Raw genomic sequence first — 69,360 nt, forward strand, 5'->3', positions numbered from 1 at the left:
GCTTACTATTCCCATTTTACAGATGAGGAAACTGAGGTGTAGGGAGGGGCCTGGGTGTGTCTGACTGCAGAACTCACGCTGGTAGCGACTACGCAGTTGAGAGCCTTGTAAAAGTCAAATCCGTGTTCAGGCTGTGGGGGCAGCAGGACTGCTTCACGGAGCCTTCGGGGAGACTGAGAAGATGCCCATGGCTTCCTCGGGGATAAACCTGGACTCTGGCACTGGACAGACCACCCAGTGGGAGGGGGACAGAGGCTGAGAGCCAAAGCGGATCACCCGGGCCGGCTGGCTAGGCGAGCACCGCAGGATGGCTGGAGCTGTCTGGACACCGTGCCAGGCAGGCCGAGGCAGCTGGTCACACCACGGCCGCTTCAAAGCTCCCGTCGGCCAGCACAGGCCCTGTCAAAGGAGCAGCCCTGGGCCAGGACACTCCCCACCCCTGAAAGCATAGCTGAAGAGGGGGTACTAGCCAAAAGTGGCCTCCCCCAGGCTTGCCATTGAGAACGGGATCAGGAGAGACTGAGGCCCTTAGAAGGACGAGCTGAGGCTGAATGGGGTCGGGGTGGGGGGAGAGGGCCATGGGGGGGCGTGGGGCAGCGTCAGAGGGAGCAGAGGCTGGGAAAGCAGGGGGGATGGCAGGCCTGACCGAGGTCTCAGCCACAGGGACAGATGGCGGGGGTGGACTCGCCCGAGGGACGGGTACGTCGGGGCTGGCCCCAGAACAGTGTTCCTCCGAGCGTGGCCAGGATGCTGCAGGGGGCCAGCTGGAGCTGCACTCACCTGGGCTCCCACCAGGCACACGGGGGGCCCCAAGTCTGAGAGGCTCTACCCCCAGTGAGGCGCCCAGAAGCCAAGGTCCCCTGCAGCCTCGCTACCTGCGGCAGCTCTCAGAGGGCTTCCCCTGCTGCCCTTGCACCCACCAGAGGTAGCCTGGGGCACTGGGGGTGGGGCTCTGCACTCAGGGCCCCGAGCGCCGCAGGCAGCAACCCTGGCTCCTCTAAGACTGAAACCCAGCCACGCTGGTCTCCTTGCCTCGGACTCACTGCAGGCTGCGCCATTCAGGCCCAGGCCCACCTCCTTCTCCCAGCATTTCCTAACGAGGGTCGGGCTTCCTGCGCAGCTGAGAGCTGGGCCGAACGAACGCCTCAGGCTCACAATGGCTTTGCTCTGGCAGCAGCCCTACAAGGCAATTCCGCCCTCACATCACCCGCATTTCCAGGGGAGGAAGCAGAACCCATGGAATGAGTGTCCAGGCCACTCTGGGTGACCCAGCCAGTCTCTGGGTGCCACGGTCTGAGCCCAGAGCCCTGCTCTCAACCCTGTTCCTACTGCTGTCCCAGGAGGGTTGGTTTCTTCCATCCTTGTGTCTTCTGGACCCTCTGCAAGCTTGGGGCAATCCCCGGGTGTGGGGAGCTGCAGGCTCGCCTCCCCGCCAGGCCTCATCCTCCAGCTGAGCTTTTCCCGTCCCACTGTCTACATCCTGAAGCCCCGCTGTCCGCAGCCTGCTGGCTGGGCCCTGCCTGCTCCAGCCTCACGCCTTCGCTCCTCCACCCCACTGGCCTTTGTTTATGTGGCCCATTCTCCCCTCCCTGACTGCCCTCCCCCACCGGCCTGCACCCTGATTGTGGGCCAGCCCCTGCACTTCGGGTGCCTCTGGTCAAACACCATCTGGGAAGGCCTCCTTGACTTTCCACCAGGCCGCTAGAAGCCTATTCTAGAACCTGGCACCACGTTCTGGGACCACTGGCTTATGGGTCTGGCTCCCTTTAGACAGAGAGCTCCCCCGGGCAGGGGCCCTGCGGGGCCAGCTTCACATCCACGGCCCCTGGCAGCACGGGGTACGTGGGCCCATTCCGGGGGTGCTGGTGGGTGAGTGGGGGCCGGGGAATGGGCTGGATGGAGGGAGAAATGTTCGTAATGGCCTACCTAAATCGTATGTCATTCTCCTATTGTGGAAATGAAGGAAAACCGAGACCCATTATTACTCCCTTTAATCACAAAGAACATCCGATTGGAAGAATCTCGGGGGGGGGGGCGCGTAAACGGAAAACTGAAGGGTCCCCCCTCCCATCCTTCCTAGTCCCCTCCCCCGGGCGCCTGTGACAGGGATGAATCCTCCAGAGACTGTGCCCGCAGATTCTCACTTTCTCCCTACACACAGCTTTATTTTACAACAATTGTATTGTCCTCAGCACATTCTCTTTCTCCACGTGCCATGGCGGCCGTCCCTCCACTCACGATGCCCCCAGCTACCTCATTCTTCTAGAGGCTGCAGAATGTTCCAGTATCTAATGTATCATGACGGATTCACCGCTTCCCCTAGGGATGGACATTTACGTTGTCTCTAATGATTTCGTCTTTATGAGTAATGTTGCTGTGGGACTTCCCCGGAGGTCCAGTGGTTGGGACTCCGTGCTTGCACTGCCGGGGCCCGGGTTTGCTCCCTGGTCGGGGAACGAAGATACCACAGGCCTTGTGGAGCGCCCCCCCTCAATAAAAAAAATTGTTGCCGTGAACTTCCTTGGGCAGCCTGCAGCCTTCTGCAGCTGTTTCCGAGGGAAAGATTCCCCGAAGGGAACCGCGGCAGGGCCTGTGTGTTCTAAATGACACTGAGGTCCATCTTTCATTTGGGTTTTAGGAACCACCGTTTCTAGTATTTAAATGGCATTCCTACCCTTGCAGTCCCTCCTCTTTGGTCCCTGGACAGCTTTACCATGAACTGATGTCTGGGATTAGAACTAGCCAGAACATCCACGCCCCACTTCCTCTGCCCCAGACTGCGCCAGTCGGCCCCAATTTCGAATTTGCTCCAACTTCCCAAAGCGGGCCCACAGTGGGGAACGCCTGCCCCATTTGCTGGGAGCTGGAAGCTCTGGCAACGGGTGTGGGTGGAGTGGGGTGCCCCTCCCTGCCGCCAGTTCCATCCCCCAAGGTCAGGCTCACACAGGAAGACAGCTGCGAGGAAGCCCTGGCTGCTGGCCAGCCTGGGAGAAGCCTTGTCCACGGTGCCTGCAAATGCGAGGCCCTGAGCTGTTCGCAGGGGGATTTAAAGGCCCCGAGGATGGAGGCAAGTGGGGACGCAGATGCAGGGGGCACCGAGGCTCCTGCGGGGGGAGCCAGGGCTGGAGGGAGCGTGCCGGCAGCTGCAGCCGGAGCGCCTGGGCACAAACTTCGGCCCCTGGCGTTTCCCCTGTGTCAGCTTTTCTATTTTAGGCTGGTTGCTCCTCGTCAGGGAATTCTCAGGGAGCCGTGGGAAACCCAGAAAGGCGGACGTTGGGTCTGCGCGGCTCCCGCGCGCCCTTCCGCGGCCCTGGGGTGCTCTCCAGCGCGCCCGGGTTGGCATGCTCGCTCGCCCACACGAAGGTCACCCTTTCCCTGGGTTACGCGTCCCGTCGAGAATGTTCCCAACTTGTGATCCAGTCGGGCTCCTGGATCTTATCCCACAGAAACAATTTGCAGACGTGAAACCCTGGCACCGGCCCAAGCGTGCAGCCCGGGGCTCACCGCGGCCGTGGGAAGGGGGTGGAGAGCGCTGCGCGGGGTGACGTGGGAAAAGCCCGCGACAGGCGCTGAGCAGGAACGGTGACTGCAGGACGGCTGTGATTACAGTTACGTGGAAACCGTATCTGCGCACGGAAAACGGCGGGCGGGCGGCTGGTGGCGCGCGCAGGAGACTCAAGGCCGAGGGCGGGGTCAAGCCCCAGCTCTGCCGTTCGCTTTGCCCTTGGGACCCTCTGCGCCTCCATTTTCCCTATCTGTGAACCTCAGAATAGCTTTACCACCACGTTTGGGGTTTAAGGGGACCGTGTTTATAATCCTCAGGCCAGGAGGACTCAGAAGGGCACACATTAGGGGCTCAGGAAGGGCATCTGCAGTGGGTTTTATAACAGGGACAAATGGAAATAGTTTGACAGGACCGGGAAACACCTGTGGGAGACCAGCAGCCAAATTCACGTCCCTTAAAAAGGGGCCCATAAGCCGCTGCTGCACAATCCACACCGGCTCCCCCTCCCCCCACCCCCGCCAACCCGGGAAAAAAACTCTAAAGCCTTGGAAAAATATCCCCTGGCTTTTTGGGCCTCTGATTTCCATCTTGCCTGTCACAGGAGCTGTTTCTTTTCTCGCTGCTGGGACCCTCACTAACCAGGGGGAGTTCACCCAGGCCGAGGCGGGGAGGGGCATTTGCAGACCATTTGCAGACCGGAACAGGTGGGGCCTGGCTTTGGAAGTGGGAGCCGCGTTCCGCGGATTCCTGCCGGGCGCTCCGCCCAGCCTGGCTCCGGGCCAGACCGGTGCCCGCAGCACCCAGCTCCACCTGGAGAGGGCCCACCCGGAGGCACCCAGGCCTGGACCCAGGCGGAGGCTCGAGGCAGAGGGGTTTCGTGGTGGGAACTTTCCAACAAGTGAGGGTAGGATTAAATCCAACTGGAAGTGAAATCGAACATTCCAGGATTCATTCATCTGGAGGGTCTAGCCCCTACTGTGTCCCCTCCCAGCAGGCATCTCAGCCCAGACGGGCCACCCCTGCTCCTATGAGCCCACAGGAATGATGGAAGTGGAGGTGGCTTCAGGTGACTGTCCCCGCTTCCCTGAGACGGAGGGGCTGCCCGGGATGAGAGCTTTCAGTTCTGAAACAGGACAGTGCCAGGCAAACTGGATGGTCAGTCTCCCTGGGGAGAGCAACCTGCAGGGCTGACCTCAGGGAGGGTGGCCCCAGGAGGGGAAGCCATGCAGGGGTGCTTCCTCGCCAGTGGGAGGGGGAAGGGAGACAAGGAAGGATACGTGGGGCTGGGGGTTACACTGGGCAAAGGCCACGGAAGGAGGGAGGCTGACATCAGGAGAAACCTTGTCAATGTCAAAAGCTGGTATGCTTGCTGTCTAAGCTGCTCTTTCTGTACCCAGGAAAGTGAGGCCAGGGGAGGAAGAGAAGGAGGGTGGCACAGTTAGGACTAGAAGTGGCTTTCTGGGCACCAGGGTTGAGAGCTGCGGGCCGCTGGGCCCCAGGGGTCGAGGGGCAACTGCCTGTCCTGATGGACTGTGGGGAGGTGTGGGGAAAGGGCGAGCAGAGATCAGGGAGGGAAAAGGGGGACAGAGTCTCCCAAACCAGCCGCCCTGGCGTAGTTACCAGGGGAAGAGGAGTTTTAACACAAAACCCCACTGACCTTGGCTGGCAGGAGCCTTGGGGTCTCTGGGCAGCGTCAGCAGCTCCCTGGAATGTGGCCCAGCAGAGGTGGACCCTCCAGTCAGGAAATCTTGGTGAGCAGTGCCTGGAGGCCCTGGGTCCTGAGCGTCTTCCACGACCCTCCCCCATCAACTGCCATGGAATCCAGAGCTCTGGGCCTGGCCATTAAAGGGCCAGCGTTGCCCACCCAGCGTCCTGCCCGCTGTGGGGAGCATCACAGCCTTCCTGCCACGTCTGCCGCATCATCTGTTCCTGTCACCTCCTGGCAAGCCCCGATCGAGTGCTGTCCCTGATGAAATATTTATCACTAGGTGACAAAATATGGTTTTTCAAAAGCTTCAAGGCCTATAAGAAGGTGATGTTCTCCATTTCAGCTCTGCCACTTCCGTAGACCCTTGCTGACCGCTCCCGTTGACACAGGTTGCTCCTTTGCTGTTCATCCATCCATCCATCCACCCACCCACCCACCATCCACCCTACCATCCACCATGCAGGCATCTATCCATCCATCTGTCCATGTATCCATCCACCCGCCATCCATCCATCCACCCGTCCATCCGAAAAGCACCACTGAGTGTGTATTGTGTAGTATGGTGGTTGCGAGTGCAGCCTCTGCCTTGCCAGCCCTGAATTCCATGGTTGCGCCTACTGCCTATGGGTCCTTGGGAAGCTTCTCAACCTCTCTTATTCTCAACCTCAGTTTCCTCACTGTCAAAAGGAATAAAGGCACTTACTTCACAGGCTTGCTGTGAAGGTGAAGGTGCAGGCAGGTAACATATGTAACACACTTTTACTAAAGAATAAAGCACGCAGGTGCTTCTCCTCTCATCCTGGGCCGCCTGCCCAGAGTGCTGTGACGAGGACCCTGACGCGGCTCAGCCAGGAGACACTGAACAAGGAATTACGATGAAAGAAGAGAGTGTTTCTGCTGAGGATGAGCTGGGAGCCGTGAAAATGTAGCCAGGAAGACTCGCCAGGTTTGGGGCTCGGGGGAGGAAGCCCAAGTGGATGGACGTTGGCTGTCGGTGGGAAGGGTGCCCTGACAGCAGGAGAGCCTGGTGGAGGGACCTGGGTGAGTCCGGAGGGTGCCCAGACATGCTCGGGTTGTCTGGTTGATGGGACAGCCTGGAGATATGTTGTATTTATAGAAATCGTTCACGGAAACAGGTTCATTTGCCAATTAGCTCCCGCTGGCCAAAGCACAGTTATAAATGTTCTAAAAAACAAACCTCCAAAATGTTTTCTCCTTCTCTAGTTTGTACTCCCCCTTCCATTTCCACTTGTGATTTTTCTGAGCCTGAGCGCATTTGGGGAGGGTTATAAAAGGATTTAAAACTTAAGACAATAAACAAATCACCTGCTTTTGTTAAATTGCTTTACTTGCTGTGTTATTTGGTTTCAGGATTTTAGCTATGACCGCAAAAACACTCAACAGATTTAGAAGATTTTCTCATTTTAACTGGAAGTCTCTATCTCCTGGGGGGTGGGGGGGAGGAAGGCAAGACCAATTTACCTGGGAGCCTGGTTAGAGTTGAGTTCCAGGGTCAGGAAGTACTTCCGATTTGGGGCTGGGATCCGGGGTGCACAGTTTGGGGGTGGCATTAGGCTACAGGGGGAGGCCAGTCTGGTAAACCCCGCCAGCAGAGACTGGGTTTGGACTCCAGGGCAATGGGAAGCCGGCTCTGAGTCGTAAACTGGGGAGTGACAGATCAGACCTGGGGTTTTATAAGTTCTTCTGACAGTGCTTCGGGGAGGTTTGGAAGAGGCCAGCTGGGAGGTGGGACTGGGGTAGGGATGGAGGCAGGGAAGAGGATGGCTATAAGAGCTGTCTGAGAGGTGAGGGAGGGGTCTACGTAATGGGCTCTGTTTCCGGCCCAGGCAGCCAGGTGGATGCAGATGCTCTTCTTCATCCGGAGCTGATTTTGTCACCTTTGGTAGTCAAGGCCTCATGCTCCAGGGCACCTGGCCCCAGATGACTAGGGCTGCAGGCACAGAGATCCATATCCGGCCAGGCGGGGCCAGACTGGGACTTGGCTTCCCCCGCATCCTTCGTGGGAGGGGCATCCAGCCGGCTTGTCAATCGTGGCTCCTGTATCTATGACAACCACACAACTCATTTTCCCTGGGCATTTCCATTTAAAATGCTCTGTCCTTTTGTTTGCACGGGTTCCCGTGTCATATCTGGTGTTCCCATTTTTAGTTGGGAAATAAGAGACTGCATGTTATTCTACCCACGGGCCTGAATGGGGCTGCGGAGAACATCCACGACTCTAAGACCTATGTGGGTGGCAGAAGTAGGGCAGTGGGGTGAGAATGTGCAGGCTTTGGGGCCAGAACGCCGGCTCCGGGTTCTCGTGCCCCTGAGCCCTCCTCTCCGGGCCTCCCCTTCCCCACTTGTAACTGGAGGTGGTGACGCAGCTCCCAGAGCCCGGGTTCTGAACCTTCTGGAGCTCAGGTTCTTCGCTTCAAACTTGGAAGGTAAGGGCCTCTGTACGGAGGTGTCCCGAGATTAATGGAGACGCCACGCGGAGACACCGCTGGGGCCGGTCGGACGCTCTGGACGCGGTAGCCGCCGCTCCCCAGCGTGCGCGACGACGGAGGAACGCGACCGCACAGGTGCCCCAGCCCAGGAGAAACGTTAGGGCCCCGCCGTCCCCGCGAATCTCGGGGGCGGGGTGCTCTCTCCTCCCTGGGCGCTGCTGCAGGGCGAGCTCAGGATGTGAACAATCGAGGGGCACATGAGCATTTCCTGTATGTATCTTCTTCCTCCTTCAGTTTTCAGAAAGTGCAGAAGGGCTGGAACCGGCCACCTTTGGGGTTAACGCCCGTAAGCAGGAGGCATGGGCAGCACACTGTCCCTTTAAGGCGTTGAGCCAGGCCGAGGCGTTCTGCTCCTCTCCGCTCCCCGTAGCTGCCCTCCGAGAGGCCGGCTTTGTGCGTTTGCCCCGCCCCGCGCGCGCGCATGCGCACTGTTGTTCTCCCCCCCGTACCGCCTAGTTGAGCTCGGCCCGGCTCCCGCCCAGGCGGCGGACGACGCGAAGCCTTGAGCGCCCGCCCCCGTCCCCCAGCCGCCCGGCAGGTAAGTGGGGACCGCCCGGCCGGCAGGCACGCCCCGGGGGCGCGGGACCGGGGCCGACGCTGGCTCCCCCCGCGCCGCCCGCCGCCGCACGTGTTCCGGCGGGCCCGGCCCGGCGCCGGTTCAGCCCCGCCGGGCCTCCCGGCGCAGAAGCCCCGCGCCCGCCGCCTCGCCTCCGGGCGCCCGCTCTAAGCCCCTCCTCCCCACCGAGCGACCGGGCCCCGGCGGCCCCCTCCCCTGACCCGCACCAGCCCCAAACGGACCCGCACGGACCGCTGAGTCCCGGGGACCCCCGGCTTCTCCCGCCCCCAGCGGTCAGGTGACAAGCCCCCGGCCCCGGGACTGCGACTTCCTCCTGCAGCCGGCGTGCGTCCCCCCTTTGCTTCCAGAGAAAGACCCCTGAGCCACCGAGCCTGGATGTGGCGCGCTGTCTGCTCGTCTCTGCTGCAGAGGCGCCCTCACCCTAACCTGCTGCTCACCCCCAGCCGGGGGCAGCCAGGCCGCATCTCCCCCCCGCGCAAGCCCGGGGCCCAAGGGGTGCGGGGCTGCCGGCATGAAGGGAGAGACCACCACGCTCTTGCTGTGGAGTCTCAGAGCCCTTCCAGTCTGGCCTGCGAGAGCCATTTTGGGGGATGTGGAAGATGCTCCCCGGTAGCCTCCTCACCCTGTTTCTACCCGCCCAGGTCCGCTGTCGACACTGCCTCTGAGGTTGGCCGGGCCCCGTAGGAGGCGGAGAGGTAAGCCAGAACGCCCGCGTGTCTGAGAACCCAGGTGGGGTACGGAGAGCCGGGTTCCCTCGCTCTCAGTGGGCCTCGTTACCGCCCGTCTTCCCACACCCAGGGGCCCAGTCTCTGGGGTGGAGCCTAGTAATTTGCATTTTACCGGCAGCCCGGGAGAGCTTCTCTCCGAAGAAGTTCGGAAGCTTAGCCTTGGGTGGTGTGGCGCACCTAGGTGCCAAGAGGGAGTAGGTAGCAAGTGATCTGGAGGCGGCTCCGAACGTTGAGTCGAGAAGTTGTATTTCTAAAAGTTTGCTGAATTTTTGTGTTGATGTTTTTTGTGTTAATGTTTTGCTGGCCGAAGTGTTGGGTAGGGATTGAGCTGGGAGGGCTTGGGCACCTTTCCTGTAAGATAACCGTTTGCGGGAGTCACACCACACCTCTTGGTGAGTCTTGATTTTTACTCTAGAAGGAGCTGCTCAGGCCTCTGGGCTGCCTTTTCCACCCCAGATGGAGCTTCTTCAGTTCCCGCTGGTGTTTAGGTTGGACGGGCCCCGGGCTTCCCTCCTCTCAGCCCTAGTTGTGGTCTGCCTTTCTCAGATGCTAGGTTCTGTGAAACACACCATCCAGCTCTCGTCCTTGGCTCCTTTCCCCCCACTTGTCCAGCCCCCCCGGGGGAGGGCAGCACTTGGGTTAATTGGCACGGCCTGCCTGCGCTACAGATAATCACCAGGTAGGCAGCGTTTCCTGAGCACCAGCTTTGTGCTATAGCGCTTTGCCCCACCGGCAGCTTTATTGACCTGCCCCTCCCCTCCCCCACCCTACTGCTTGGGCTCTGAGTGCTGCCGGGTCCACTCCTGGGCCGGGATCCTCGCTGCACGTAACCGGCTGTGGCCTCATGGGGTTGTCTGCACAGCTGTGTTGCACTGTGATTTCGCTCCCCTGCTCTTGGATGAAGACTTTAGGATGTGCTCTTTTTGATGGCTTCTGTTCGGCCTTGGTGCGACAAGGAGCCCGTGCAGGCTTCCAGGTTTAAGCGCCGAGCTAGAATGTACCAGGTGTGACCGCATTGGGTTAACGGTGGTGCCCAGCTTCCGGGAGGTGGCTGGCCGGTGATGCTTGCCGGCTGTCGTGTCTCTCCCCTGGAAAGGCGCCTCTTCCCTTGTTTCGGAGTCACCTGGTGACTGTGCTCCCGTCTGTGCTTTCCGGCTGCGTCTTGTCGTTGCTTCACCAGGGACGGAGAGCCTCCCGGCTGTTAGCGTTTTGGAAGCAGCCTTGTGTCTGCAGCCTACACGGGGCGACCTTGGAGTCCCGGGAGGTGTGGACCACTGGGGCCTGCTCTTGTGTGTTCAAACGTGGCTGTTAGCACTTTTGCATCACTTGGGATGCATTTAAGGATTTGGATGAGTTCCCAAGCTTCTGCACCCTGTAGCTCAGTCTCCTGTAATTTGGCGTGTTTGTTTCCTGACAAGAAGTCTTTGATTTGTTTTTTTTAAAAAAAATGTATCAAGGGCTCCTTGAAGAGAATTACGTTTTGTCTGCCTGGGCTGTGCTGCATTTCAGACATGCGGGTAACAAAATAGGAAGCACCCCTGAAGGTGGGTCTTGGACTCTGATCACAGAAGGGACGAGAGCAGCACAGTACCTGCAAAGGACTAGCGAGGAGTTACGTGCAGAGGACGCTTAGTTTGGAACGGCACCTGCTGCAGAGCTCAGTGAGGTGGTCAGATTTTTAAAATTCTTTTTCCTGGAAATTAATTTTTGAAGTGTGGTTTATCTATTGGCCTCGGTCCCCCACTGTAGGTTTGGATTAGCAGACAGCCCTTGCCACTGTGCGTCCTCCACTCGGAGCTGTGAACTCTCTACCCGTGTCGCCCTGCCTGGTGGGCTGCAGAGCCATGGCAACCGAGGAGAAGAAGCCCGAGGCCGAGGCCGCCCGAGCACAGCCCACCCCGTCGTCATCGGCCACGCAGAGCAAGGCACGTCCCTGAGGGCTCCTGGGCACGAAGGCTGGGAGACCCTTGGAAATATTTCAAGCCCGGAACTCTGTTCCCCCCCACACACACACTTAAATATTGCCAGTTTTTACTCCAAACTACATTCCCAGCCAGTCCAGTGCTGATTGTGGGCCGTGTCGGGGATTCCCAACCTGTCACCTGGGGAGGGGGCTTCACCAGCAGTACACATCCTTGGTCTTGATCGTAAGAGTCTGTGTGGGACCCGGGAAACGCCTCTTGTTCAGCACCTCGCCCTTGGCCCGCACAGTTTCCTGCGGAGGGTGGTGTGCAGACCCCTCCTGTAGACCGCAGGTGGGCCTCTCACCAAGGGCACAGGCCTTCAGGTGTGCGTTGGGGAGCCTGACCTCGGGTGGATGGGCTGCCGAAGCAGGGCTGGGGCTGCCGGAGGTTCCAGCTGCACTGCCGGGACTGCCTGGAGGGCGGCCTGGGTGACGGGGCTTCAGGAGAGGCAGGGCTTGTGAGGGGCACGCGGAGCCCGGGTTTAGGCAGGTGCACCCCGGTGGACGAGGGCTCTGGGAAGCGCCGTCACAGGGTAGGTGTGAGCGTGACATTCGGCCTGGGCGCCAGCTCCACGCTGGCGATCGGTGGGTTTGGACAGTGATGGTTACTTTTTGCTGACGTGTCCTCTCTCTTTAACAGCCCACACCTGTGAAACCGAACTACGCTCTGAAGTTCACCCTGGCCGGGCACACGAAAGCCGTGTCCTCTGTGAAGTTCAGCCCGAACGGGGAGTGGCTGGCGAGTTCGTGTAAGTGCCCCTGGGGCTTCCCTGCCTGTTCCCTCGACGTGCCCGTGCCGGTTGTGACTCTGAAGGGACGGGCCCGGGCCAGGGGGGAGGCCTGGGGGTGGGTGCCGAGGACCGCGGCTCCCTAGGGGAGGCCTGTGTTGTGGGCAGCCCAGATTTTGGCCCCTGGATGACTGGAGACCTCGGTTGCTTTTCATTCCTTTTTTTCAGCTGCAGATAAACTCATTAAGATTTGGGGAGCATACGACGGGAAATTTGAGAAAACCATCTCGGGTCACAAGCTGGTAGGTCTCAACCCTGGGCCGAAGTTGCTGCTGGACGTGGGTTGGGGCCCATCTCCCGGGCTTATCAGGTTAAGATTGAACCTCCCTGCCCCCAATTTTTGGGATAGTTACTTGCCTCTTGGTTTTTTTAAAAATTAGTTAATTAATTTTTGGCTGCATTGGGTTTTCACTGCTGTGAAGGGGCTTTCTCTAGTTGCGGCGAGTGGGGGCTACTCTTCGTTGCGGTGCGCAGGCTTATTGCAGTGGCTTGTCTTGTTGTGGCTCACGGGCTCTAGGCACACGGGCTTCAGTAGTTGTGGCCTGCGGGCTCTAGAGCGCAGGCTCAGTAGTTGTGGCGCACAGGCTCAGCCGCTCCACGGCATGTGGGATCTTCCTGGACCAGGGCTCGAACCCGTGTCGCCTGCATTGGCAGGCGGATTCTCAGCCACTGCACCACCAGGGAAGCCCGCCTCTTGTTTTTCAAGCAGATAGTTTTGACCTCCCCAGATGAGTTTCTGCCCAACTGTGAGGCCTGGCAGAGCCACGGAGTACAGGCTTCTGGGCTTCAGTCCGTATGGTCAGCACGAACTAGAGGGAGTGACTTGCTTAGTTATGTTCAGTTGGACGTTGAGGATTTGACTTTTGCTGGCTAATCCCATTTTGCCGAGATAGTGACTGTGTGTTTCCTCCCCCAGGGAATATCTGATGTGGCCTGGTCCTCAGATTCTAATCTCCTTGTTTCTGCCTCAGATGACAAAACCCTGAAGATATGGGACGTGAGCTCGGTAAGCCGCACGGGCCCCTCCTTGGGAAGCGTGTGCGTTTGGGGAAGGGGCTTGGGGTGGGACTGCGTCTGGGGAGCAGCCGTGCTTGTCGTCAGAGGGGCTTTACAGCTGTGGCGGATCATGTGCTGATGGGTTTAGCCTGACGGCCGATATTTGAAGAAATAACCACTGGGACTGACTTAGTCTCACAATACTTCCTCTCAGGGAAAGTGTCTGAAAACCCTGAAGGGACACAGCAATTACGTCTTTTGCTGTAACTTCAACCCCCAGTCCAACCTCATCGTCTCGGGCTCTGTGAGTTTGGGGCCTCCCCAGGGGCGGGGGTGACCGGGGGGCCGTCCTGGGCTGCTCTGGGGGCTCGGGGGACAGCGAGTCTGTCGCCTCCGTCCCCCCGGAGAACCACTGCCACCTGCCCCTCTGTCTCCAGTTTGACGAAAGCGTGAGGATATGGGACGTGAAGACGGGGAAGTGCCTCAAGACCTTGCCCGCGCACTCGGACCCCGTCTCAGCCGTGAGTCCCCCCCTGCCCAGCCAGTTCGTGTCGCTCGCCCGACAGCAGGGCCATGAGCGGAGACTGGGCTCAGGGTCCCGTGCCCGTGGGAGGCGGGGCGGGGAGGCGTCCCTGCACGGAGGCTTACAGAACAGGCGGGAGCGCGGGGGCAGCGTGGGTGTTGCATGGAGCCACCTTTGGGTGGGTGGGCAGAGGGCCCCGGGGTCCGGGTGGCCCAGTCGTGGGTGAGGCGGTGGGAAGGTGGGACCCCGCGAGCGTGCTGCACGCGCGGTCCAAGGCTGCCGCCAGTGCGCAGGATGAACAGGCAGGGGTTAACCTACGTGCGTGTCATAAACGGCTCCATTTACAAACGGCCAAAGTATTTCTTTGTCAGCAAAGAACCCGAAGTGGCTCCTTAGCCAAGTTTGCCTTTTGAAAAGTGGAAGGGGTCACGTATAAACAGCTTGTTCGCTGTTACCGAGCAGATGGTCCTCCTCAGGTTCTAGAATTGTGGAGGTGAGTGACTTTAAGTGGCTTCAGCCTTGGAAGGCCTTTGTCCAGCGGAGGCCGTGGGCAGAGCCCTGACCCCTTGGGGGACGCGTAACGTGTGCTGGTCGAAGCTGCCTGGCACGGTGCTGGCCCCGTGTCACGGCCGGTGCCTGCGGCTGCGGGGAAGGCGCCCCTGCCGTCTGGGCTCCGGGCCCTCCTGAGCCTGTGCCGTCGCCCCTCTGTCCTCTGCGCTGGGGGCCCGGTCTGAGCCGAGCTGGCTTCCATACAGGCCGCAAATGGGCACGTGTGAAGTAACCAGGAGACAGTCGGAGTGAGGGCCGTGAGTTGAAAGAGTTCTGTCTGTTGCAGTGGTCAGGGATGGGGCTCTGATCGCAAACGATGGTAGGATTTTTAAAGTCTTTGCTTCTTACAAAAGTGACGTGTGCTTATTTTAAAAAAGGCAAGAGGCAACGTAGCGCGTAGCAAATCAGAGTCTCCTGAGCTCCCATCCTCAGAGGCAACTGCGCGCAGCTGGCAGCTACCGTCTGGGTGTTTTGGTTTTTTAAGTGCGTGTTTCCCAGCCCACCCCCTCTCGTTGGATGGCGGTGGTGCTACAGGACAGCGGCATCCTGCTCCAGCTTGTGCACTGCGGAAAGGTCTCGGGCACCTTCCGGCTCTGTGCCTGCAGGTGCTCGACACTCTCTGTCATCCCCCCGTGGACGCTGGCTTGTGACTTGCACTTTATGGAGAGAAGTGCAGTGCACGTCTGTTGAACAGCCTTGCACGCTTGTGCCACAGCGTCTGCTGGCAGGTGTTGGGGGAGCACCGGGTCTGCGAGTGGTCAGCCTTTGCGAGGCCAGTCCTGGATCAGAGCCCTCGGGGTGTGTGGGCTTCCTGCGGTCTTCCGCCCCCTTGAGTCCAGCTGCTGTCCCCCTGCCTGCACTCCCCCGTGTCAGTGCTTTGCTGAAGTCCCTGCTGTGCCCTTCATCCATCCCGCCCCCTCTCCGCAGCTGCTGGCCTCTGCATTTGCCTTACTTGCCCACTCTCTCCCTCCTCGGCGCGCCTGCAGGTGTCACCTCCAGAGAGCTCGGCGGCTGTCCGTCTGAGTCGAGACTTGGCGTCCCCACTGGGGTCTGTCTCGCCACCCCCACTTCCTTCTGGGTAGCACTGACTTTCTGGCCATCTTGCCCCTCACACCCGCGCGCTGGTCTGCACGTGGCTGGAACAGAGCAGAGTGTGGCCCTGGTGGGGCAGGCTTTGGGGCCCCGTGTCAGCTCGTCATCACCCAGCGAAGGGGCTTCGATCAGATCATAGTTTGCAGGTTCAGAGGGATGAGTGTGATGAGATCCGCTGCTGTGAGTTTTAGGGAAAACGGCTTTGGGAGGTTGACGAGCACGTGGCTCAGGTTGGGGGGGGGTGCGCCGTGAGCACCGCCGGGGGCGCAGGACGAGGACAGTGACAGCGGCTCTTCATGGGCCACGCCAGCCACGCGGAGGCTGCCAGCCACACAGGTAGCACCGCAGGCTGAGACATGCAGGAGTGGGCAGTACGTAGGCTTCCAGCTTCTGAAGGTCCAGTGCAAGGGAAAGAACGTACAGTGTCTCGTTTATAACTTTAGCGCCGGTTACGTGTTGAAGTAGCATTTCAGGTATATTGGGTTAAGTAGAAACCTGTCAGGTTTGTTTCACCTGTTAACTTCCCTGCTGCAGTGGCTAAGAAGTTTAGATGGCACACGTGGCTCCATCACGGGCCCCTCGACAGTCTGGACAGTGGTTCTCCAAGCGTGGTCCCCAGACCAGCCTCTGTTGGGACTGTGCAAGACATGTAGATTCTCGGGGCCCAGCGCTGGGCTTTAACAAGCCCTCCAGGTGCTTCTGCTACACGTGGGTTTGTCCCCTAAGGACACCTGGCACCGTCTGGAGACGTTTATGTTGTCAACAACCAGATGCTACTGGCATCTCGTGAGTCAAGGGCGGGGGAGCCGCTACACAGGACAGCCCATAGCAAAGGAGCGTGTGAACCGTGTGTCAGTGGTGTGAGGACCAGACGCTGGTCTGAACTGCGGCGGCAGGCGGGCGGCCCCAGCCCCGTCCCGAGAGGTTGACCTGGGGCGCGACCCCCCATGGGACAGGCATCACACGTAGCAGGAAAGAGGGCATTCCAGCGGGGGGCGGGGGTGTCGTAAAAAGGCTTTTCCTGCCCAGGACTCGAATGAAAACGACGGGAATTTATGATGAACTCTCACTTCCGACGTTGCGACTCCTTCTGTATACACTGAGATTCAGCTGGAAAAAAGAAAGAGGACAAACCCAAAGGCAAACCACTTAGGAGGAAGGGACCGCTCACGTTGCCATTTCTTTATCAGAAGGTGTATCTCGCCTGTCTCTGTGGTGGGCAGTTAGGCATTCAGATAAAATAACTGGTGTGGACATATCACAGGTCGGCTTCTGGGCCCGGCACCTGATCTGGACATCGCACCTCTTCCCAGGCACAGAGTTTGGAGCAGCCTGGATCTCGTTCCTGCCCCGTCTGCAGAGCTCGAGTGTCCCAGGGGTTGGTGTCCGGGCCCTTGGAGCAGTAACCTGGCCGTCTTGTGGTTCTGGGGGTGCTCAGCTGGCAGGGTTACGCGGGTGGGAAAGCTCCGGAGTTTCTGAATAAGTGGGCATCCTTCTCCTGACTTTTCTGCCTTGTTCGATGGAAGTCGGGGAAGCCCTGGTCCTGCTGCCCCCACGGCCGTGTGGGTCCACAGACACGCTCTGGGCAGTGGGGCCTCTCCACGGAGCCAGCAGGTCTGGGTTGGTCGAGTTTGTTACTCTTCATTAGTGCGTTTTGTAGTAAGTGATTTAAATACTCAAGACGTGTTTCAGGGTTGGTTTGCTTTCTGTGGTTCAGTCTTCCGTCGTGAAACAGACTGACGGTTACTTGAGACACCAGGTAAAAATGACCGTTTTATCCACATTGCTTGTGGTCTACGTTAGAATCCTTGGGAAATCAGAACTTAAAGCTCGCTCAGGATGTAGCAGGGTGTGTGTCCCTTTGTCGGGGGCCGGTGAACGGAAGGCCGTCCAGGTGAGGCGCAGTCTGTGTTGATGCTCTGAAAGTAAGTTTCTTTTCCCCCCTCCCGCTCCTTCATCCTCAGGTTCATTTTAATCGTGATGGATCCTTGATAGTTTCAAGTAGCTACGATGGTCTCTGGTAAGTGAAAGAGCTTTACTTCGTTGAGTGTTGAGTCAGCAAGCGTTTAACGGCCTCCCCTTGCACCGTTGTGCCTCTGGGCGTCCAGCGGAAGCCTCTGCCTCGAGGGGCTTGGGCAGGCGGGGTGGCGGTGAGCGTGGCCGGGAGAGCGGGCTCCTGTCAGCAGCGAGGCCCCAGCCAGAGACGCGGGGAGGCACTGCCGTCCTGGACGTGGCTCCCCGTGGACCCCGAAGGGTGCGCCTCCCAAGCTCGTGGCGCTGGTGGGGAGGTGGAAGAAAGGTGTGCTGACGTGAACGTCCGAGAGTGTCCCGTCGGGGCCGTCAGGGTCCTGAACAGGTGGATGAAGACAGGTCCCGTCACGGAGGGTGAGGAGGAAGGGTGGAGGGGGCACCGTCTCCTGCAGAACATCCAGTCTAAGCGGATCACGCTCGTGGCCTTGGCGCTGCTAGTGTAAGTGCCTTCTGGATTCTTTAAGAGACACGAGGGAAGATGCGGAAATAAACGTTTTAAATTTAACTGGGCACATGTGGGTATAAAGCATTAGGTATCTGGGCTTGGAAGGTTGCGTGTCACAGCTCACCTGGTTACCGGGGAGGGGACCCTGGGGAGGGGATGGGGCGGCAGCAGCCACCGGCCGGACCGATGGCCCGAGAAGGACTTCCCAGCTACGCGGGAGAAAGACAGTGTGGCTAGAAATTTGTCTACATTTAGTGAAAATAAAATAGAGAAACTCGAGTAACATAAGTGATAACGTGTAAAAATACCGTGGAAACGGAGCTCAGGGTACTTGCTGGGTGCTACCGTGGCGGGGCTGGCTGAACACCCTCAAGAAAGGCTGTCAGGTTTGGGTTAAAAGCCCTTCTGACTCTTGTTTTCAAGAAACACACCTAAGACGAAGTGATGAGTCAAGGCTCGGAAAAGAAGGGTGGGCAAGTGGGGTTGGGCAGATGGGAAGCAGAGACAGAGTATCAGCCAGGGAGACGGTGACGGAAATGAACCGGGTAGAGTTGACGGGAAGGCTGAGAAAGCTCAGGCAGCAGGCCCCATGGCAGCCCAAAGCTGCCTTGGAGAAACTGGAAATACAGGGAGCTGAAACGTTGGTGAGTGAGTTCAACGTGCCGCTTTGACTTTGACAGCAGGGGGCTTGGGACTCAGCAGGGCTGCACGATGCCACAGGCTGTGTATTTGCTACCTGAGAGGAGTAAAGTGTGTCCTGTAAACAGAAGTGCTAGTTTTCCTAAGCGTGTGGCACATTCTCAGAATTCCTTGTGGACCGCCTCTAAAAGCTTTCTAAAGAAATCAGGGGAAAGAAAAGCATGCCAAAAAAAGTAAGAGGAGAGGAAAGTTGTAAAGTTAAAAGGTGGAGAAAGGGGAAAATGACAGGAGAATTTACATAAGCTGTATTCTTAATAAGGCCAATGAAGTGGTCAGCCTTTATAAACCTAAGTAAGGAAAAAGAGCAGAAAAGTGCAAGACTAAATTAGAGGGGATGGGGATTCCCTGGCGGTCCAGTGGTTAGGACTCCGCGCTTCCACTGCCGTGGCCCGGGTTCAATCCCTGGTTGGGAAGCTGATAACCAAGGCGCGAGGCGTGGCCAAAAAATAAAAAATAAAAAGGGGGTGGAAAAGAGCAGTTTCGGGGGGATGAGGGACGAGCAGGAGGATGCCTGGCCCACCTCTGAGCAGGATGTTTAGACGGGGATTAATTCATACTTCCTAAATTGAGGAAGGGAGTCACCATGGCAGAGATTGGAAAAAGTGATTAAAGGTCTGAAAACTATATGGGTCCTATGATTTTACACTGGAATTGAGTTAAATAACAGAAACTTCTAAGGCTGTTGGAACTGGACCACAGGACAGGATGGGGAGCCCCCTGGTTCATTTCTGGGTCCAGCATGACCTAACTCCCCAGCTTGCTTGCTAGTCCAAAAATGACAGCCACAGAGGACACCTCACTAGTGAATCTTGAGGCCACACAACCCCCAGGACAATGTTACAGACTGAGTCCACAGTGTGTGGAAAAACAGTATTTTGTGACCAAGTGGGGTTTTGAGTCATGAGACGATTGTAGTAATGTACCAACCAATAGGAAATTGAAAATCTAGTAACTATACCAAGAAATTGGAGGCAAAGATCCATATAATTTTCTTACCGGTATAAGTCAGGTAGGCACCTGATAAAATCCAGCAGCCATTCCTAATAAAAACTCTAGCAAAATACGCCAGTATCACAGACTGTTTAACAGAAACTTAATAATCATGTTTATAGTAAGTGGTAATGTGCTAAATCCATTTCTGCTGAAATCGGGCAGAAGTCATGCCCATCTCCTTTAGCATTTGGTGCTATTTGGAATTTCTAGCTAACGTGATAAGAAGATAAAGTCATTGTGTGAAAACTGGATAGAGACTTATCTCTTTGTAGGTGGTACATTTGTATGGTTTTTTTTTTTTTTTTTTTTTTTTTGCGGTACGTGGGCCTCTCACTGCCGAGACCTCTCCCGTTGCGGAGCACAGGCTCCGGATGCGCAGGCTCAGCGGCCGTGGCTCACGGGCCCAGCCACTCCGCGACATGTGGGATCTTCCCGGACCAGGGCACGACCCCGTGTCCCCTGCATCGGCAGGCGGACTCTCAACCACTGCGCCACCAGGGAAGCCCTGGATGTTTTTTAAAACTTAAAAGTCACGTGTTAGTACTTTTACAAATAGGGACTCATTTAAGCCTCATAACCGTCCTGTGACTCGGGTACTGGATGGTCGCCATCCCCGATCCTCGGTTGGGAAGCTGAGGCAGGGATAAGCCCCTGCCCGCCATCCCCCAGCTGGTCAGCGACAGCCAGGGTCCGGAGCACACCTCGGGCTCTGGAACCCAGGCTCTGAGCCACCAAGCCTGCTAGTTACAAAACGGACAAGCATTTGGTGAGGTCACTGTTTGCAGTTGACAGTTTTTCGCTATCCTGGGAGCTGCCAGTTAGTGGATGAGAACAAGTTCCCCCCGTAAGAGTCACAAAAGCATTGGGGTACTTAGAATGTGATTAACAAGAGAGCAAGGCCTGTATGCAGGAAATGGTGAAATGTAACTAGAGGGACACAAAGCAAAGAGGGAGGGACGGGGGACCAGGCACGTCCTCATCCTGGCGGTGGGGAACACCCATCTCCTGGGCTGATACGTTGTAAGTGGTTCGATTGAGAACCCCTCCAACTAGATAAAATGAATTTAAAATTCTTAGAGAAGCATAAACTGAGTTCTCTGCCAGTAGAATTAAGAAAATGAACAGTGAGTGGGGGAGTGCTGTTTCTGGGTGTTAAAACCCGAGACACCGTTAACTGCGTCCCCCAGGGCGGGATTGGCTCCGAAGGGCCTCAGGTGGGACAGTGAACGCTTGGGCGATAACCCCTGCGTTCCCGTTACCTGTAAAACCCGCGTGCCCTCGACCCAACGCCCGCCCCCATCGCTGGGCATCTGTGCTCCAGAAGCGTCCGCGTGAATACACCACCACGGTTCCCAAAACAGGGTGTTGTGTTGGCAGAAATCACAGAAACACTGAGACTGCAGCGACGGGATGCTTGGCGCGTCCCGTTGGGGAATGGCGGCTCTTTGAGTGGGTTCTCTTGCTCCTGAATAGAGGACGTCCAGAAAAGTGCCTACGATATCCCGTTTTTATAAAAAACACTCTGCCCCAGGGGCCGTGTGCTTGGCGTGTTTGCGCGTGGAGAGCCCTGCAGGGACGCAGGTCGGGCTGTTGGCCTCGTGGCCGCAGGTGTACAGGGAGGGCCCGGCGTTCCCTTCTGGGCCGTCCCGCCTGTCGCCGAGCACGCTCTCCGGCAAGAGCACACGTGTGCACCCTGCACGTGCCGCGCCCATTCTGGTCCCCAGGACTCAAGGGAGTGGTTGTGAACGATGACTGGAAAAACGAGATAGGACTGCCTGTGGATTGGTCCTGAAACGTCTGCACTGAGAGCCGTGGGACTTAGGAAGCCGCTTGTAGTCACCTGCTGTGCTCGTTGCTTTGCAGTCGGATCTGGGACACCGCCTCGGGCCAGTGCCTGAAGACACTGATCGGTGAGTACTGCCGCCTCTTGCCTGCAGGGGGGCCATGTCCCAAGGGACAGTCTGCTGCGTCGGCTGTGGCAGCTTCTCCCATGCTTCCTACCCTCCGTCTGTGGTTCTCTGGAAGCCTCCCTTTCTCCCCGCTGGACCTGCTCCCTCTGGGAGGGCTCCTCTCCTGACCGGTTCCATCTCCCATCCGCTCCTTCCTGATTGGCTCTGCCTTCTGGCCTTGCGTGGCGCTGCCCAGCGGTGTCCTCTGAAGGACCCGCGAGACCCTCGGACTCCCCCCCATGCTCAGCAGACCCTTGTCTTCTTGTCTTCCTCCCCGGCCTGGGGACCCTCCGCTTGGGTCATTCCTTGAGCAGATGGGGTCGAGCCCCTGCCCTCCGTGAGCCCTGTCTGCTGGGGGTGCAGAGGTTGGGGGGGAGGAAGTGGCAAGGGGCCCCGAGGTCTCTGCACATGGGGCTGGGCTGTGCCTTGGGGAGGAGGGGCGGGCGGCAGGGAGTGGAGGGACAGCATGGTCTGGGCGGCAGCTGGTGCTGCTGGGCGTGTGGCCAGAGGGTGGCCTCGGGCCTGGGAAGGTGATGGGAGAGATGGAGCCCTGGAGGGGTCCGGTCACTGACTCAAGGCGGGAAGGTCTTTGCAGTGTTGAGTTGAGCAGGCAGGGCCGCCGGGGCGGGGCGCTTACCTGAGCCTCCTGTCCCCGGCTGTCCTGGGAACAAGCATGGCTGTGAGAGTGCACCGGGGCCACCGTGACAGGACACTGCGGCTGCACGGCTTCAATAGCACAGACCCGTCCCCACCTCCTGCTCTGACAGGGATGCCAGTCAGACTGGCTTGGGTGCCCCCCCGCCCCCCGCCTTATTTTAACTTCGCCCACCTCCAGGGCGCTGTCTCCGAGGTGCCGGGCTAGGGCTTCAGCAGGAGAACTGGGGAGGGACATAGCGGCCTCTGTGGTTTTCTTGCTCTGCGAGGGGGGGCCACCCTTCTGACGCGCGTCCTTCCCCCCGACCGCGGCATCTCCCCGTGTCTGTCGCGCTGTCTTCCCCCCCCGAGGCCTGGGCGGCCACCTCCGCCTGGCAGGAAGTGTCCTTGTGCTCAGGCGGCCGAGCGCGGGCAGTCCCTGCAGCCGCCCCACAGCTGGGCGGGAAGCCGAGGCCAGAGAGGTTGACAGCCGGCAGCAGCGAGCGGTCTGGGGCCGGGCCGGGAGGGGTGGTGGGGAGTGGAGTCCCGTCCCGTTTCTAACCTCGGGTCTAGGGCGTTAGAACCTCGGGCGTTGACGGGCCAGCCCCGCGGTGCTTCACTGTCGGAGCCTGATTAGACCTCTGGGCACTGCCTCCCGTCGTCCGAGCTGGGGGGGTGCGGCCTTCCGTGTGGCCCCGCGGCCGGGTGGCCGTCGCCGGCCTCTCGTGGGCATGTCCAGTGGCTGGGACCAGCCGGAGGGAGCAGAGGCCGCCGGTGCGCGGGGGGCAGGCCTGGGCCCCCCGAGGTGGAGACGCGCGTGCCGCTCCCCGCCTGGGACACATGGCCACGCCGGCCCCTGCCCAGGGCTCTCTTCACTCAGGCAGGGACACACTCCTCCCGAGGAGGCGTGGGACCGTCACGGAGCCCCAGCGCCTCCTGGGTGCGTGCTCCCGTGCCAGCGGCCGAGAGGGTGGCAGGGCCTCTGACCCGCCTTCCCAGGGCCACCCCGGGGCGTGCGCTCTGACCCCAAGTGTCGGGAGCAAGGGTGCGCTGTGACGTCACCAGGGTGCTTTCCAGGGAGAAATTACGTGCCTTCCACTATAACCATGCAACCGGAGAGCGCCCGCCTGAGCCCCTGTGTTCTCAGGGGGATAGTTTCTCGGTTTAGCTGGGTGTTTGCAAACTCCCTCCTGTGAGGAAGGCGATCCCGAGGCCGACTGGCCGCAGGGCCTTCGCTCCTGAAGTCTTAGTGTCACGGGGTCACTGGGAGAACCGGCTCTCACACTGGCACGAGCAGTGGGTGAGGGAGGTGGCTGGCCCTGGGGGACGCCCGCGAGGGGCGGTGTCGGCACAGGTGGTGGTGGCCTCTCCGGGTGGCGGTGAGGGAGCCCCCCTTCCCGGCAGAGCCAGTGCCCCGCTGGCAGCCGTCTCTGTGCTCTGTGCAGACGATGACAACCCTCCCGTGTCGTTTGTGAAGTTTTCTCCGAACGGCAAGTACATCCTGGCCGCGACCTTGGACAAGTAAGTGCCTCCGTCCCCGGCGCAGTGCGCGGCCAGGCCGCCCCCCAGGGCCAGATGCCGGCGTGAAAGGCGATTCATCCTGCTGGGGCTGGGCTCCGGACTTGGGTGCCACGCTGGGAGGGCCCGTCTGTGCGGGAGCTGGATCTCAGGTTGTTGGCTCCGTGGTCACCGTGGCCCGTCCTGTCTGAGGTGGTGGCGGGCATGGTGGCCTCGAGGTGCTCCCTGGTCTGCCCGGGCACCCTGCTTCTCCCCCGACAAGCTTCTGGGCAGATGTCACCGGCTACCGGGCGCCTTCCTGGGAGGTGGTTGGCGCTCTGCCTCCTGTGCAGCGTGGGCTGCCCTCAGGTGGGCTTGCAGGGTCGGCCCGCATGGGAGGAGGAAGGACTGCCCTAGACGGGGCTTCTCCTGTCCCTTTCTGGCAGCAGCGAGGACCCCTTACTGGCTTAGGGACACTGAGTAGCTTCCTTTAGAAAAGTGTCTTTGACCCACAAATGCCTGGAGGCCCCACACTCTGCTCGGGTGTCCTCACGGTCCCTGGACGCCGCGCGGGGCACCTGCACCCGGAGGGCTTGGGGTGGCCACGGGGGAGTGCACTGACCCGCCCCCTCTGCCTTGCAGCACGCTGAAGCTCTGGGACTACAGCAAAGGCAAGGTGAGCGGCGGGCGTGGGCTCGCGGAGGGGTCGTGTGGGGTCCTGGGCTGTGGCCAGAGGGGCCCAGAAAGCAACTCTGTCGCTATGGTTTGGTGCACGTTGCCTGACGACTCAGGTTAAAGCCTGACCTGGGCGGGTTGTGCGGTGGGGGTCACGGTGCTCTTCAGAGCCGTCCAGTCGGCTGTAAGATGCCTGGACGGGGGCAGCACCTGGGATGCAGGGCGGTCGTGACTGAGCAGACGTCCCCTGGCCGTTTCAGTGCCTGAAGACGTACACGGGCCACAAGAATGAGAAGTACTGCATATTTGCTAATTTCTCTGTCACTGGAGGGAAGGTAAGTCGTCTCCCAGCTCAGGAGCTGCTCCGCCCCCTTCGTGAGACGGGCCTTGTGCTCTCACCCACAAAACAAATAGGAATTTCCTGTTTTTTAACCAAAACGAAGTCACGCCACACAAAGTGCTGGTGACTCTCACTTGTTTTGGGGTGTCCTGTCCCGGCTGCTGGGGGCCCACAGGCTCCGTTGTCACACTGAGGCCTCCTGGGAGTCGGTCCCCGGTGGGTTCTGGTCCCTCGCGGTGGCCGTCGCCTAACCCTCAGGCTCAGACTGAGGAGCTGCCGGGGACGAGCAGCCGAGCCGCGCGTGACCGCAAACGTCCGACATGGCGATGGGGGGAGGGCGGGGGCTCTGGGCCCGCACGGGGGCGGGTGTGCGGGGGTGCAGGGCACTGGCCGTCCACGTGTGCGCCCTGACCCCGCGTTCTGCCCCTCGTCTGCGGCCAGTGGATCGTGTCGGGCTCAGAGGACAACCTGGTCTACATCTGGAACCTGCAGACCAAGGAGATTGTACAGAAGCTTCAGGGCCACACAGGTGAGCTCGGCATGTGTGCCGCCGCCCTCCTGCGCCTGGTGCCCCGGGAGACCCGACCCAGCGCGTGTGGGCACCTTGGGCTGCCTGCTCCGCCTCCTCTCCTCGCCTGCGGGTGACTGGGGGACGCTGCCCGTTTTGGGGCTGCTTTCGGGGGGGTGGTCTGGTCCTGGCTCCCGCAGGCTGAGGCCACGTCCCAAGGCCACAGCCTTTAACCTCTCCTTCCTGTCGGCCGGGCTGCCCGGCCCCACAGCCCACGCGGGCGCTATGGCCTGTCCCGCGTGGAGGTGAGGCGTGGAGGTGGGGCGGGGAGCGGGGACGCCCGCCGTCCCCCTGGCTGCTCCGGCTCCTCCGGGGCTCTTCCCCCGTGCTCAGTGGAGAGTGGTGTTGAGCCCTTTGAGAATCAGATCAGAGTGACACCCTCTTCCCTAAGAAGGCAGCTCCGCCTGGGAGCAGGGCCTGACCCTGGAGGCCGGCACCGGCCTTCGGCCTCCATCGTTGGCCTGTTACTTCTGTTCCTCTGCTGTGCGGGCAGGACGCTCAGAGGCTCATTTGAAGCCACTCAGGCCAGAGGGAAAATTCTGGGGTTCATTTCATTTAAAAGCTACAAACACATTAACCTGACGGACCCCAAGTGGCAGCTCGCGGGATCTGCCGTCCGCGCCCTGGTGGACTCGCAGAGTTGGCCCCTCGGGGCGTCCTGTGGCCCAGCGCTGTGGAGGGGTGCAGCCCCGGGCTCTGGTCCAGGTGCAGAGGGTGCAGTGTTGACGCCGTGAGACCGACAGCGGCCCCCCAGCTGTGCCCCCGGCCCGTGTGGCGCCCCAGCCTCCGGGCTGGGTTCTGGGCTGGGTGCCCCGCTGTCTTCCTGCTCGGGCCCTGGGCTCTGAGTGCACCGCGGGCGGGGCCCTGTGGGGAGGGGCCGGGTCCAAGGAATGAACTGGTTGTCGCCGTCCGTTTCCAGATGTTGTCATCTCGACGGCCTGCCACCCGACCGAGAACATCATCGCTTCGGCCGCCCTGGAGAACGACAAGACGATCAAGCTCTGGAAGAGTGACTGCTAGGCCCGCCGTGCGGAGGGACTGTCGGGAAGCCCACCCGGGTTGGCGAGAGTGCGGCTCTCGGAGGGACTCCCGTGGTCCAGGCCCGGGGACCGGAGGGGCCTGGGCCTGAGCCGCCTCTGAAGACGACTTGGCTGGGGCATGTCTCCCACTGGAGGGTTCTAGAAGTTGCTGGTGAAGTTTCTCGCCAATTCCTCTCTCACCGTTGGGGAAGAGTTCCTAGTCTGTTTTGTGTTCAAAGAGAGTCAACAGAAATTTTTAATTTTTTATTACAAAAAGGTGAAGTTCAATTTACCACGAGTTGTGTGTTCTTCCAGTAACTGTTCTGTACTGTTGATGCGATTTTATGACCCAGTGCCAGCGCTGTGACCACGGCTGTGTTGCTGCCACGGCTTCTGGCCGCCAGCCCGGCCCGCCCGAACTCGGGGGTTGCCCCTGTCAGTGCTCAGCAGATGCTCTGGAGACACTGTCCCGCCTGTAGCAGTAGCCACGTGTCTTGAGTCTTTCTGGGAAGCGCAGAGCGGTGTGCACTGATGTCCGGGTAAAAGCCTTCTGTGTTTTGGGGTTGTTGCCCCTGTGCTGTTGGCGTGGCGACCACACTCGGGGCTTCCGTTTGTCCCACAGGTGGTCACACTACAGGCAGCGCCTCGGGCTGTAATGCAGGGAGGGTCGTGTGCGCGTGTGGCAGCCGAGTTCTCACGCAAAGCTTTCCTCCATGTGGCTCTTTGAGGAAAAGTCTCACAGTTGGCAGGAGGTTGAAAGGATTTTTCTCACGAGACAGGTCCCCCGCGTGATGTGCCCACTCTTCCCTTGTCCACGTGGGGTCCGGGGCCGCAGAGGGCGAGTCAGCCGTCCCCGCGGGCTAATGGCCTGTAGATGTGGGGCCGCGGAAAGGAGGCGGGGGGCCTAGTTGGGATGCCGCCGGGGACCCTGCGATGTCGTCCTGTGGACCGTGGCGGACACTGGCGAGGGCGGGGGTGTGGGCGGCCCGGGTCTGGGGCGCACAGGCTGGTGCCCGCCCCCGCCGCCAACCGCGGGAGCCACGGGCTTGGGAGCCGGCCCCTCGCAGGGAGCTGGGTGTCATCCGCCCTCCTCGCCCACCCGGCGGCTCTGCTTGCTGGGTCAGGGGCCCCTTCCTGCCGGCGGGAGTGGGATGTGGGGCGCACCGGACTGCAGGGCAGTGTTGTCGCAGTGCCGCTGCCGTCCACAGGGACCCCTCCCTGCAGCCAGGCCACCCTGGGGTTCCAATCCCACCTGCGGCCCCCGAGACCTTTGCTGGGGAGGGGCGTCCCCTGCCTGATGCTGGGCGGCGGGGCCAGTCCTTGGGCTCCGGGGGTCCCTGAAGATGAGGGAGCGCTAGCCCACCCCCCAGCGGCCGCTGTGGCCCAGAGAGGACAGTCGCACCGGCGTCTGGAAACGAGCCTCCCGCCGTTCCCCCCCGCCCCCCCCAAAGTGGGAAGAAGCCGTGCGGACGTTGGCTGTCGTAGGAGCGAGTTGCTCCGGTGAAAGGACCCCCGTGTCGGCAGCGTCCGCACGGGGGACGCTGAGGCCCCGCGTCGGTGGCGGAGGCCTGGCCTCGGGATTTCCGAGACCTTGAGGTTCTTTGGGGTTTGTTGGTTCCGGTGTCGGACTTGCCCCAGGGGGAGGGGCCTGCGTGCAGAGTGCCGTGTCCTTGAATATAGTTTATTTTTTCTACATTTGAATTCTCTGTTGTAGATTTATGTAAAAATACATTCTCTTTTTGAAAATAAAGAATTTCCTGTCTTGTAACTGTGTCCCCGCGAGAACTGTTTACCTTTCTTTCCGGGTAGCGGCTTCCGGAGTGGGAGGCGGGCCCCGAGGCGGCGCTTCTTGCTGCGCAGGCTCTGCAGTGCCACGTGCGCTAGCGGAAGGTTCTTGGTCTTTAAAAAATGCCATTTTCTTACTATGACGATTATATATTTGTGCTAATTATAACAGTAGGGAAAAAAAAAAGGCAAAGATAATAAGTCACCCAGATGCCTCTTACCACTAACATTTTGGGGAATATCTTCTATTATATTAAAAACGAAAACTTCGTTGTGGAACATTTCGAACGTACATAAAAGTGGAGAAAACCCCTGTGTTCTATCATCCGATTTCAAAAACTTTTAACATCTTGTTTCAGGCATCCCTCCCTGGTTATTTTAGTATAAATCCCCAATGTTTTATAATTTAAGCAGTGAATTCATGGTCTCTCTAAAAGATAATTCTCCAAAAGCATTACCCCAGTACTGTTTTCACACCTAAAATACGAATTCTTTAATCTAGTGTCCAGGTTTCCCTAGTCATCTTAATATCTTAAAGTGTATGTGCCTACGTATGTACACACAGGTATATATACACATATGTATGTATACACCCACGCACATGTACACAAGCTTGGTGTGAACCGGGCCCCAGCAAAGCCCCCGCCTGTGTTTCCTTCTTGAACCTCCAGGTTCCCCCGTTTCTCCCTCGGCATCTCTGTGGAGAATGGGTCCTCGTCCCCTAGGTGTCCAGGTCCGGGTTTGCTGCCTGCACCTCCGAGGGGCTGCCGACCACCTTCCCGTCTCCCCGTTTCCTGAGAGCCGGAGTGGACTGACTGCCACCCCTCTCTGTTTAAATCGTTGGTCAGGTTGCTTCTATTTACTTTGACCATCATTTTAACTGGGTCCTTAAATGAGCCCTGCATTTGAAACTCACAGCAGTTTGTGCTCTGGACATAAAGGGGGAACCTGGTTCAGGGCATCTTTGGCCTCGCCTTCCCTGACCACTCGTGCCTGCTGCTCACCCCACAGAGGTCGTCTGCTTTGGATTTGTCCACTAAGGCTCTGGAATGGTCCAGGATGTGAGCTCCTGGGGCTGGGGTCCTCTCCCACCTGGATCAGTGTCCCACGGAGGATGGCTGCTCAATTACTATTTGTCCCCCGAATGTCTGTGATGCTGAAGAGACACACATGGAAACTTTGAAGCCACCAAGGCCTCAGACGTCGGCCACCTGCGGGACCTGGTCTGACCACCAGGTCACCTGCCTAACCTCCCCCACCCCATTCCTGCTCCCACGCTGAGACACACTGACAGGAAGTGGAAGCCACCTGGGTGTCCTGATGTCCGCTCCCCGGCCCTGCCCCCCACCCTGTGGCTGGGGATGAGGAGGTGAAGGCACACCTGCCCCAGGTGCAATGATACCCATACAAGAAAGCTGTGATCCACTTTGTAGTATGAAAAATACCAAGCATCTCATTAAAGACCTAAATGTAAGGCCGGACACTATGAAACTCTCAAGAGGAAAACACAGGCAGAATGCTCCATGACATAAGTCACAGCAATATCCTTTTTGATCCACTTCCTAGAGAAATGGAAATAAAAATAAACAAATGGGACCTAATGAAACTTAAAAGCTTTTGCACAGCAAAGGAAACCATAAACAAGATGAAAAGAAAACCCTCAGAATGGGAGAAAATATTTGCAAACGAAGCAACTGACAAAGGATTAATCTCCAAAATATACAAGCAGCTCATGCAGCTCAATATCAAAAAAACAAACAACCCAATCCCAAAATGGGCAGCAGACCTAAATAGACATTTCTCCAAAGAAGACATACAGATGGCCAACAAACACATGAAAGGATGCTCAACATCACTAATCATTAGAGAAATGCAAATCAAAAATACAATGAGGTATCACCTCACACTGGTCAGAATGGCCATCATCAAAAAATCTACAAACAATAAATACTGGAGAAGGTGTGGAGAAAAGGGAACCCTCTTGCACTGTTGGTGGGAATGTAAATTGATACAGCCACTATGGAGAACAGTATGGAGGTTCCTTAAAAAACGAAAAATAGACCTTACGACCCAGCAATCCTACTACTGGGCATATACCCTGAGAAAACCATAATTCAAAAACAGTCATGTACCACAATGTTCATTGCAGCTCTATTTACAATAGCCAGGACATGGAAGCAACCTAAGTGTCCATCGACAGATGAATGGATAAAGAAGATGTGGCACATGTATACAATAGAATATTACTCAGCTATAAAAAGAAATGAAATTGAGTTATTTGTAGTGAGGTGGATGGACCTAGAGTCTGTCATACAGAGTAAAGTGAGTCAGAAAGAGAAAAACAAATACCATATGCTAACATATATATATTGAATTTTTAAAAAAAGGTTCTGAAGAAACTAGGGACAGGACAGGAATATAGATGCAGACGTAGAGAATGGACTTGAGGACACGGGGAGGGGGAAGGGTAAGCTGGGACGAAGTGAGAGAGTGTCACTGACATCTATACACTACCAAATGTAAAATAGATAGCTAGTGGGAAGCAGCCACATAGCACAGGGAGATCAGCTCAGTGCTTTGTGAGCAGCTGGAGGGGTGGGATAGGGAGGGAGGAGATATGGGGATATATGTATACGTATAGCTGATTCACTTTGTTATACAGCAGAAACTAACACACCATTGAAAAGCAGTTATACTCCAATAAAGATGTTTAAAAAAAAAAAGGCCAAGCATCTCAGAGAGCCGAGAAAGTAGAGTCGCATAAGTGTTTGTCCACGCGGCACACACATGTACCACACAACCGCGTATCACAGACCCCCGTTGTCGCAACCCCCGCCTCTGCACCCGCGCGCGTCACGCCCTCGTGTCAGTGTGGACACGTGCAGCACACATTGTGTAGCGATGCACCCCCGTGCACCACACGCCCTTGTGTCCGCACAGCGAAAAACAGTGGTTAGATGCCACGAAGTAGGTGGCAATGCCTTAACCGTATGCGTGTTGTCAGGCCCGAAAGCCTCTTCCATCCTTGTCAAGGGGAGTGCTAACCTTCTCTCCTTTCATACAACACGCTTTAACTCCCTGCGCGCTCCCTATTTGAGGGCCCAGGTGCGTACCGCCTTACGCTTACGGTGACTTGGGGTTCGCGCCTCAGACATGCTGGTGAAAGCGGTCGCATCCAACGGAGAGCCGCAAATAAGTCCTTTCTAAGTCTCTATATTATTTTAGCGGATGAAAAAACTTCTTTTTCGTGTTCTAATATATTCGTAAAACCAGCCAATCAGAGGCTGAGAGGAATACCCGGAACTCCGAGCGTCCCTCAGGAAAATAGATTCCCCCGGAAACAAAACAGGGTTGGCGCGCACTTCCTACAGCGACACGCCTCGCGGAAATGGCTCGGAACTTTCTGCGGAAATGGAAGTGGTTGGTAGCGAATCAGAGGACGAGGAAGGAAGAGTCGCTCCACGGACATCCGGACGCGGCCCTGCGCTTGGAACTGTGGGTGCGGCGGGAGCCGGGGCGCGGTCTGCGCATGCTCCCAGCCTACGCCACTCGTCTTCCGCGCATGCTCTTTGCCCGCTCCGCGCCATATTTGAGCCGACGGTTCGAACCCCGGGGTTGGACAGAGTCTGCGCGGAGTCGGCTTCTTCTCTTCCCGTCCGTCCTTTCCCTAGAGTGTTGAGATTTAAATCCGATGCTTCGGGTGCTGGCCGTCCCCGCAGTGTAGACGGTGGGGCCATGCGGCCCCGGGCCGATGCGGTGACGCGGTGCCTCCCCACGGCTGCGGACGCGTGGTTCCCCGGCCGGACGCGCGTGTGCGCTGGGCTCTGTGCGGCCGGGGGCGACCCCCCGATGAACTGCGCGGGCTGAGAAAGGCGTGTGTGCGTGTGCATAAGCATGTGTGCATAAGCATATGTGCATATGTGTGCAGACACGCCTGCGTATCCACAGTGTTCGTGCACGCCCAGGCGTCCATGAGCGCGCCCGTCCACACCGTGTATGCGCGCACAGACAGCACAGAAGGGCAGTGGACAGAAGGGGTGGCCGGTGGGTCCAGCCAAGGGACGCTGAGCCGGCGGGGGTGGACACGGCCTGCAGGAGGCTAGCAGTGTCCCCCCTCCAGTTCTCCTTTGAGAAGTTTCCGATCAGCCGGTTAGTTACAGGTGGAGAGCTAACCAAGTGCGCACGGGAGAGCTCTGCCCAGTTTGCAGAGCATCGTGGGAGAGAAGGGAGAGAAGAGCCGAGGGCGTGACCAAGGGACAGGCAGGCAGCCACCGGGGACTGGGTCAGCTGGGAGTGGGTGTGCGTGTGCTCTGGGCAAGGCCCTGTCCTGCCCTGTGTCGGCGCTCCCAGGTTCAGCGCGGGGCCTGGGTGTCACCCTGGAGCCGGTCAGTACGGTGGGCAGCTGCAAGGGGCATCAGTCCTGTCTCAGTCACTGCTCTTTCCAGCTGCCCACACCGTCCTAGTGGCCGGGCTTCCTTAGTCCCAAACCTGCGGGGCTGTAACTTCACTAAGGACAAGCCGCTGCAGGCCGTGCTCAGCACCCACTGTGTGCCAAGGCCCCAGTGGCCCTGCGCTAACATCTTCCCGTTTCACGCCCCTCCCCCACGAGGTTGGTGCCATGAGCACCCACACTTGATAACTGAGGACACAAGCCAGAGTGGTTGGGTGACGTGGACATCACACCTCCAGTGGGGCAGCAGAGGGGTTAGAGCCGGGCTGCGGGGTGAGGGTCGGGGAGTCTGCTCGTGCCAAACTGTCCTGCTCCACGGCCGGGACTTCTGCGCACAGCACCTCTGCCTTGAGCCTCCTGGGACCCTCTGGTCTGGGCACATGGGAGGGTCCATCCAAAGTGGCCCGGGGCCCCAGTGATGTCACCTCCTGCCCATCGGCAGGCCACATGGGGCCTTGCCCTTCCCTTGAGTCTGTAAGCTCCTGGTCCCCCTTGGCTTGGAACAAAGGGGCAGCTGGCTCCTGAGGAACCCCAGACCAGGCCTCTCAAGCTTTAGGCTGACTCCAAACCACCTGGTGTTAAAATGAAGATTCTTGGGCAGAGTCTGAACCTGGGGGTCTAGGGGCAGGCCCGGGAATCTGCGAATTCACGAAGCCTTTTGGGCCCCACCTCCCGCCCCCCTCTTGACGGCCTGTCTTTGCTCCGGGTGGAGAGTGGGTGACTTCACTTCTTCCAGGCGACTTCAAGATGATGACACAGACTGGGGAAGAACTTCCAGAATAAGGTGGAGGCTGCCCGTGCGGGAAGGTGGCCAGAGGGTCTTCGCAGTGTTGAGAGGACCAGCCGGGAAGGACCCGGGAGGAGCAGCTCCCTGCCGGGACTGGCGCAGACGTGGGTTCCTGGGCTGCATTTACTGAGGCTGCTTTTCCGGGCGCCTGCTGGTGCCTCCAGGACTCCCGATCATCATCGGACCCGAGTTCACTGGGAACAGAACTCACTAGACCATCCCCAGGGGTTGTTCCTAAAGGCCCCCATGTGGGATCAGGGGCTACACCCAGAAAAGTCCCAGAAGTAAGAGAAGGCGAGATCACCCACCTGACCTGCCTGTTTTGCAGAAGCTGAGGGAGAGGAGGGGCTTGCTGAGCGCCCCCCCGCCCGTTGTTTCCTGGGTGGTTGGGGGGGGGGACCCAGACCCAGATGGTGGAAGTGTGGGGTCCCCTCCAGCCCTGGCGAAGCCCCAGGCCTGTGTGAGCCTTTTCCCTACAAGTGTCCTGGTGGAGATGCTAGATTAAATACCGACGCCTGGTTAGATTGGAATCTCAGGTAAACAATGAGCACTAAAAGTGTAAGTATGCCTCAAATATTTTATGGGGCGTGCTTATACTAAAACGTATTCATTGTTGCTCTGAAATTGTCCTGGATTTTCATTTGCTAAATTTGGCAACCCCAGGAACAGGGGAGGGGGCGCTCTTGTCATCTGCCTGGGAAGCAGCCCCTCCCAAAGTGTGCTCCAGGGACCACTATGCAAAAAAGGGAAGGGCTTCCCTGGTGGTGCAGTGGTTGAGAGTCCGCCTACCGATGCAGGGGTCACGGGTTCGTGCCCTGGTCCAGGAGGATCCCACATGTCGCGGAGCGGCTGGGCCCGTGAGCCACGGCCGCTGGGCCTGTGCGTCCGGAGCCTGTGCTCCACAACGGGACAGGCCACAGCACTGAGAGGCCCTCGTACTGCAAAAAAAAAAAAAAAAAAAAGGGAAGGTGCCCTATGGAAAAAAGGGAAGGAGCTTGTTTGGGGAATTCTGTGTTGAACCAAGTTGCAGAGTCTTTCTCCACACCCCCCCTTTTTAAAAAAATTTATTTTATTTATTTATTTTTGGCTGTGTTGGGTCTTCATTGCTGTGTGCGGGCTTTCTCTAGTTGCTGCGAGCGGGGGCTGCTCTTCATTGCAGTGCAGGGGCTTCTCATTGCGGTGGCTTCTCTTGTTGCGGAGCACAGGCTCTAGGCACGTGGGCTCAGTAGTTGTGGCTCGCAGGCTCTAGAGCGCAGGCTCAGTAGTTGTGGCGCACGGGCTTAGCTGCTCCACGGCATGTGGGATTTTCCCAGACCAGGGCTCGAACCCGAGTCTCCTGCATTGGCAGGCAGATTCCCAACCACTGTGCCACCAGGGAAGCCTCCCCCACCCCCTTTTTAAAGGAAAGCCTGCTGGGGGGCCATGGATGTTGTGAAAATGAGGGCTGGAGGGGGCGTGGTCATTTAGTCATCCATCTTGGCTCATGGGCTGGTGGCATGCAGGTCTGTGCAGGAGGGAGAAGAGAGGGCCAAGGGGAGGGAAGAAAGCAGAGGAGGAGGGGGAGGAGGAAGGCCAAAGACAGAGGGGAGGAGGCTGGAGGGCCTCAGCGGTTCTTGGGTCCATCCAGACCAGCCAGGGTCCATGCCAGAGCACCCCCTGGTGGTGGCCACCGGATTTGCCAGCACAGAGCTTGGATGATTGGCTCTGCAAATCCAGCCCCATTCCAGTCCCTCAGTCCACTTCTAGCCCTGGGGAAGCACTCTGCAGTGGGCACTGAGTCGACGACTTCAGGCAGTGATCCGGGTTATTCGGAGCCAGATAATCCTGCTTCTGCTCTGATTATAATACTCTTATTTCCAGGTACAGGTGATTCTGGAGAGCTTGAGTTTTCCAGCTCTCCAGTGAATTCTGCACCTGATCTGGAGAAATGTCAGGGTCAGGAGTCAGGCAGCTGGAGGAAGTCTGAGGCCAGTTTGGGCCCCCAAATGTGGCCAGTTCCCTTTCCCAGAAACCCACCTGTGGGACGGCCCAGCTGTGCCGGCTTTCACACCTCGGGCTTCGTGGCACCTGCAAGGAAGGGCAGAGCCATGGATGGAAACGCTCTTCACACCCCCAGCACCATCCTGTGGAACTAGGGATTTGGTGGGATGAGAGCTAACTCTTGAGTCAAGGATTTGTCTTGACTCATCTTACTGTCAGCATCGGTGGGCTGCGTGGGGTGAGGGTGGGCGGCTATGGGGGAGCCTGGCCCCTGCCCCGCTCACCTCCAGCTCACAGACCTCTGCCTGCTGACCAGGCGGCCCCTAAGCCCTTTCCAGCTCCCTGGGAGGACCTCGGCTGGGCGGGGGGGAGCAGTGACATTCCCAGGAACCGCGACAGGCCCTGAGGACGTGTCGCCTTTTGGAACGGGACCCAGGAACCTTCTGGGGCCGTCACGAGCCTTTCAGAGTGACTGCTGGGGCTCAGAGCATCAGCTTCAAGGCCATTGCTAGCGGCCACCACCTAGACTTGGGGCCTTTGGAATCGGGGAGGCCCCAGCCTGGGGGTGCCCCTGTCCACTGGCTCCTGTCTTGCTGGCCTTGGAGTGGCTGGTGGGTTGCCCCCTGGGTGGTGGGTTTCTGCCCCTTGCCTGTTCTTTGCTCTCTGTAGGAAGGGACACCCCAAGGCTGGGCATCCACCCCAGGAGGTCGCTCCCGTGGGAGCAGCGCTGGGTGGGTGGGGAGCTCGGGCTTTCTCCTCCACCAGGGGGCGGGGTTGCACCTCTCAGGGTCTATGCCGCCGTGATGGAGCTGGAGCACCAGGCCCTGGGGGAAGGGCCTACCTCTCACCTTCTCTAAACCTCAGCTCAGCCCCTGGAGCAGAGCCTACTTTCTTGCTCAGAGTCTGGCTCCCTGTGGCCCAGGGCAGGTCGCCTCACGGCCGAGCCTCAGGTTCCTCCCCTATGGGACTGGAGCTCAGGGCCTGGCTCACAGGGAGGGTTCAGTAGAGCGTGGCTGTTACTGTCCTATTTTCCAGGTAGAGAAACCGAGGCTCAGGGCATTTCCAGGATGCCTGAAGGTGGTACCCCCAGGTACGGCAGGCAGTGGGGTCTGGAGCCCAGGCTCTTGGGCCCCCAGAGGTACTGGGAGGTGCTGGGAGGTGCTGGGAGGTGCTGGGAGGTGCTGCGGGCGGGTGGCCGTGCGGGGAGACGTCAGATTTGTGCGGTTCCTGACGTGCGCCCGACACACAAAATCTCTATCCACGTGTAGCCTGGACACTTTTCCTGGAGTTAATTCTTTCAAAAGTCCATTTTTTTTCTCATTATACATGGTATACCTACTCACTGCACGTGCATTTAAAACCACACAGGAGCAAAATAACCCTACATCTTACCAACCAACCATTTCGATCGGCACACTTTTTGCATTTTTACTGGTTTCCTGTTTCCTATAAATTACTGTGTTTTAAAATAGGTTTGCAATGACTTGAGGGGTACCCTAGGCAGGACCAGCAGTAATATATATATATATTTTTTTTCCAATTTCAAAGCCTCACAATTTTTCCAGGTGGTAGAGGACTCATCTAGAGGTCTGCTGTGCAGAGGAGGGAGGGAAGGTCCAGATAAGGGGACTAATTTCCAGATTTTTCTGTGTGTTAATGGGCCCAGATGGTTTAAGGCAGGATATTCTTTGCAGTGCTGAGACTCCGCCCCTCTCGGCCTAGTGTTCCTGAGGATGAGGTGTATCGCTGTGCCAAAGTACAAAGTTAGTGCTGTTTCTTTTTTTTTTTTTGCGGTACGTGGGCCTCTCACTGCTGTGGCCTCTCCCGTTGCGGAGCACAGGCTCCGGACACGCAGGCTCAGCGGCCATGGCTCACGGGCCCAGCGGCTCTGCGGCCCGTGGGATCTTCCCGGACCGGGGCACGAACCCGTGTCCCCTGTATCGGCAGGAGGACTCTCAACCACTGCGCCACCAGGGAAGCCCAGTGCTGTTTCTTTTTGTCCACAAGAGCTGTTATGAAATGGATGCTGTGTCTTTCAGTTGATGGCGGGAGGGAGAAACCGTGATCTTTGAAAACTGCTTTTTCCCTCTGCGGTGTCTGGAGCCTCCGGGCAGGCAGGGTGGCGATGTCCCCCAACCGTCCCTCCGGGGGATGCCCCCAGGTCGCTCGGCCAAGCCCACAGGGAGGGTGATGACGGTCCAGGGGGTGAGGCCTCTCCTCGGGGGCTGCTATTAATAAAGTGACCGCTGACCCCGGATGTGTGGAAGGAGGAGAGGACCGAGCGTTCCCAAGGCTGGCGTTCGGCCGGAGGCCTTTCTCGCGTGACCGGCCGGCCCCCCGGGCACTCCGGCTCTGCCCTGGCCCCCACGGCCCCGATGGACAGGAAGCTCCTCGGGGACCAAGCACGGGGACTGCCCTTCCTCCAGGATATAAATGTCCCAGAACCAGCTCCCTGCAAGCGTCCTGAGGGAGCCTCAGGCCCGGGGGGCCAGGCAGGACCCAGACACAGGTCACCCGCCCTCCAGGAGCTGGCTCACAGCGGCTCCAGAACTTTCTCAGGCTGCCCCACTGCCCGGCTCCACTTACAGGCCCCAGAGGCAGCCTGGCAGAGGGTCCTGGTTTATTTCTCTTCTCCTTCGGTCATTTGTGGGACAGAAGAGGGGACGGTGTCCACGCGCCAGGAGTCCTTCCCCTCGCTGGGGAGACAGGGAAGACGTGATGGGGCAGCACATGGCGTTTGTGCGTCTCGTGTCCTCTGCATCCGTGTGCCGTCCTCCTGGGCCTGCGCCCCGGCCCTCGGGTTTCAGGAAGCAGAGACGAATGTTTAAACGAGCCATTGCCGGAACAACTTGGCCGACAAGAGACTGTGCGGGCACGCGTCCTGCACCTCGTCTGGGCCCAGCTACGCCGGCTGCTCTGTCTCGGTTTCCTCACTGGTCCATGCACAGCTCTGCTGCCCCCGCCCCATGGGTGAGATGCTCACTCCGGGCCCCGCAGCCGGGAGGAGTGGCGCTGGCAGCCATCCCACTATGGCCCCCTGGCTGGGCATCTGGGCTCTTCCCAAAAGGCTGCAGGGATGTAGCCGCTGGGGCCTGGGTTCTGTTCCCTCCGGTTGGAATCTGGAAAAACTCTTGCTGGAGGGAGAAGCAAGCGCCCCCAGGACTGTTAAAAGGACCCAAATAGCCTGGTGTGGATAATCACCAGTGATTCTCATCACCCTGCCCCCCAGCAGGCCCCGTTCTGCTCCCTGGACGGCGTGTTGGGGTCACGGAGCCCTGGAGGCCTGGGATGGAGCACAGACCTCTTAGTTCTTGGCCCTGGTGGGTCAAGTTTGGCAAGGGTGCTGGAGGACTCAAAATGATGAAACATTTACACACCCTTCGCTTGGGGCACCAAAACTCACCCTTAAGAGTGAGACTGGAACGAATTTAGCTTAAAAAAGGCTGCCAGACAGAGCATGGCTGACCCAGGAGGAAGTGGCAGGCGCCGGCTGCCGTCCCCTCTCCCCCCAGGCCGATCAAAGCCGCCCCACCCTCTGAGTGCAAGCTGCAACCAGGTGCTACCCGGAGGATTTCCACCCCTGGGACCTGGGCATTGCTTTCTCCAGGTGACAGGGGAGAAAGCTGAGGCTCAGAGAGGACCCCCAGCCAGAAGAGAACAGAGAGGGATTTGAAGGCAGCTTCGGGTAACTGCAAAGCCCGGGCTAGCCCCTGCTGTCTACCAGGGGACCGAGACTTCTGCCACGAGCCGAGCCCCCAGCCCCACATGGGGGTCTGGTCCCACCCCCTGGCCAAATACCGTGGGATGTCTGCTAGAGTTCTCCCCCAGGGCCGGTGTGCACAGCGCCTAAAGGCTCCAAGAAGTCCTGTGGGAAAGAATTCTGCTCCCCGTTGCCCGCCCAGCACTTCCCAAAGCCCCGTCCCCACGGAGCAGCGCCAATAGCACCCCGTCGTGGATCTAGGGCTCCACAGACGTGCATTGGGAAGAGTGCTGCCCTGCAGGGAAGGAGGAAGGCTGTGAGCTCCGGGAAGCGTGGGGGTGGACTGGTCTCTCCTGCCTGCGTGGTCCTTCCCCGGGCAGGGCGGGGGCAGGCCGGTGAGGATGAGACCACCCAACCGGTTGCCCCTGGGACGCCCGGCACCCCTCTGTAGGAGCCTCAGGGCCCTGGGGCGAGACCTTCCCCTCTCTGCACCCCTCTTCTCAACGGTGAATGGAGATGGAAACGGTGCCCACCTTTCAGGGGAGACACAGGGGAAGACCTCGCCCAGCAGTGGTTGTAGATGCTCTTCATTCAGGAGACCATTGCTTGTGGAAGATCAGCCCCGGCAAGAAGACATCCCCCAAAGGCACACGACCCTACCTTCTTGGAGCTTCAGGCCTGGCAGGGAGCCGGCGGTGAACAAATGACTCCTGGATTAGTTTCGTGAGGGTTCCAGGGGCTGAGGGAACTAGTCTGGGGGGCGGGCAGGGAAGGAAGAGATCTGGAGTCGGAGTCAGGGTTTACCCAGGAAAGGAGGAGAGGGCTTTGGGGTGAAGACACCGCCAGTGTAAAGGCCCTGGGGCAGGAAGGAGCAGCGCCCTCCAGGACTGAAAGGAAGGAGAGACGCACAGGAACACCCGCGGAGGAGTCTGGGAGGCTGCAGAGGCAGCAGGGGGTGGGGCCAGGCAACAGGATCGGATTCCCCAGGGCAAAGGCGGGCAGCATGGAGGAGGTGGCCCAGTGAGTCACTGCGGTCGTCCGGGTGGGACGTGGGGCTGGTCTGCCCTGGGAGCGGTGGGCTCTGCCTCAGTGCTCCTCCCAGCGTCCAACAGCCGCTGCCCTGCCCGTCCATCTTGTCCAGGGCCCCAGGGTGCTGCACTTAGGGAGGCTTGCGCGTGCTCTGCCCATGCGTCCCCTCGGGGAGGTGGTCAGCGCCGGGCCCTCTCCCAGCAGCCTGCCCCTCCCAGCCAACCCCACTGGCCCCAGATGCAGGAGATGCTACTCTGGAGAGGGCTGAGAAGCGTATGTCGGAAATTTGGGGATGCGGTTCTGGGAACGCACTCTGGATGGCGGGGGCCCAGGCCTGGACCATCACTGTGCCGGGCTTGGAGGGGGTGCCCTGGGGGTGACTGAGCATAAGGCATAAGGCTGCCCTGGGTGAGGGCGGTGGGGAGTCACTGCTGCAGCCTCTGCCCTACTTCCGGCGTCTCCCTGTACCGCGATGGTGGGGGGGACAGCAGTGTCCACTCGCGGGCCCGGCTCCGTGCCAGCTCGGGCCTCCCCAGGACCACGAGGTAGGTGGTGGTCTCCCATTTACGGATGAAGGAAGCAAGCACAGGATGGGATCACGGCAGAGTGGGGTGGGTGTCATCTTTTGGGTCACGTGCCCTAACCTGGACTTTCTGTGGGCAGCGAGGGCTCAGCCCCAGAGGCAGGCGTGACTGAGAAGCTCCCACAGAGGGCGGGGCCGGAGGGGTAGAGGTCGGGGGGAGGCCTGGACACTGCTGGCCCGGCCCGGCTCATTGAAGCATCCTGCCCTGATGTGAGGACCCTGCTGTTGCCCCGGCAGCCTCTGCTATTTCTGGCCCCTCTGAGCCTTGGCCCGATCACGTCCCCAGCTCCCTGCAGGCTCCACACTCGGCCCGCTGCCCACAGAGGGGACAAGAGCCGCGTTGGACCCCTGAGCTCGCTGCAAAGACAGGGAGGTGGTTATTGTGTACCTCCCACTCACCAGGCCAGATGTCGGGGTGTGGCCAGAGCCTAAAGGAAAGGCAGGAAGGCCCGGTTCTGCTCTCTGGGCCTCTCTGCGAGGGTGGAGCAAGGTCGTCTTCGGCTTGGACTCCGGGGTCCCACCCACCGGCATGCATCCCTGCTGTGTCCTCGGTGGGGTGGGGTGGGGAGGGGCAAATGAAGCTGTCTGCCTGAGGCTCCTGCAGCTGCTGTAACAAAGCACCACAGACTGGGGGGATGAAAACCACAGAAACACATGCTCTCCCAGTGCTGGAGGCCTGAAGTCTGAAATCCAGGTGTGGCAGGGCCGCACTCCCTCCAGAGGCTCCAGGGGAGGGTCCTTCCTGCCTCTTCCAGCTGCTGGGGGCCCAGGCGTCCTTGGCTCGCATTCACGGGTTCCAGGGGACATATCTCTGTGGGGCCAGCATTCACCCCACTATACTCTCCAAGCCTCAGTCTCCACATCTGGAAATGGGCCCATCGTGAAGACCAGATGGGCTGAGCAGAGCGAGCTGCTGCTGTTCTGTGCCCAGCCTGGACCTCCTCCTTCACCCACAGAGGGCTCAGTCCCCTCCAGTGAAGCAGCCCCTCCTCGGGGATCAGGACCTGGGTTTTGGCCCTGCTCTGTCACCAGTCCCTTAGAGACCTTGGGGAAGTTGCTCCTGCATCTTTGAAATGGGAAGATTCCTGCTGGGGGTAGGGGGATGGAGCCATAGGCCTTTTAGACTCTGAGAGAAGCCTGTTCCCGCTCCATAAAAATGCTACTATGTTCATGATTCCAGGGGCTCAAAGCCCTCCAAAACCTGGGTTCATTTCGGGCTATCCGTTCGGCCCAGAATGAAACATGGAGGCTGGCGAAGCTGTGTAGGCAGCTGGGAGGCAGACCGGTGCACTGGCCCCAGCTGAGGCTGGGTTTCCACCTTCAGGCCTGAGGGCAGGAAAGGAGGGCTGGGGCCAGGCTGCAGCTCTGCCCAGGGCCCCTCGGCCCTGAAGGTGTGGCCGTGGGCCTTTTCCTCACCAAACAGGCTGGCCGCTCCCCCAGCCCGCAGCCCCCTTGGCCAGCAGTGAGCCCCACGGTACTGCCCCAGGCTCCCCACAGCCCTGGCTCACGGACCGGCTGGCTGGCTAGCGGACGTGCCGTGTCCACTTATCCCTCCCTGCCCGATTCTCTTGTTTATTTAGCCTGGAGTAACCCCTGCGTTGCCTCTGCTCAACTGGGAGCCAGCATCCTCCACGCTTGGCCCGTGACCTTGGGATTCTGGGCCCAGGGCTCCTCTTCCCTTCCGGGCTGGTGTCCAGGGTGGGCCTGGGGGACTGGAACACGCGGCCCTGTGCTGACCACAGCAGGCAGCAAAGTGTGGACTGAGCGTGGCTGGGGCCTCCTCCCCCGCGTCTCCTCCTCTGTGAAAGCGGGTGACCCCGCCTGCCGCCAGGGGCCCTGAAGTGTGCACAGTAGGTGTGACCCTGAGTGCGGCAGGCATTTCTGTGGGAGCGAGGGCACATCTCGGGGCTCGGGGACGTGAGCAAGCCCTCAGCTGGGGGTTCTCGGGAAGGTCTCACAGAAGGAGAGGTGAGTGGACGTCTGGCTCTGGTGGGCGTCACCTTCCAGAAGGAGACGACTGATCAAAACACAGGGAAAATGAGGAAGGTACACAGGACAGGAGGTGGACGGGGCTGAATTCGGCTGGGAGGTCAGGGAAGGCTTCTCCCGATCCAGCTTCCATCGGAAGGCGAGGACAGAGCCAGCCACACGGTGATCTGGAGAAAGGGAATCCTGGGCTGGCACGTGCAAAGGCCCTGAGGGGGATGAGCTTGGTGGGTGAAAACAGATGAGGCTGCAGGGGTGGAGCTCAGGAGGGCCTCAGGGCCTCCTTTGCGGCCATCTTTGGGCTCAGCCCCCTCTGATCCCGACCCCAAGCTCTGAACATCCTGGCCCCCACACTGGGCTCCTGATGCCTGCCGTGTGGCCCTGAATCCATCAACCCCTGGGCGCTCATCATTCCTCACACCTCACCTCACGTCCCCCGGCTCAGCTTCAGCGTCTAAGGGTGAAGCTTAGACACACCCACGTGCCTGCCTTCCCTGCTGCCACACCGCCACCCTCCCCTGGGCTCCCTGGTCACTCCTGTGGCATCGCCTCTTTGATTGCCGCCCCCGTCATGCCGCCTCCCTCCCAGGCTGTCCTTCTGCTGCCGCGGCTGCTGTCACACCCAGAACCCCGTCCCCACCCCGCCTTGTTGTCACCCCATTCCTCCGCTCCCCTTACGCAGAGGCCCCTTAAGAGGCGTGTTCCCCTTGCAGCCCCGCCCCCTTTTGCCCAGGAAACCCTCCCCCACAGCGTGGCTCGCCCTCCTCCAAGGGTCACCTGTGCAGAGCCCCATCCTCTCTAACTGGACCGTCTTTACCCTTCCTTCTTCCACGTGGCTGCGGAGCCCTCCCTGCCGGGACCCCTGCGGGCTGCCCGTGTGCTTGGCCTCAGGTGCTGGTGGGTCCCAGTCTCCCCCCTCGGCTGTCTGCACTCCTTAGAGGCGTCGTCCAGGCCTTGGCTTCTAGTCCCTTCCATGGGCCGATGACCCCACACCCCTCCCCCTTCAGCTCCTGCACCCGGGTGTCCGTGACACGTCCAACCAGGAGTCCTGGCCACCCCGTTGCCTGCCGCCCCCAGACCAGTTCCCCGCACCGTCCTGTCTCGGACGGCGGCCCCTCGTTCACTGATGGGAGAAAACGGAGGAGGGAGAAGCTGGTCTCCACGCTGGCTCTGGACTGAGCGAGCGAGGGGTGGGCTCCCGGCAGGCAGGGGGACTTGGCTTTGACCTCAGAAGCACCTGTCCGCCGAGGTGTCTCTCCTGGACGCATGCTGCCCAGGGGTCACAGGAGTCTCACGAGCAGCCCGGGCGGCGTGGGGGGCCGGTGGGGATGCTGCTGGAGGGGTGGGTCTCCAGCAGGGTCCCCCCTGCCTTTCCAGCTGCGATGTGGGAGCAGCGGACAGACCGGCCGCCTGCCCACCAGGTCCGGCTCACGTGCCAGGGGTGATGTGCGAGATTCCAGTGCCAGGTCTTGAAGGCGGGCTATCAGTTCCCGCGCTGAGAAGGCGACCGGTCACCTGGCGGTTTCAAAGGCCACTGCTGCTGACGTGGCCACAGCTCCCTCCAGTTTCACCCTCAGAGACCCTGGGGTGGGGGGAATCAGGTGTCACCCCCTTCCCAGGTGAGCTCCGAGGCCCTGTGACCTGCTGAAGATCATGCGGTCGGTTCCAGGCCAGGTGCCCTTCTGTGGCCTGTTTCTAGGCTCTGAGGAGAGCTTTGGAAAAGAGGGAAGTTTTAGCATTTAGCTGTGGAAAAAACCCCTCAGATATTCAGTATACAAAAAATGAAACAGAAAGAATAGAAAAGTGAAAAAGAGAGAATCAGTTCTACCACCCAGAGACCACAGCATTTTGGTGTAGGTCTTTGTGCCTTTTGTGTGTGTGTGTGTCTGTGTGTCTGTGTGTGTGCGTGTGACAATTGCCCTGTTTCCTTCCAGGACAATAAATGGGGAAACTGAGTACCTTTTCCCTCCATCTCATTAATTTTAGGTATTAACAGAACAATCACTGCCAATTCATGAGGGGTAAAGAGATGTCTTCTTTCTTTTAACTTTTGAATTTTGTGGAGTGAAACACTTTGAAGTGCTTGTTGACTGTAAGTGAATTGGTGTTCCTGTCCTTTGTCTGTTTTTCACCTGATGGGATAACCATCTTCGTTACGTGCTTGTAGGACCCTTTTCTATACTAATAATAGAAAATCTTTTCCAGCCGTATATGCAGCAAGTACTTCTCCAAGTTTGTCCTTTTTGTCCTTTGGCTCTGTCTGCGATTTGTCGTTGGAGTTTGAACATTGACGCTTTTCTGGATCCGTTCAAGTTGCTCTTTCCTTGATGGTGGTCACGCTGGCGTGCGTTGGTGGGGGGGCCTTGGGGAGGGGGCAGCCCCTGGCCGGGCGCCGTCACTGTGAAGCTATGGCTGGAGGGGAGGACTGTTCTCTGAGCCTGGAGCCCGCGCTACTGGGGGCTTTCTGCCGGGGCGGGGTGAGGACGTGCCCGTGCCATCGAACTGTTCCTGGAAACGCATTTCGTGGTGGGACAGTTTGGGGTCATCCCTTTTGGCTCCTGTCAACCTAAACAGGACATTCTGTGCAGTAACAGAGATTATGCTTTGTTTGTTTGTTGGAAAATCAAAGATATGTGAACGGGTGTGGGTGTGTGTGCAAGCGTGTGTAGGGAAGCGTAGCAAGACTCACCCAATTAGCAGTTAAAGAAACGCCTTTTGACCATCCTTAAAAAGCCACTTCCTTTTCAGTGCAGACCGCCGACGGTGGGCCAGGCCCCTCCCTGAGCCCTCAGCCCTCCCAGCATGGGAGAGCCCTGACAGGGGGGACGGGGGGAGGGTGGGAGGCAGCAAGCAAAGGGAGGGTTGGCCGAGGGCAGCACATGGGTGTCCAAGGCACCCAGGCTTCCCCTCAGCATCCGGCGGCTCCCCCAATGTGGGCGAAGACAGGAGTCCTTGAGCCATGTCCAGCACATTCTGTCGTGTCAGGTAGAGGTCGCGTTTGCTCCGGACAAAGGCTGTTTGGCCAACAGGCTTCCCAGCACCATGCCCTGGATGGGGGCCACTGCCTGTGTCTCTCTTCAGACCCACTTTACAGATGGAGAAGCTGAGGCCTGGCGATGGGGTCAAGATGCCCAAAGTCACAGAGCCGGTGGGAGCCTTGATAGGCCCGGATCCCCGTCGCCCTGCCCCACACTCCGCCAGGGCTGTCTCTGCCTCATCACTTGACTGTGTTGGAAACAGACACCGTCTTGCCACTCAGGTGTGGTCAGGCTCACAGCTCCAGGTTTTGCCCCCATGAGATGGGGAAGACACCTCCAGCCTAGGGTCGTGATGGCAAGGGTCCCATCAGATGGTGAGAATACAGTCGCTGGCAGACAGTTGGTGCCCAGTCAATGCTGGTGATGACAGAAGAGAACAGTGTAGAATTGGTTTCATGTTGTGATTGTTTTTACATTAATGATTCCCATGAGGCTCCCAGCCTGGGGAGGAAGGGATGATTTCACGCTCTCATGATGCGCCTGTTGGGGCAAGTACCCTGCCTCCCAAATAAACCTTCAGCCAACCGAGAAGTGGTCAGATGGCCAACATCCCAAGGATGCCCTAGAGTGGGCCCACCTCACACGTCCTTGTAACCTCCCTGGGTGATGAGATTGGGGTCCTGGCACCAGGTCCCTGGACTCCTGGGGACGAGGGACCTCGGAATAGAGCACTGGCCCTGGGGTCCTGAGGCCAGTTTTCCAGTCCTGGCTGTCCTTCTCTAGCTCAGCCTTGGTGTTCTCCTCTGGAAGATGGGTCTACGTCCCTCGCCGTCAGTGAGAAGCAGGCAGACTCGGTTTCTGTGTCAGCCCCACGGGCATCCTACCAACACAGAGCACCTCGACACTTCCCTGCACGTCTCACCTGCCACTTCCTGGTTCTCTCAGGCCCTGGGAAAGAGGCCAACTGATGCTCCTGGAACCGTTGCAGAGTGTCTGGGCTTTGGATCACTGAACCCAGGAGGAGTGCCCTCTGGATTGACGGCCGGCCTGTCTCGGATGGGCACGGGCTGGTTCTAATACCTGAGCGCCTGCCTCATTTCCACCAGCCCAGACAGCAGACGGGCAGCTCCGGGCCAGCCCAGAGGCTTTCCATCAGGAGGTGCTGGGCAGAGGCCACAGAAAGCCCAGTGTGGGGGCTCAGGTCCCCCTCACTGCCACACAAAGCCACACTTGTCCAGAGCCCAGGCCCTGTCTGCACTGGCCAAGGGGCCACATGGGGACCACTCAGCATGGAGGCCCTGGAGCCTCTGGAGGGGTTAGACCCAGCCAGGTGGGCAGTGAGAGGGTGGCATGTGAGGCAGCGATGTCCCCTGGCCCAGCATTCTCAGACAGGAAAGAGGTCAGCCCAAAGACCTACAGGGGGTCGGGCAGAGCTGACCCTGGAGCCAGGAGTCCTGGCCCCCAGCTGGTGCTGGATGCCGAGCCAGGAGGAAGTTAGAAGGGCCCAGAGCCCAGGGCCCCCCAGACACACCTCAGGATGGGCAGAGGCGGGCAGACAGAACCCCACCAGTCTCCAAAGCTTTAAGGCGCTCAGAGTGTTTGATTTTCTCCCCATTCCTCCCCCCTCGGAGTCCAATTAATCAATAGAAGAATTCTCTGGTGCCGTACTTCTCCAAGCCCCACGGGCTGCTACAAGATTGATTAACACAAACATCAATTTCTCAGGCTGCACGCCTCCGAAAACATAGCACTTTTTCAGACTGAATTGCTACTGTGCGCCCGGTGTAAATAAAGGAGAGGCGGGTAACGCAGAAGATTTGTTACTGTGCACGGGCTGCTGCTCCCTCTCCACCAGCGCTATTGGCGGGAGGGGGTTGGCAGGGAGAAGGAGAGAGAGAGAGAGAGAGAGGGAGGGAGGGAGAGAGGGAGAGAGGAGCTCAGGGGAGGGGAAAACCCAGGAGGTGCGATGGGGTCGAGGGATCGGGGAGGCAAGTGTCCTTGGTTGGTTTCTGGTGGTCTGTGGAGGGGTGGCGGCGGAGGGGGGCACTGCTGGCCTTGCAGCGGCAGTCGGTGGGGTGGCCTGGACCCTGGCACTTGGGTCCTCGCTCCCTCCTTCTTTCCTGCATCCCTGCAGAGCAGGCCTTCAGAACAGGCTCAGCAGGCTCAGGCTGGGCCCCAGGGGGTGCAGGACCCAAAGGCCTTGCCAGGCTCGGCCTGACCATCGGAGGCCAGCAGGGTGAGAGCCCGAAGCAAGGAGACTGGAAACCAGGGACCAGGCACAGGGTCACTGGCCCTGCGGACAGTGGGGTTGAAGGCCCAGAGGCCAGGAAGCTGCTTCACGCAGTCACCCCTTTGCTGTGACCAGGACCTGTTTGGTGCCCTCCCAGCCGTCTCCCTAGCGCCGGTCCTCTCCCTCGCCCTGGTCCTCAGCCGGCACCCACTCAGCTCCCAGGGTGCCTCCAACCTCTGCGCTCCTTGTCTCTACAGCGGAGGCACCACGGGATCCAGAATGCAAGTTGCAAACGTGGTAACATGATTTTAAATTTTAAATTTCCAGCAGCTGCAAGAAAAAAAGTAAACTGGTGAAATTAGCTTCAGTAATGTTTTGTGTAACATAACGTACCCCACAGACGGTCATGTCAACACGTAATGACTAGGAAACAGCGATCGGTGCATCTGCTGTTTGGGCTGAGTCTCTGCAGGCAGGGCCGCGCCTCACATCACAGCATCTTTCTTCGGGCCGGCCTGTTGCAGGTGCTCAGTGGCCAGCGTGGCCAGTGGGCCGTGGTGGACGGTGCGGCTTTGGACCACAGTGGCCTTGGCCTGCCAAGTGTGGGCACCCCGTTTAGTCCTGGCGACAAGTCAGGGAGCTAGTGGGTCCTCCCTCCACAGATGAGGGGCTGGCCCAGTGCCCAGCACGGGGTTGGGGGGTTTGGGGGGGTGGCGACTCCGTTGTTGAGGGCAGGAAGGAGAACCCAAGTTCAAGGCCAGAATTGCAGCTTCGGTCAGCTCCAGGCAGGCCTCCTGCACCCTGACCGCGGGGGCTCTGGGGCCTTTGAGGGACCGAGAGCAGGACCAGCGGCCGGGTGTTGGGGATTACTATTATCTTCGTTGTTATTGTTATTATTATTCCCATTGGAATCCAGCTGGAATCCCTGACATGCATCCCCTACCAGTGCCCTCAGGTAGAGCTCAAGCCCCTCCCCTTCGCCCTCCAGACCCCGAAAGCCGGCATGCCCTCTGTCTCACTCCTGTTCCTTCCCCCTTCACAAGGCCGACTGCAGCTTTGCCCTCAGGACCTGGCTTCTTAACAATCTGGTGACGTCTCTCTCTGAGGGCTTGCCAGGCGCTGGGCGCTGGAGGAGCCCCGGCAACTTGAGATCTGGGGTCCTGCCTTGCTCCTGGAGGCCCTTTTCTGCTGACAGAGAGGGGCCCCTGCCCCCCCGGCTTCCCCCAGGCCCTGCCTCCTTGGCCCCTGCATGTTGGGAGCTGCAGGGCCCTGGGCCCAGCAGGAATCCACGAAGCTGGAAATCTCAACTCGAGTCAAAAAGTGTGAGAGGCAGTGTGGAGGTTGGGGTGGGGGCGCTTGCCACTGGGGGCTCCCCGCCCTCCCCACCCTCAGCCTCTCACTCACCAGATGTTTCCTGAGCACCGACCTGTGTCCAGGGGACACACGTGTCGGCCGTGCCCGAGGTGTCTGTCGGGACAGACGAGAGAGCACGTGGTGACGGGGCTGAGGGAGGGCTGAGCTCGCACAAGTTCCGGGTCTGTGGAGCAGCCCCGCAGGCTTCCAGGAGGAGGCGGCTCCTGAAGCTTGAGTGTGAGTTACGTGGGGGAAGGAACCGGGCCAGGGTGAGGGGCAAGGGGCCTGAGGCTGCAGGCGGGGGCTGGAGGCTGTGGGGCCGGGTCCCCGAGGGTGGTGTGGCCTGGCCCAGGTGGGCCGGGGAAGCAGGAGGAGGGGGCGTTGGAGGGAGGCTCAGAGTCAGACGGATGGCCCGTGATGGGCAAGGTCAAGACTGAGGCTAGTGCTTCTTCTACCCCCTGCAGTGCCCTTCGTCATTTGCTGTGTGTGGCATTGCCCCAGAGGCTTCCGCGGAAGCAGGCCAGCGGCGCCAGTGCACCCCAGCCATCTCCCCCGTGGCTGTGTTCCCTCCTCCCGTGTCACCTTGAAGCCCCCCTGCCTCCCCACTCCGCTCTTCATTGAAGAGAAGGGCCAGGGACCAAGAGGATTCGAGCCCTTGGCTATCGCAGCTGAGGGCCCAAGGCGGCTTCTGCTGTCCTGTTTTCCATTACAGTCTGAAGTCCACGGGTTCACGAGGGTCCCCGGTGGGTGGAGAGCCCAGAACCTGGGGTAATGCACCTTTTCTCTCAGCAGGGGGGCTTCTGGGGCCTTCCTGGAATCGGGGGCCGTGGCCCAAGAACCTGAGGGTTCCCATTACCACCCCCACCCCTCGGCCCCGAGGAGCTGCCTGGGCAGAAGTCTTCCTCTCGACTTGAACTTAACGTACAAGGAACGCGCACACAGCGGTAGAGGCTGCCTGCGCAGGGAAGGAAGGCTCCCAGGGCCACTGTCAGGCTCAGACACTCCGGCCTCTCCTTTCCGAGCTCAGCGGGCCTCCGCCTCCTCCACCTGCCTGCACCCATTTTCGGGATTTTCTGGGTCCTGGAGGCCTGAGCAGCGCCTGCAGGTCCCTAACGTCCCACAGTGAGAACAATGCAAGGTGACCCTGTGTGTACCTGCCCCCAGCCCCCCAAGAGCCCTCAGTTCTAAGCCTGCCTCCCTGATGCCCTCTGACACTGGTTATCCCTGGGGAATGGAAATTGGATGGGGTGCAATATTTATTTATTACTGTACTGATGGATTTTTTTCCAGTGAGCTGTATTACTGTTTTTATTTAAAAACTATTGAAAAAATTGAGGTTTAGCTCGTATACAGTCAAGGGCACAACTGGTAAGTCTCTAGCTCTCTGAGATTTTACATACTTTTCCTGTTCAATTTTTGAAAGGTAACAAAACATAGATTTTATTTATTTATTAATTTTTGGCTGCGTTGGGTCTTTGTTGCTGCGCGTGGGCTTTCTCTAGTTGCGGCGAGCAGGGGCTACTCTTCGTTGCAGTGCGCCCGCTTCTCATTGTGGTGGCTTCTCTTGTTGCAGAGCACGGGCTCTAGGTGCATGGGCTTCCATAGTTGTGGCTCAAGGGCTTCCGTAGTTGTGGCTCCTGGGCTTCCATAGTTGTGGCTCAAGGGCTTCCGTAGTTGTGACTCCCGGGCTCTAGAGCACAGGCTCAGTAGTTGTGGCGCATGGGCTTAGTTGCTCCGTGGCATGTGGGAGCTTCCTGGACAAGGGCTCAAACCCGCATCCCCTGCATTGGCAGGCGGATTTTTTTTTTTTTTTTTTTTGCGGTACTCGGGCCTCTCACTGTTGTGGCCTCTCCCGTTGCGGAGCACAGGCTCTGGACGCGCGGGCTCAGCGGCCATAGCTCACGGGCCCAGCCGCTCAGCGGCATGTGGGATCTTCCCAGACCGGGGCACGAACCCGTGTCCCCTGCATTGGCAGGCGGACTCTCAACCACTGCACCACCAGGGAAGCCCCGGCAGGCGGATTCTTAACCACCGTGCCACCAGGGAAGTCTGAAACGTAGATTTTAGAAGAGCCTCTCTGAATCATCTCTGCTGTGCCGGGTAGGAAGGAGATAACACCCCCGACTAGCCTCCCTTTGCTGAGAACTTGACTCCCCCACCCCTCCAAGCTGTCATCACCAGGAGTGAGTGTCTGGGGTAAACAGGTGCAGAAACAGGCTCAGAGAAGGCGGGAGTCACGGGTGGGAGGAGACCAAACTCAGGATCTGGACTCTCAATCCAGTACTCTCCGTGCAGCCACACCCTGGGTCTCAGGTCCCTTCCCCAGGAGGTGCCCCAGGGACCGAGGCCATCAGCCCCGTTGCACAGAGCGTGCAGAGCACGGTCAGCCAGCACACAGGCACGCACACGTTCATTCTTTCATTGAACAAACACCCGGAACCTGCGATGGTGCCAGGCACTGTGCCACCTCCTTTAGACGCAGTGGCTCTCTAATACCCAGCGATGTGGGAATTATTGTCCCCATGTTGTAAGAAGAGGAAACCAAAACTCAGAGAGGGTAAGAGACTTGCTCAAGGTCACACAGCCAGAGAGTGATGGGGAGGGAACTGAGCTCGGGCAGGTCTCCTCCCCAAACCCCCAAATCCATTGCCTTCATCTGCCACCCTCTCCATGGCTTGGCCCCAACCAGCAAGACTTCTGCCACTCCCTCAGTGCCATCGGGGGATCTCCGGGGTGGGGACAGTCCCTCTGTAGGAGAAGGAGCTGCTGGCAGGGCTGGCAGGGTCTCGCTGTGAGGTGGGCTGTGGGGAGGACAGGCAGAGGGGCTCCGGGCTGCTGCGTCTCTGTTGTTGGGTCACGTCTGTGCTCAGAGGTCTGGCTTATCCCAAACCTCTGCTCCATGGAGGGGAAGCAGGCCCAGAGAGGGGGCGCACACTGCCCCAAGTCACACAGCAGCTAAGCTGAGCCTGGTCTGGCGCCCAGTAATCATGGGCTGGTAATCACAAGGGTGTGTGTGTGGGGGTGAGTGCCACCCACTGCTCATGAACTTCGAGTGGCACCAGGCGAGTGAGTCAGGCCCACCGCGGGCTCGGCGCGTGGGTGGGCAGGCAGGCAAGCGGCAGACGGGCAGCAAGTGGGCGGGCGGCGGGCACTTGAGTTAAGTGTGGCTAATTTGGTACAAGAACATGGATGCCACCTGCAATTGCTGCATCTTGGAGGAACAGGGAACATTATGAGGACTGTTCCAGGCACAGCAAGAAGGGGGGCCCAAAGGGGCTGCTGTGCACGAGGTCTACAGAGTGTGCGGGGTGGGCAAAGGCACCCAGGCCCCTGCAGCCACTTCCCCTGCCAGGGCGCTGGGGTGCGCACCTGCAGCCGGTGGGAAAGGCAAACTTGGCTCCAGCGTGCTGACAGGTCGGGGTGAAGGCAGAGGCCGAGGACTCTGTCCGCCTGTGGCCACGCTGGGCTCACTTTGCACCCTAAGGCAGGTCCCCATGTGCTTGCTCTCTCTGTGTCTCTGAGTTTCCCTCTCTTCCCTTTGAGACAGGCTGGGACCTGGGACACTTTGTAGCAGTGTTTGCACCTGGTTAAACAGCTCCTGGAGCAACAAAATACAAAGAAACTATAAGGGACTAAAAATAACTGCGTGCGTGCACAGTTGGGGCAAATTATGGACAACAAGATACAAAGAGACCAAAAAGCCCAACTATCACTTCTGAAGAGCCCGGAGCAAAAGCAGGGGGTTGGGAGCAAAAGCAGGGCACTGAGCATGCCCCCTGCACACACCACCACCAAGGGGGTGGGCAGACCTCCTAAGCTACCCCTCCTGCCCAACCCCTGGACACACCCCTACCCTCACCCCATATAAGGAACCAGACTCCCCACCACCACCGCCAGCTCAGCGAGTGAGGGAACCTGTTACTGGTTCGCGCTCCCCGCTGCTGTAGCAGGGGCCCCAGTAAAGTCTTGCCTGAATTTTTTGTCTGGCCTCTGATCAGTTTCTATTGATTAAGGAGGCCAAGAACCCTGGTCGGTAACACCTGCCTTGCATGGGGAGAAAGAGGAGGGTCCTGGAGGTGAGCGTGGTGTGAGACACTCGGCAGGGACACCACGGAACATCCTGGCCTGGGAGGGGCTCGGCTCTTGGGACAGAGGCGGCCCCCAAGTTGGGTGTCTGTGTCTGTGCCTATGCCTGGGTCCCAGCTGGCTGCAGGGTGAAGCTGCCAGTTCAAGACTTGGCATTTCTCCTTAAAAACATCCATGCCCTCGATTCCAAAATACAAACACCCACCTGGGTTCTAGATGGGAAGGAAAGAAATACGGAGCCAGTGGGCAGGCTACGCCTGAGCTATCCTGGGGAACTACATGGTCTCAGGAGATCTCCACGAGGCAAACAGTCAAGACCTGCAGCTTCTGCTCTGACACAGGCCCCTGCTGGCCAGGTGACCATAAAGAATATGCAAAAACAATAATAATTCTCCCTACTTTGAAAGGAATATTGCAAACTCGAGAGATAATGTTTAGGGACTGCTAGCCTACCGTCCCTGGTGTATAGTGAGGGCTTCTTGACTGCTAGCATCGTATTTGTTTGGGCTTGTGGATAAGAAGCCACAGAGGTGAGAAGTCCCTCATCCTAGAGCATGAGTTAGTGGCCCTTGGGTACCAACTGCTGCCAGAGCATCAGAAAGGCTGAGGCCCAGATGCTGCACCAGGTGTGATGCCAGAGAAGGGCTGAGCTGGAACAGGGTATCCAAGAAGGCCTGATGAATCCTCACTCATTTTCTCTCCTTTGAACAGCACTTTTGGGATTGGCCCAGGGCAATGTGGAGTCTTAGCCAGGATACTGGATGTGGAGTTCCAGAGTCCCAGACGGTAATCCTCTGCTTAGGTGTTACCCAACTCCTGATGACCCCATTCACCCAGGGACACACAGCTAGTCTAGGGGAGTGGTTATGGGCAAGGGAAATGACCACATATTTTGGATTGAATGAAAATTAAAACACCACAGATCAACTTTGTGCGATGCAGCTAAAACAATGTTTACAGGAAAATTTATAGCTTAAATTTATTTAAGGAAAATTTAAATATTTATTTAGACTATTTATTTATTTATTTAGAAAATTTTCTTAAAGGAACACTTAGAGTTAAATGCTTATATTAAAAAAGAAAACCAGTGATCTAAGCTTCCACCGTAAGAAACTAGAAAAAGAAGCAAATTCTAAGCAAACAGAAAGAAGGAAACAGTAATCAATGAGACAGAAAACGGAAAGGCAACAGGAAAAAATATTGAATGAAACCAAAGTTGCCTCTACAAAAAGATTATACATAATTGACAAACCTCTAGTTAGACGGACCAAGAAAAAAGACAGAAGGCACAAATTACCAATACCAAGAATGGAAAAGGGGACATCACTACAGATGCTATAGATATTAAAGAGGATAATGAAGAATATTACAAGCAATTTTATGCCCACAGAGTCTACAACTTGGATGAAGTAGACAAATTCCTTGAAAGACGTAAGCTATCAAAGCTCACACAAGAAAAAACAGGCTCACATATGTGCTAAAGTCCCATTAATACTCAAGAGTTTGATGTTAAAAACCTTCCAACAGGGACTTCCCTGGTGGTCCAGAAGGTAAGACTCCATGTTCCCAGTGCAGGGGGCCTGGGTTTGATCCCTGGTTGGGGAACTAGATCCCGCCTGCATGCTGCAACTAAGAGTCCACATGCTGCAACTAAGAAGCCTGCATGCCACAACGAATAACCTGCATGCTGAAGATCCCGCATGCCTCAACTAAGACCCGGCACAGCCAAAATAAATAAATAAATAAATATTAAAAACAAAACAAACCTTCCAACAATGATGACAAACTCCAGACCTAGAGGAGTTTTCTGGCAAATTCTACCAAACACTTAAAAAAGAAATAATACCAATCATACACAATCTCTTCCAGAAAATAGAAAAGGAGGGAACAACTATCAACTCTTTTTATAAAGTCAGCATTACCCTGATACCAAAACCTGACAAAGACATTACAAGAAAAGAAAACTATAGACTAATATCCTTCATGAAATTGGACATAAAAATTCTTAATAAAATATTATCAAATCAAATCCAGCAATATTCCAAAAGGATAATCTATCATGACCAATGGGATTTATCCTAGGAATGCAAGTCTGGTTCAACATTCAATAATTAATCGATATTATTCACCATATCAACAGATTAAAGAAGAAAAACCATATTTCAACAGACGTAAAAAGAAACATTGATAAGCTCAACCTCTACTCATGAAAAAAAACTTTCAGCAAATCAGAAAGAGAAGGGAATTTCTTCAATCTCACAAAAGGTGTCTACAGAAACCCTATACCTAACATCATAATTAATGGTGAAATACTGAATGGTTTCCCTCTAAGATCAGGACCAAAGCGAGGGTATGCAGTGTCATAACTCCTATTCAATACTGTACTGGAATAAGTATTGCCAGTAGAATAAGGCAAGGAAAAAATATATACACAGATTGGAAAGGAAGATATAAAACGTCTTCTGTTTGCATTCAACATGACCGGAGGCTCCCTATTTAGGAAGGTGGGGTTTTTTGTTTAAAAAAATTTTTTTTAATATATATTTTTAAATTTTATTTATTTATTTATTTATTTTGGGCTACGTTGGGTCTTTGCTGCTGTGTGCAGGCTTTCTCTAGTTGTGGCGAGCAGGGGCTACTCTTTGTAGCGGTGTGTGGGCTTCTCACTGTGGTGGCTTCTCTTGTTGCAGAGCAAGGGCTCTAGGTGCGTGGGCTTCAGTAGTTGTGGCTCAGGGGCTCAGCAGTTGTGGCTCGTGGGCTCTAGAGCACAGTTTCCGTAGTTGTGGCGCACGGGCTTAGTTGCTCCACGGCGTGTGGGATCTTCCCGGACCAGGGCTCAAACCCGTGTCCCCTGCATTGGCAGGCGGATTCTTAACCACTGAGCCACCAGGGAAGCCCTGTTTTTTTTTATTAGCTGACTAAATTCATGTAATAGTCATAGGACCACTCAGTTTTTCTATTTCTATTATTTTCTATTTCTTCTTGAGTTTTTTTGTTTTGATGAATTATTTTATTAATTAATTTTAAGAAATTTGCCCATTTCATCTAACTTCATGTATTTTTCAAATGTATAGGTATCTTGTTCATTCTAAATAGATGTTAGACATCTGTTTGTGTCTTTATCTTAGAGTCTTTGTCAGACTGCTATACAAACTTAATTTCTTCTTTCTCCCACTTCTTCCTGTGTTTTTCAAACATTAGTTTGGAGGCTCATTTCGAGTTGGAGGACTTGGGGTTTTGCTTTCACACTCTCTTCCTCCCTGACCAGCCCTGACCAGCTTTGTGTTTGTCTACCAGCCCCTCGCCCCTAGTCCAGAACCAGGTCTTGAGGTGATGTTTATGGAGGGTTGTGACACAGGGGTCAAGCGGATCCAGTCCTGGAGGCAGAAGGCAGCTTGGCTGGGCTTCTCCCCGTGAGCTCTGGCATCAGCCTTCCTCACTCCCATCTCCACGGCATGCAGCCCCTCTACAGGACCACCTGGTGTGGGAGCTGCCCTGCTCTGTTCTTGTCTCCTTCTACAGACCTGTATCGGCCCCCACCTGGACCGAGGTACCTGCTCCCTGCAGGGACTGCCAAGAGTCCGGACGCCCCGCCCTGACTTTGTGTCCCTCATTTCTGGAGAGGTTACCGCGGTTTTAGCCCACCATGTGTGTTGGGTCACCTCCTTTGCGTGGCTTTTATCACTGGAGCAGTAGGATGGGAGAAGGGTGCACCCATGAGCTATTCTGGTGCACCCTTTGTTTTGGAGTGCGATTTGCTCCCTTTGTCTGTCTTGGCTTCTCCAAACCAGAGTAGATAGGGTGGTCTGGCCCTGGAAACCAAAGCCTTTTAGAATGTTTCCTGAGAAGCACAGCCACTTTCCCCTGTGGTGAATCATGCCCCCCCGACCCCGAGAGGCAGACATGGCCGTGGGTTTTGAAGTCACGTCTTTCTTCCCTCTACATGTGTCTCTACCTTTACAAATTTTGGCATGGGTGGCATGTCAAGACAGTGATAAGATCAGTGGCCTTCTTTCAGTTGCCCTCAGACTGAGGGCCTCCTGGTCAGTCTCCCTGACCGCAGCTTAAATATCACTCCTGAGAGAAGACCCCCCAGCCAGGTTTCCCCCTTCAAGCTCCCCCCTGCACCCCATCTTTGCCTTTGTGGCATTTGATGGCCTTGCAGGGCAATGGCCATCGTCCAGAAGGCTGGCCCTTGGTGCCAGAACTGCTGGAGAGACCAATCCACCTCCATCAAATGGGGTTCTGGGTGTTTTGAGCCCAGACTCCCCCGGCCTGCTCACCATTATCTGGTTCTGCCTCTGTCGGTGGGTAACGCCTGGAATAAGACTGAGTTGGTTCCCTTTTATCCACCGCTGGGCATCTGGCTGCACAAGTCTCGTTCTCTGAGGACCACTTGCGGGCGCTCCCTGCTTCTCCAAAAGGAAGGCGAGGCATCTCCAACTCGGAGTGTGCGTGCCCCGGAGGTCCCCTTCAGGGGTCCAGGGTGACTTCCTGTTTGAAGATTTGCTAAGTTTATGGAATTTGAGAAACGCTCTGTTAATAAAGGCAGAAGTAGCCTTTGACCCACCCTCCCCCCTTACATCCTGTAACAGGAAGCCAGCGATTCTGCCCCACCTACCAGAGGGGCAAGAAAACATCCCTGGGAGGAAGGCCGTTGCCTTTTCACCCCATCCTCTATCTGGAAAGTTCTGTGCCCTCTTCCCTCGGGGGATGAGTAAGACAGCTGTGTGAGGCCTCAGGATTTTTAAAATAAGGGCCGGAGCACTGCAGAGACAGGGGGCCAGGGGTCCCCCTCTCTCAGGGGTGCCCATGAGGAGATGGGGAAGCTGGTGGATCGGCAGGGGGTGCCCAGGAATACCTGTCTGGAAGGAAGCCCAATTCTCTGCCAGGGCGAGGTGGGGGAGAGGCCATCAATTTGAGAGTTTTATTTACCTTGAACTACTCAGGCAAGCAGACACATTACTTAGGGACTAGAATAAAAAGCCATTCACTTTACTTCAATTGACCGTTTAGTTCAATTTGTGTGTTACTGCAGGTAATCACTCCAGTAATGACGTGCTATAACCCCCACTGATCGGGAGCTGGCCCCGGCTCTGTATTAACACCGTGGGCTGCCTATACTAATTACCCATGTGTTACCATGGTTATCTGCGTGGACGCCATGTTAACACGACACCCTGGAAACATAAAGCAATAGCGGATTTTGAATTAAATCTTTGTGTTCTCTTAGAGCTAAAAGTGCATTTCACATCAAATAATCATGAATAAAATGAGATCATCTTGGCGGAGTTGCCAGGAAGCTGATGAACTGAATGCAGAAATGTGACTTTGCCCTGCTCGAGAATTAGCGCCTCCCAAACGTTGTTGGGTTGCTAGGCGACCCCGCAAGATGACATCACTCACACAACCGTGCTGCCCTCAACGGCCTCTCTCCATGTTTATAGCGCCTCCGTGGAGAGGGTGCGCATGATAGAAACGACATTATTTTTCTCCCGGATGATGGGTATGACCGGTGGGCAGGATTCCGAGGGCCGTGCAAAAAGAGAATTTGGGAACACCCGTGTGACTCTGTCTCAGGGCGAAAGATGCTTTATTTCCAGCAGGTTACAATAATGGGTCCGAATGAAAAGGTGTGTGTCACTGTACATGTCTGAGAGCTGGGTCAGCGGTGGGTCCATCTTCCGTCTGTGAACAGGCAACGAGACGTGTGTACAGCTGTCGTGGAGGCAAAGAAGTGGCGGGGCCCCCGAGCTGCGGAGTGCGCCCCACCCCTGGCCCTGTTGGCCCCGGTTCCCTGCTCTAGCCTAGAACCAACACCAGGAGGGAATAACCAGAGCGGGGACACGGCAGCCTTGCATGGTGCTGAGCACCCCATCATGGGGGGCATCCAAGGGGAAGCTGGACAATGAGAGCAGAGAGGAAAAGGAGAGGTGGGAGGTCGAAGGGCATGTGGCTGGCCTGGCTGACCCCAGCAGTCTCCCCCAGTTGTCATGCGCTCTGGCTCTGCGGCCGTGTCTCGGTGCTCACTCCCAGCCGGGCTGGACACACGGTGGAGGCCTCTGGGAGCTCGAGGTCTGGGGTGGGCAGAGGTGAGCGGACCCCAGTGAGGAGTGAGCCTGACCTGCCCCCTCCCAGGGGAGGGGGGCGGGCATCCTGGAGGGGCTTTAGAAGGTCAAGGCCGGAGCGCAGGCCTCCTGGGGAAGGATGGGGGCTGGACTTCCCCTGAGGGCACTGGGGAGCCATGGGGGCTTCAGCAGAGGGAGGCACACAGCTCAGGGCGAACGGCTGGGTGAGTCCAGGCACCAAAACGCACCTGGTCTCAGGTTTGGGGCAGGACAGGTCCAAAGCCACCCTCACTCTTGCCTGGTCATCAGCTTCCCTGCACGTGGGCTCAGTCCTAGCAACCTGCAACCGAGCTCACTCCCCTCCCCGCATCTCTTTTCAAACTCCTCCTCCTCACTTCCGGCTTCAATCAAGAGTCCGTCCTCAGAAAGGCTCTCATGCTCAGCCTTCCGGTCCCAAGCACTGGCCCCACCTGGCCTTCTCCTCCCTCTGGGCAGGGCCTTCTCCGTCTCCTGGGCTGGTCCTTCTGGCTCTTTCCCCCCCTGGGAGCACCGGGACTCAGCCCCATCTGTGCCCCTCCCCCAGGACCTCTCCCAGCCCTTTAAATGCCATCCATGTGGGGATGGCTCCTGGGCGCCAGTCCCCCCTGCGATCCAGGATTGTGTTCATCCAGCCACCCACTCAACTCCTCAACGTGTCAACCTCTTACAACCTTTTTTTTCTTTTTAAAAATTAAAAAAATTGTTTTTAATGTTTTGGCCACACCACACAGCATGTGGGATTCTATTTCCCCAGCCAGGGATCAAACCCATAGCTCCCTGCATTTGAAGCGTGGAGTCTTAACCACTGGACCACCAGGGAAGTCCCGTATCTCTTACAACCTTGATTGTGAGATTACCTAGCAGCTCATAATTGGCGTGTCCAAACCAGAAACCCGCTCTTCCCCGTGTCCGCCCGCCCCTTAAATGACAGCATCATTGTCCATCAGGCCCCGCTGACCCTGCCGCACCCTGGTGGACACCCTGAGACACTGCCCTCTGTGCACCCTCTGCCCAGCCATGCCCCTCCATCCCACCCCAGGGCCTTTGCACCTGCTGTTCCCCCACAGGAGCTGCTCCCTCCCTCCCTCAGTTCAAGGGGCCCACCCGTCCCTGCCATTCTCAGTCCTTGCCCCTGCTTGTTTGCTGTGTGACATCCATCACACTCACCAGAAACCATATTCTTTATTTACTTGGGAGACATCCATCTCCCTCCTCAGGGTGGAAATTCTGCCCTGCTCATGTCAAAATAGGAGTTGTTATGGTGGTGGCAGGTGAAATACCCAGGATGGCCCAGAACAGGCTGCTTTCTAGGGCTTAAATCCCTCAGCACCCAGAACAAAGTGCAGACAGCCATCTGGGATAGAACAGTGGCTCACTTCTTCCTTTACTGAGTCAAGACCCTCAAACAAACAAAACAAACACCCAACTTCCATCCGCTGTCACCACGAGTTCATAAAACAAAGGACATCTAAACCCCCAGGGAGTGAAAGTCACATGAGGTCAGAAGAGAGGACGGCCCGTCACACGCCCTGTTCTTGTTGGTCACTGATGGTAAAAGACGTTGGCGCCACCAGAGCCCGGTCTGGGGACCCGGGCTTGCGAGACTTTGGATCTAACTCAGCCTCCCAGAGGTCCTGGGAGTTGGTGTGACACCTGGGCCCCGGGCTGGCTGCTGTGGTCATGGTCCTGATGCTGAGTGAGCCCACGGTCCTCGAGATGCCACACTGCTGTGCACACGGTCCTAAGGCCTTCGGCAGCTAGAATGGGCATCCCTTGTGGATTTGGAAATGAAGCCCTGACACTGTCCCCTGTTTCATCACCGTGTTGCCCATGAGCACATCGAGGTCGACATTCATGGGCCTGAAATGCTTTCCAGGGGTGAAGGCAAACCCAGAAGTGCTGACTCTCCACTTCCTTTGTCCTATTTATATGCAGCTTGAACACTCTCGGGCCAACTCCTAAAAACCTGTGTGGCTAATTATTTAGCAAGGAAGAACTTGGCACGCGTGGGCTTATAAGCAGCGCCAAGATCCCCGGGACCCTTACTGTGAGAAGGATGTTCCTACTGGATGTTCCTCGGGCCCGGGCCTCTGACACACAGAGCAGGGCCACCCGCGTGGGGGCCCCACCCTCCGGGACTTCCTGGGTCTCTCCTCCCTGCGTCTCAGGAAAGCTGTCCTGCTCACGGGCGATGTCCGTCCCTCCCCGGGCTCTGGCCCGTTGTCCTTCCTGACACAAGCCAACCCAACCACATGGACAGACGGAGGTCTCCCTCGCTGGGAGCTGCCTCGGTTGGGCCGGGCAAGGTCTTTGGGTCCATGGCAACCACAGAAGCCTCGGAGGCAGAGTAGGAGCTGAGACTGGCTTGGTGGACAGGAAGTCTTGGAAGTTTTGGAGCAGAGGTGTGGGTGAGAACTGTCCTGCTTCAGGAAGAGAACCGGGGTGGGTTTGTGCTGGGCGGGCTGGGGACCAGGGCCCAGGGATGGCTGGAGGAGGGTGGGATGAGGGGTGAGGCCCCAGCTACATCATTAGTGATCGTGGCTCCTTGCCATAGGGCATTTCTCCAGCCAGACTCTGTACCCACTGCTTTACTGGCCTCGCCTCACAGAAAACATACCTTGGGGCACAGGCACCCATTTTACAGATGAGGAAACTGAGGATCAGAGAGGGGACGCCAATCAGGAGCTGGTCATTAGCAGAATCTGGGCTCCAGGGTCTAACTCAGGAGGTGGACCAGAGAATGACCCCTGAGAGAAGATGCCAGAGGTGACCATGGAGGTGCCCGAAGGGGATGGGGCATTCTCAGAGGGGTGCAGGTGACCCGGGCTGGGGCGTGGTTGCCATTCATAGTGCCCTGGATTGGTAAGAAGGCTCTGAAAACAGGAGGAGAAGAAACGCTCCCCATTCCTCCCTGCTTCCCTCCAGCACAGGGGCTCACTCCTTCCTCTCCTCTGAGAGGTTCAGCCCCATCCCAGCCTCCTGCCTTCACTGGCTTCACACCCAGAGACCACCTGGCCAGGAGATGGAGGAGGATCAATGTCACTGTCAGAGTGCACGGCAGCAGCATCCCCCAGCTACCCCTGCCCTCTGGGTCCTGAGACGGCCCCAGTTGGCCAGGTGAGGGTATGTCTCCTGGCAAAGGGGTGACTCGACTCTGTTAGTTGCTGCGGGCACCCGGCAGAAATTGTCAAAGGTGGGTCATTCTGGACCAAACATACAGCCCACATACAGTGGACGCTGCCAAAACCCTGCGTTCATCTACTGAATGGAGGCAGGGGTGTCCAAGGCCCACTTTATAAACTGCATCTGCCCTCTGCATGGGGGACGATTAACAACCCTACAGGGCTCTGAACCTGCACACGTGAGGCTGGGGAGGCTGATGCCCTTGCAGCCTGGCCTTGGACTTGCCCTCTGGGACTGCCCACAGGCTGCCAGCTGTGTTTGCAGTGAGGCTTTCTGTCCTCTGATGCTTGTTGTTGACACCTGCCGCATGCCGGGTATCCTGGGGCTGGCGCAGTGTGGTGTCAAGAGCCTGTTTCAAACTTCGCCTCTTGCAGGCTGTGGGCTCTTCCCAAGTAATTTCACCTATTGGAGTCTGGTTTTGCTCACCTCTAAGTGGGGAGGCCATCTGACTCAAAGCTGCCATGAGGCTCTTGAAGGTTACAGGGGAGATGCAGGCAGAGCAGCTGGCTCAGCCAGGCTGTGGGAGCCCTCAGTGAGTGCTGGCTCTCTCCCCTCCCCTCCTCCACCCTTGCCTTCCCTTCCCCCTTGTTCCCCAGGGAACACGTGGGTGCCTGGTCTCTAGCTCCACTGTCGGGTGCAGTCTCACTGCGATCCCAAAGTTATCTAGTAGATCAGCATTTTTTTTTTTCTTTTTTTTTTTTTGCGGTACGCGGGCCTCTCACTGCTGTGGCCTCTCCCGTTGCGGAGCACAGGCTCCGGACGCGCAGGCTCAGCGGCCATGGCTCACGGGCCCAGCCGCTCCGCGGCATGTGGGATCTTCCCGGACCGGGGCACGAACCCGTGTCCCCTGCATCGGCAGGAAGATTCTCAACCACTGCGCCACCAGGGAAGCCCTGGTGCTTGGATTCTATGTAGGCCTGGAGGTGGATGCAGACAGACCAGGGTTGGGGGGGGGGCTCTGCTGGGTTAGGCGCCCCCTGCCTGGGGGAGCTGTCCGCCCAGAGGGGCCGGCGTGGTTCAAAGCAGGAGGTGACGGAGCGGGGCCTGGCGCTGAGCCCGATCTCCTGGGAAAGAGCTCACAGACACAGCTCAGGGTGTGAGTGGGCCCACCCCCGGCCCAGGCGGAGGGTCTACACCCCGGCGGTGTGCGCTCCTTTTGCTGCATGATCTTGGGGTTGGGCGGCGTCACTTCAGCCTCCTCCTCTTAAAATGGGGTGAATGGCAGCCCGGGGTCACGGGGTGCTCTGGGGACAGGGAGGACACACAGTAGGTGCTTCAGTGAAGCCGTCAGTTCTTACTGGGGGAGCCAGAGTGGGGCCGAGCTATTTGAGACAGGGAGACCGGGGCCGGGGCGTGGGTGTCGGAGTGGGCACCTTGGCCCAGGCTGCATGGAGCGTCCCTTTGTCCCGGTGAGGTGAGGACAAACCCCTGCGGGCTCCTCCCCTGAGGGCCCGCAGATCCTCCTCACAGCTAGGACCCAAGGTCCCTGGCGCTGGGGATCTTTGTCTCTTCGGGGGTCCCCGGGCCCCACCATGAGGGCGCCAGCGTGGCCGGGTGGCCTGCAGTCGGCGTGGACAGAAGGACAGAGGGCGGCCGCACAGAGCCCACCCCCCCTCTCCCCGCTCCAAGCCACAGCCGTCCCCCAACTCCTGATTTTTCATTAAAACAGCAATGGGCTCCGAGCCGCCAAGGTCACGGGGCTGCCAGGGGAGCTGAACGCGGGCCATTACGCTGGCCGCTAATGTCCCTGCGGCCACGGCGGGCGCGATCAAGCACCAGGGACACTCCAATTTCCGCCTGTCCCACAGTGATCGTATCAGGGCCTGAGTGATCTCTTCTCTGGAGGGCGGCGGAGAGGCACCCAGTGGCCGTCCAGCCCCACCGTCCCTCCCTCGGGAACAAAGGGATGCACGGCTGGCCGGAGGGGCTGAGGAACGGCTGCAGGCGCCTCTCCCCGCATCCCTCCCTCACCTGAGTCGAGTTCGTGCTCAGTTCATTGGCTGCCGGGAAACGTCATTCATTCCGTCCTCTTCCAGTTGGCGGGGCTGGGTGAGGGCGGGCACAGCCCCCTGTGTGCCGCCCCCGCGTGCCGCTCACGCGAGGTGGTGGTGGTGGTGGTGGTGGTGGAGGTGGGAGGGGTGCAGAGGGCGAAGCAGCCCACCCTCAGGACCCCAGGTCCCATTTGTAGAAGGCCTGAGACTCCAGGTGGCCTCGTAGCAACGCTGACTTGCCAAGTGCAGGGGCGTGTGGGGGCGGGGGTCCGATGGCCCCGGGTGAGTACCAGCCGGAGACTCGGGGTCCCCGAGCCTCACCACCCCCCAGGGATTCTCATGATTGCCCAGATGCCAGCACACAGTGGCCCCAGGGCTCTGTTCCAGAGCTGGTGGCCGTGAAGCCTGCTCTGGGCTGAGAAGCAACTTTTTAGAACTTGGTTAAGCAAAAGCTAGAAACAGCCGAAGGTCCTTCGTCTGGGGAACAGATCACCTGAGGCCATGCCTGCGCGGAGCGCTACCGAGCAGCGAAGAGGCTGCAGCGCCAGGGCGAGCCTCGGGCGCGCGGCGTGGCTCCAAAGGCCACGTGCCTTCCGGTTCCACTCACATGGCCGCGCGACAGGCGCAGAAAGCAGTCGACCGCTGCCAGCAGCTGGCGTGGGGGTGGGCTGACAGCAAAGGGGCACCGGGGGGTCGGCGGGGGATGGCACGAGCTAGATCTCGACGCTTATGTGACCGCACGCGTTTGTCAGGACTCTCAGAAGTGTGCACGAAGAAGGGTGAGCTTTACTGTATGTGAATTATCCCCGAACAAAGCGATGAAAAGGATTCTTCCCCCTTGTACCAGGCGCAGTCGGCACCTGGGGTGGGTCCAGGCCGCTCCGAAACCAGCGACAGCCCGAAAAGGGCCCGTGCCTCCGTCCTTTGGTCCCTTTGCCCCTTTCTGGGCCTGGAGCCGCGCTGCTCCTTGTGAGGCTGGGAAGGGCTTCTGGGGCAAGGGCGGCCTGGCTGCCATGGGGGGCAGGAACGGGGCCTCAGGCCCCACGACCCCCTACCTCCTGGTCCTCCCCGGCCTGGGAGAGAGGTGCCCCCTGCGAGACAGAAGGCAGGGCTCTTCTGAGGGCGTGCAAAAACAGCACCCTGGGGAGTTTCACCAAACAGGCAAACAAACGAACCGGCAGAAGATGCAGGTGCCGGGGAGGGGTGGAGGACGCAGTGGGGATCTCAAAGCCACTCAGCTCCTGGGCTTGCTTTCCAGTCAGATGGTTGGGAAGAGAACAGGCTAATAAAGCATCCGGGGCTCTCTTGGGGAGGCGGGCTCCCGTTTGCCCCTCCATAACGATAACTGACATTATAGACGTTCCCGGGAGGGGTCAATCCCTTATTTCCCCCAAAGGAAGGCCGGCCCTCTCCCTGCCTCGGCCTCCCCCAGAGCCCTGGGTGGGTGGGCCGTGGCCCCTTCATCTCTCCCCATCGCCCTGACAGCCCCCTGTGGGAATTCTGTGCTGGAGAAAATAGTTCCTGGGAGTGGGGCTCCCTCCCTCCCTCCCTGGAGTCATGAAGCTTCACCGGGGCCCAGATAACACACAGCTACTTACATGGGGGTCCTGCGTCTTCCGTATTGTATTATGCCATCGGCCAGGTTAGCCTGGCCACCTGTAACTGAGTTACTTCCTCCTGAAAGGGGATGGGGAGCCCCCAATAGCCTCTCCTGAGGAAAGGGAGACTCTCACTTCCTCATGGCTCATTTCGTGGCAATACACATTTGATGAGGACCCACTGTGTGCTGGCTCTGTGCGGAGGGGGCCCAGGCTGGGGAGCAGTGAGGCGTACACAGAGACACTCTCACGCTGTCAGGGGAACATGAGGCCGAAGGAGGTAGCCTCTTTTCCATGTCTGTGTGCTTGGGTCTGAGTGCGTCTGGGATGTTCCCATTTCACAGATGAGAAAACTGAGGCCTGGAGAGTGCAGGGAATTCACCCAAGCTGGGACTGGACGCAGTCTGTGCTGCTCAGCTTCTCCATCCACCCCCTGCCCAGGTCACTTCCCAGACCAGGTGTGTCAGCATCCCGGGCCAGGCCCTGGGGACCAGCGTGTTGTGATGCTCCCAGGCGGTTTGGTGGGCAGCCTGGACACTGGGTTAACCTGTTCTCCCTCGTCAGACCCGTCCCTTTACTGTTTGATATAAAAATCATAGGAAATATAACTCATCTCAAGACCCGTCCCTTTACTATTTGATATAAAAATATCAAAATATAACTCATCTCACACATAATTTCCAAAAAAAAATCAATATAATGTCCCGACTGTGACATAAAGGAGGAATAGCAGGGAAATCATTGATAATAAGATAATCTGTGTTTCAGTATGTAGACACCAGCCTCTCTCCTATAGGAGCTGCAGGAAGTCCCCACACCAGCCACAGCTGAGGATGCAGTAGACACAGGTGAGGTGTGTGGGCCTCCAGCACCTGCAGGTGTGTCTGTCTGTGATGTGATTTTCCCAGATGGTAAATTCCAAACAGAACAAGGCACATGGCCTTCAACTTACAGGTGGACACTTTCCTGAAAAGTGCGGCAATTGCTAAATACACACAAAGGAGGCTCAGGGCTCCCTTTGTATGCTTCTAGCTCGGGTCATGTATCTGAATATCTGGTGAGACCTTTAGAAGTTGTGTGTAGTTACCTAAGGGGAAAAGGTGTGTGTGCGGGGGATACATTAAGAGTTTGGGATTAACATATACACACTACTATATATAAAATTGATAATCAACAAGGACCTACTGTATAGCACAGGGAACTCTACTCAATACTCTGTAATAACCTATATGGGAAAAGAAACTGAAAAAGAATGAATATATGTGTATGTATAACTGAATCACTTTGCTGTACACCTAAAACTCACACAACATTGTAAGTCAACTATACTCCAATATAAAATAAAAATTAAATTAAAAAGAAAGAAAGAAAAAAGAAGTTGTGTGTGACTTGGAACAGGGTGGTCAGTGGAGCTGGTCTGTGCGATGGTGGGCCCTTGTTTACTGAATGTCAAGGGCGCCTCTCCCTCGCCACGGTCATTGAGACACCCCCAAAACAGCCTTTCCTGAATTTCCAAAATGCCCCTTGGAGGTGGAGCCACTTAGCTTTTAACCATCACGATGGACCCCTGTGACAATAAATGCTCTGGAGACTGAACAGAGGACGTCTTCACTTGCTGGGTGGGGGGGCTTGGCGGGTCAACAGAATGACCAGCAGAGTATCCACAGGTCCAGAGAGCAGGCATCAGCATGGTGGATCACAGAGAGGCCAGGGCTGGGACCAGGGTAAGGGGAGCAAGGCGCTCATCCCAGGCTCCAGGGAGCTCCGTCATCGAGAGAAATACTGTTTTAATGCAATACTCTTAAAAATCAAAATTAATGCAAAAAGGCCACAGTGAATCAAATACCCAGTTCTTAAATACAGAGGGTCAGTGTCACTGCCTTTTCCTGTCACCTCCGGCTCCGATGTGGCCGGGCAGGCTGCTGCTGGGGGCGCTTAGCTCTCAAGGGGTCGCCCCTGGGCAGCGGGTTCATGTGCTTGGTATGGGCCCACTGAGACCCGCCGCGGGTGCTCGAGCCTTCCAGATCCTTCACAGCCATGCTGCCAGGGGCCAGTCAAGGCCAGGGGCCTCACTTTGTCTGGCAGACCCAGAACCCGGCGGCCTTGGCTGGGAGGAGGGAGTCTGGGTGGGTTTCCTGGTTGATGGAGACTTACTGGAAGGTGCAGGGCTTCGGCCCTCGAGAGCGTCCGGGTGCTCAGTGACCCCACGCATGAGGCGGAACATCTCTGATGCTGTTACTGAGACAGCTGCGCTGGGCTGGGTGGCACAGGCTCATTTTCGGGGGCTTTGCAGCCTCCTGGCCCCTCAGGAGGGCGCCGAGGAGGGAGGCCCACTTGCTGGGTGGGGTGTCCCACGGAGCATAGGTGTCAGGTGTGCTTGGCCAGCTGGCCACACCCAGGCCAGTGAAATCCAGGTCTGGCCAGGGGGTGAGGCATGAATGTTTTTAAACCTCCCCGGGGGCTTCCCTGGTGGTCCAGTGGTTAAAAAGCTCTGCGCTCCCAATGTAGGGGGCCTGGGTTCGATCCCTGGTCAGGGAACTAGATCCTGCATGCCGCAACTAAAGATCCCGCGTGCAGCCATGAAGATCCTGCGTGCCACAACTAAGACCCGACACAGCGAAATAAATAAATAAATAAATATTTTTTAAAAATAAAAAAAACTAAGACGTCCCCAGGACTGAAAGCCAGTCAGGACCTTACCTGGCCTGTGGACCTCTGAGTCTGTGGTAACATATTGTTTTAGTGTGGGCGTCATCACTGTTCTCCGTCCCCTTCCCAGGAGAGCATAAACAGTGTGGTAAGCAGAGCGGCTTGTTATATTTTACATCTATTCCTTTCAAAAAACCAGACAGATAAAGACAAATACCATATGATATCACTTATATGTGGAATCTAAAAAAATGATACAAATGAACTTATTTATGAAACAGAAACAGACTCACGGACTTAGAAAACAAATTTGTAGTTACCAAACGGGAAAGGGGGTAGGGGAGGGATAAATTAGGAGTTTGGGATGAACATATACACACTGCTATACATAAACTAGATAACCAACAAGGACCTACCGTATAACACAGAGAACTATACTCAGGATCTTGTAGTAACCTATAAGGGAAAAGAATCTGAAAAAGAATACGTCCGGGTGTGTATGTGTAACTGAATCACTTTGCTATACACCTGAAACTAACGCAACATTGTAAACCAACTATACTTCGATTTAAAAAAGAGTAAAAAAAGAACAGAACCTCCAGCCCCAAATGCCTTCACCACCTGTGTGCTATCGTCTGTTGGAAAGTTGTCATTCAAGATTAGCAGCATGATGCCCATTTCACACACCGGGCGGGCACTAACGTTCTTGGAGTCTTCACCTGTGCCGGAACTTTCCAGGTGTGTGTGCTTTCAGTGTCCAAACCTGGGCGCCAAGGGCCAGAGGAGCAAAGCCCCGGGCCCGGGCCCCTCGCCGGGAAGGGTGAGTCACAGCCGGAGCCTGGGTCCCCTCCCCCACCCCGCCCTGGCTGGGACCCCCCTCTGTTCTTCAGGGTGAGACCTCTCTGTGCCCTTTCGACGTCACCGAGAGCCCGAGAGGACAGCTTCTCGCCGCGACGCCTGCTTAATCTGTCTGGCTGGACTCGCCGCCCGGTCCTCACCACGGTTATTGCATTTCGCGCCGAGTGGCTTGGGTTTACTGGGTTATTGGCTCATTTTTCATTTTGCATCTGTGGTAACCAGACTTGGAAATGAAGAGC

General features: G+C 57.8%; 1 protein-coding gene across 1 annotated transcript; it reads left to right on the forward strand.

The window, feature by feature from the left end:
* The first annotated feature begins 8,194 nt into the window (after positions 1-8,194).
* WDR5 (WD repeat domain 5) lies at positions 8,195-26,076 on the forward strand. The gene is made up of 15 exons (XM_079705814.1): positions 8,195-8,261; positions 8,942-8,995; positions 10,778-10,953; positions 11,632-11,740; positions 11,948-12,021; positions 12,696-12,785; positions 12,990-13,079; positions 13,213-13,296; positions 16,904-16,959; positions 20,971-21,017; positions 23,135-23,210; positions 23,829-23,862; positions 24,122-24,196; positions 24,643-24,730; positions 25,689-26,076. The coding sequence occupies exons 3-15, from the start codon at positions 10,873-10,875 to the stop codon at positions 25,787-25,789; spliced, it is 1,005 nt and encodes a 334-aa protein (XP_079561940.1). The 5' UTR covers positions 8,195-8,261; positions 8,942-8,995; positions 10,778-10,872; the 3' UTR covers positions 25,790-26,076.
* Positions 26,077-69,360: the final 43,284 nt, after the last annotated feature.

This window comes from Hyperoodon ampullatus (assembly GCF_949752795.1).
Source record: "Hyperoodon ampullatus genome assembly, chromosome: 6".
Lineage (NCBI taxonomy): Eukaryota > Metazoa > Chordata > Mammalia > Artiodactyla > Ziphiidae > Hyperoodon > Hyperoodon ampullatus.

Bases quoted from the DNA above. Each gene is read 5' to 3' on its own strand.
- WDR5 (XM_079705814.1), top strand. From the start codon at position 10,873: ATGGCAACCGAGGAGAAGAAGCCCGAGGCCGAGGCCGCCCGAGCACAG. The intron at 24,197-24,642 runs GTAAGTCGTCTC...GTCTGCGGCCAG, and splicing joins TCTCTGTCACTGGAGGGAAG to TGGATCGTGTCGGGCTCAGA. The intron at 24,731-25,688 runs GTGAGCTCGGCA...GTCCGTTTCCAG, and splicing joins GAAGCTTCAGGGCCACACAG to ATGTTGTCATCTCGACGGCC.